Here is a 58,867-nt window from a genome sequence, read left to right as displayed (position 1 = left end):
GGAATAAGAAAACCTCTACTTTCAGCTCAGTATTTGAGTAAATGTACTTACTTTTTACCCCTTGTATTTCATTGTTTTTATGATGCGTCCTTCTCTTTTTGCTTTAATTTGCTGGGACAGTGTGTCTTTGTTGTGTCTTTTCCTTCAACCTGAACGCTTATCAAAGCTTTGCTGACCTAAATGTACTTTTCAAATGATGTTCAGCCAAGTGAGAGCTTCATAATATTGCAGTGCAGGCCTCCTCGTGGTCTCAAAGACACTTTACAGGTCTTAACTTAAAGAAGGTCAAGAAAAGCAGGACCCCTAAACAGATATGTGGTTGTGTGTTCCTCCATTTACTATAATATGACACAAATCCTCTTTTTAATGCTTTCAAAGGCAGCAAAAAAAAAAAAAAGATCGCCTCAATCAGAAGCTGAAATATCCCGGTGTAATCCATTATGGTGGATTTACTGGCACATAAGCATTTGAGCTCATCATTAAATTTGGCTCACCCCGGTTATCTTTTGTCCTATTTTAATTCTGTATTTGCAGGTTGAACGGCTGTTATAACAGCTCCAGCTGTCTGTGTGTACTTTTCACTGCAACTCAGAGCATAGGAAACTAGAAAGATGCGTTCAAATGCAGAATCTATTTTTAGACCCAATTTTTGGATAGGAGAGACATGAAACAAGGATGATGTGGAGGAGTGGTGGGGAGAGATGGAGAAATGGGGGGAAAGGAGGGGGCATACTGCATAAGATGTGAGAAATATCAGGCTTGTTGAAGCAGCCTTATATTACCTCCGCCCTGTACTGTGTGAAAATGATTGCCCATAAAAAACACTTCTATATTGTACAATATCCCCCGAGTGTAGGCCTGATGTGAGCTGTAAAATTAGAAGTTTTTGAAGTCTCCGCGTAAAAAGCTTTTTCCTCCTGAAGTAAGAAACAGAAATGGCATTATTTATTCATCCTTTGAGGGTGCACTTAGCTACCTGCAACCTCAAAGTTGCTCTGAATAATGCAGAGGTGTGCCAGCTCACTCCTCCTCTGCAGCATGCAGCGTACGCTATTTGTTTGCTTCTTTTGATCTTTCCATTTGACTGAAACAATTTAGAAACTATCTGAATAATTATTATTAAAATTTATCAGCAGGGCTGCGACTAAAGTAGCTGTCAGACATAGGATGCAACGTGTGATTTGAATGATACTAGCTTGGGAAATGTTACACAACACAAAAACTAGAACGTTCTATGAGTGGCATCGGCTGAGACATTTGTGACGTTGCAACATTATGGTGAGAGTAAAAAGAAGATGTTGGGGACTCACACTCACTCACGCTGATTCAAACGCACACTACATAGTCGTACACAAATGTGGGGTAAAATGTGATAACGTCTTTTAATCCCATTTTGTTTTACAGATCGAAGGGTATGCAAATATTAAATGCTCTTTGCTTCTTTTACATTATTGCATTGTACCAGCAAGCATCTCATAAAGCAACAACATCCTAAAACTTTGTGACAACAACATAAGTGCTTTTCAATCATTAGGTACAGCATAATTCAATAAACATAAAACATGGACTTAAAAAATATCCATAGGCTAACCACAAACGTCAATTATCTTGAGAAAAAGTACCTGCCTCATGGAAGACTGTGCCCTTTTTGAAGCTGAAAAATAAAGCTTGTGCTCCTCTGGTGATTTTAACATCACAGGGAATGTCCATAGATAGACCAGATAGGCAGCAGGAAGTGACATAACATTGCTGTTTCTTTGAGGAATGTACAATGCAAAGAAGAAGGACATAAACAAAACAAAAAACAATGGATGTAACCTCCGAGTTCATCAAAGCACACACTGGTGCAGTATGAGGTTTCCTAACACCATACCTTCCAGTAAAAAGGTTCAGCTTTCATTGTTAGAGTTCCTGAGAGTTTGTTTGTGACCCATTTCTTTAATCTTAAAATGAAGAATCTAAGTAACAATGAATAGCAGTGAATAGCAAAATGTCTCAGTATCACAAAGCACTGGCCAAAATGTAATTATAATTATAATTAAAAAAAAAACCATCTCTATAGTTTAAAAAAGTGGACAGTGTAGAAAGACCAATGCATCCAGTGCATTATTCACTACAGTGCATACGAATACAAACATCTTGACAACAAACAAAACAAAACTCCTTCATTCAAAAGACATTGCACAGTTCAAATTGTCCTAAGAGGTGCAAAAATAATTGGCTGGATGATCTGAAAAGCTTCAATAAAATATGATATATTTAAGAAACGTAATCTTAAGGTTCCAACAACAAGGTACTATAACATTTCTTGTTTCTGTACAGGAGTGCCACCTATTGGTACTAAAGCATACAGGTTTTGATAAGGCACACAGTATTCATACCAGCAATTTTTTTGTGTACAAGGCAATTCCAAAGGTTCAATTAATTACAAACTTTTCTTTGATCAAAGTGTCTGTAATAATACATATACAGCATCCAACATATTACCTGAGCAAAACATATAATCATCAGTTAGTCATATACAGTAGTAAACAAGCAACAAACAGCTGAGCAATAAAAAAAAAAACCTGCATTAATAAGGGAGAATCCAAGTTTAAGTTTACATATAAATCTAAAATCCAAATATTTTTTGGTCATTGATTATGTCTACTATTGTATCTCCACATACATTCCCTTCCTTCATCAACCATTCAACATTTCTAACAAATAAATACCACAAAATAGAGGTTTAAATCCAGAAAAAAGCTACAAGGTTCCTTAACAGAAGTGTGACAGGTATAAAAAATAAATACAGCACAATCTGTTAAAGGCGTTCCCTTTACAAATGTCTGCTCAGTTTCTTTCTAAGAATAAAGAGAAGAGGACCTCAGGCCTATGCACGGTACCCGCTTTTGGGAGAATCTTTCTTTGGTTGAACATTCTCGTAAATAGAGAGTGCAGCAGTGTTTTGGTAGATTAGATCCACATTGGTTCCAGTTCTTGATCTGATGATGTCCATGGCACACTGGTTTAAGAACACATACTGATCCTGCAGAGACATTAAATACACTCAGCTGTAGAGTACTTTTTCATTTCAAACAACATGTACAGTAAAAAAAAACAATTGTGACAGAAACCACAGTGTATGTGACTGCGTCCTACCTCCGTCTGCACCATGAGGGGCCTGTGCATGCGCAGATCATGAACGATGCCATACACGTCCACAATATTTTCCCTTTCAATCTGGAAGATCAATCGGTCAATGGCTATGAAGGTACCTGTGCGCCCAACACCAGCACTGAGAGCAGACAACGTAGATACACAGACAGCGGAGGGAGGAGAGAAAGACAGAATATCAGATTCATAGTTTGTTTTTTTTCCGAAGCAGTTTTGATTTGAAGGCAGAAGTGGGCGTGTTGTATCGGACCTGCAGTGGACCACAGTAGGGGAGTGCCTGGAGTACTGGTCCATGTGCTCTCTGACCAAATGTCTGAAGCTGATGAGAAGCTCGGTGGTCTCTGGTACCCCGTGATCTGGCCAGGCTGTGAAGTGGAAGTGGCGCACCGCGCGGGTCTCTGCTGTTTTCACCTGAAAGATGAACACGCACACAAGCTCAAAATATTTGTGACTGAGAAATCAACATGTATGAATGCACAAAAGTTTTAATTATTATCATTCACTTATTGAGCTGATATGTTAACAAGTACTTCAACAAACACTGATGGTTGATGATTTTTACTGACACACACTGTTGATCTTTACCCTCCTAAAAATATTTTTTCCCCCTGGCATATGTAACATCTCACCACGTACATTTTTAATGTCAAAGTCCCTAATGGTCCAGTCTTCAAGTGGTATTTCAGAGGTTGTTGTCACAGTGATGTTTTCATAATGCTTGGTGCCAGAATCCCAGTATTTCTCACATTTTACCTGAAAAAAAAAAAGTTCAGATGTGATAAACTGCGATCAAACACAGAGATATCGATACTTTAAATATAAATCATGTAATGCCAAGAGTTTTATGGTGGTTCATATGTAATATAAAGCAGTTTGTGTCAATCAGATCAGCTTTTACTTAGAAAAATGTCTTCTGTAAACATTAGCAGGTAAATTCTAGTGGAGCAATGCTCTGCTAATGCATTGACTTGGCTATTTTTTTAAATTATACAATATATTGTGTGAAACTTGGACATTTATTTTGATATCATTTTCTCTTTTATTATCTGGTTTGACATTTTAGTGGTCATTTTGGTGGCATTTAGGATGAGATATCCAGCGTTCAGACACAACAGTAGTGTGACTAGCACCAGGAAGGACATTGTGCTCCCGCGTACGTCAACATGTTGCTGCTAGGCATTGTGTTTGCGTTGGTACTCACTCGTCCCTGTTCATTACAGCGTGTCAGCATGACCAGAGTCTGTACATTCTTCTCCCAGATCATCCTCCAGAACTCGTTGACTGTGGTGGGCAAAGGACCCTGAGCTGCAATAAACTCTTTCCTGGAGTTGTAACCCTGCCAAGAAAAACACAAGCTCAGCCCCAGAACACAAAAACCCATCCTGTTCAGTTTTCTAGGAGATTCTCAAGTGTTTCGAACATCGATGTGGATGATGGTGTAATAGTTATATAGCATGGTATTAAGCAAGAGAATGGGCAGTGATTGTCAGTACGCACCGACATGTAATTAGCATTGATGTAGTCGTCATATGGACTCCCATGGATTATAGAGAGTTTCACCCTAGAAGAGTCATCTAGGAAGTGAGAGAATAGAGTAAATGAAATGGAAAGATGTATGATTATTTTGATTTGATGATCATACGATGATACAGTTTAAAGAGTGAGGAGTGTTATTGTTGAAAGCAGCAGAGGTGGATTTGATAAGGTGACTCACAGGGAAGCACGTTGTTGTAGCGGTTCTTGGGCTTGTTATCCGCAGTCAGAGCATTTGTTTTCGACTGGCCTGTACCAACAGGCTTCAGGTCCTTTAAAAGAGAGGAAAGAAAAGTGTGATTGATGATTGGATGGCTCATTTTATGCCCAAAATCTGGTACATGTGCAGAAAAAAACTGCTTCATTTGTACCAGCCGTTATTTATTTCTAAATATTGCACTGCCAAGTGTCTAAAGGAGTTGGTCACAAATCAGTTCAATCCTCTTAATTATTTTGGCAATATATTGTCAAGTATTGCTGATGCCTTAATGTTGTCTACCACATTTGAATCCTTGCAAGCTTTTCAGGCTCTTACACTGTTGCATCAATTGAAATCACATTTTGTACATTTGCTCCATTCAGTGATCACAAAAGATAGATGTTAACATTGTCAGAATTTTTAAACCAGACAATGAAATATATCTACGGTAGAATAAACTGTATAAGATATTGGACATTGTTCTTAAATTCCCTGCTATGAATAACTAATTTCTGGAGCCCTTTGATATTATGCTTATGTTTTACCTCAAACTCTTCAGCAAAGCCACAGTTGGAGTCTGCTTTCTGCTTCCTGTAGTACGCCTCGTAGTCCTCCACCCTCACAGCCACACTTCTGCTCAAATGGACACCAGAGGTCAGACAAGAGCAATAAGTTTTGTCCCTGGATTGTGGTACAGTTCAGTCTGTTCCTGCCATAATGTGTTACATTTGCTAGATCTGATCATACTTTATGATTTAAAATGGATCTATACTTACACTTTGGCTCTGTAAAAAGAAACAGAAAAAAGCAAAGATGAACCACAGTTATAGACACAATTGTTATCCATTTATTTTAATCTTAAAAACACACACAAAACGAAACACTCACCTCATGGCATGAATCTCGATGTCTGATGATTCTTTTTGGGACAACCTACAGAACATGAACAGTGACTTTAGTCCTGTACACACTGACCTAATGCTGATTTTCATTAGTGCTGACAATGACAAACCTTTTCCAGTAGATAATGAAGCCGATGAGGATGATGAAGAGAACGCAAAAAATTCCCAATGTTGTTCCGACAGCAATGCCAGTGACAACGGCTTAAATGTTCACAAAGACAAAATAAGAGATTGATTAACATTTCCTCACATTGTATTGCATAGCAAAAACATTTAAAACAAAACAACTTTGGTTCTGAGTGTGGTTACCTGGGTTAGTTGGCAGTACAACATTGTACACGTGTGTTATTGAGAACACTGACTCTTGAATATTGACGTCTTTGTCATTCAGAATCAGACTTGTAAACAACACAATAGCAAATCTGCAAGATTGAAAAAAAAAATCAGTTAAGAGATTTTAAATAACCCATCAAGAAAGCAACAAGCCATTAAACATTTTGACAAGTTATTCTATTCAAGTTACTATCATTATAGTGTCTTCTGTTGCACACCACACCAGCATTCATAAACAATATGGTTTGTGTTGTTACCTGTATTTTCCAGTGTCCAGAGGGCCATTGGTGTAGCCGTGCCATTTGGATTCATCTCCTATGTGTATGCTGACGGTACCCTCTCCACTGCGTGTCTGGAAGTTGGTGTCTGTGATTGTTGACAGGTACACTGAAGTTTTCTTTGCCTTCCACTGCTCATAATTGTACCCCAAGTACGTTGTCAAATCAGAAGTGTTCACTGGAAGAAAAGGAAGTACCAAAAACAGCAATTGGCTTAATTGACAGGGAGGTTCTATTCATGAGTCTAAGTCAGTTATAAATACTTAGACTCGGCACTAAAAGATTACAACTATGACAACATTTTCCGTGACAGTAAGGAGAGAAAAAAACAAACTCACCCTCGTTGTCATCTGTCACCAGAACTCCAATATTTGTGATTGGCCCATTTGTGCTGTTCAGCTGTGTGCGGTCAATCTCAATGGAGAACCTGTTGTATAACATTCCACTCACCTTCAACAGTGCATCTAAGTCGTTTGGAATAGGTGGGTCTTTAAAAACACATGAATGGGAAAAGATTAGATTTTGAGAAGTTTTGCATGTTTGAATATGTTAGTTTATACTGCAATTCTAATGTTCACAATTTAGGCTGCAAATGTAAATTATTTGTTCATGACTCGCCTGATTAAATAAAGATTAAATTAAATAAAAAAATAAAAAAGAAAGCATAATGTCTTACTTGTAACGCCTGTCATGCAGAATTCAGACACAGCAGCGCTGGGATTTCCACAGCTCAGAGTCTTCAAAACCAGCTTGTACTTAGTGTAGTGACGAAGGTTGGACACAATGTTATTACAACAGGAGCTTGTAGAGTAGATGTTACTGTCATTTACACTGATCTGGAAGCCAGTGTAGTTGCCATTGGGAGTGGTCCAGGACAGGCTGAGTTCTGCATTTGTTTTGTTTGGACCAAGGCATTCTAAGTTTATCACTGGGCTTGCATCTGCAGCATCAAACAGAAATGAATGTCAAGAAAAAACCTGAATAAAACTGTCCATTATATAAAAGTATATCATGATTTTTTTCTTTTCAGTGTCCTCAGGTGATCTAAAATGTATCTTTGCTGTAATGTCCTTTCCATTATTTTATAAAATGTGACCATCTGTCATCAACCTAGGTGTGCTTAACCGTACTAAGGATTCACTTTTTGATTCATAAATAATTCTGAGTAGCTACTAAATCCAATTACATCTTAAAACTCATGGTACCCTCACAGAGACAGTTATTTGAAAATATTTGATTGCAGCCCATGTGAAATTAATCAATCTGTTATGACCATACCTGTGCAGTTGGAAATCCAACTTGGTTCCCCCTTTGTTTTATCAGACGTCTCTGTGGTAACACTGAAGTCATATGGGCTCCCAGGAACCAGGTTAGAGATTGTATGCTCAGTCCCCTTAATTAGTACTGAGTTAGTAACGTGCTTATCAGGGCTTTGCCAGGTCACACTGTAACTATAGCTTTCCTTGTATTCGTCAGGATTGCCCCACATGACCGTGATGCTCTCCTCTTTTGTAGAAGTTCTGATATCCTTCACACTGAACGGTTCTGATTGTTTAAAAGAAATTTCACAGATGTAAGATAAAACAGGAAGATGCATTTGCTTGCACATTGCTCGGGTACAGAAATAAAACCCTTACTTGTGGTGACCATGATCTGAACCTTCTCGCTCTCAAAACCCATGACACCCACTGTTGCCACGGAGATGTTATAGGGAGTCCCAGAAAGCAGGGAGAAAAAAGTATGACTGGTGTCCGTGATATTGTTATATCCGCCACCCGGTGGCGTGTTAGTCAAGTGGTAGCAGAATGATGCACCGGTCATCAGAGGAGCTTCCTTCCAGCTGATGGAAATGGAGCTGTTTGTCTTTTTCTGGATCTCAATTGGCCCGGGAGGATTAGGAACTGGTGGTGAGGGGGTTGCAGAATGTGAACTTCAACAAGTAACATCATTCTAAAAAATCTTCAACTGCTGACTAAAATATGAATGCTTAAGGGCTGTACTCATAGTCTTTTCTCTCAAGTATCACACACATAGATTTCACATTACTGCAGGTCTTTTATCAAGGCATACCGTAACCTTTTTATTTGTCCTCGCTTTCACTTCACTACAATATACATTCAATTTATTGGGATTTATTTTCCCTCCAAAATTGTCAAATTGTTTTTCTTGTATTATTCTCTTTCTGTGCATGAGTGCTGCGTGCAGAAGGACCTGTATGATGCCAGAGAAGCAACCATTATCATGCCATAGTGCATCTTGACCTTAAAAGCACCATCAAGGCTTGAGCATCGGCTGTACTGCAGTACCACATAGTGACGGATGTAAACTTGATCATAAAAAAATAAAGACAAACAATATTTCACTGTGGGGATTCCCAAATGACACGAAAGCTTCAAATAAAGTAAACTGAATAAAAACTATTGGATGCCTGGAAGACAGGCGATCCCCAAAAGAAAAGTAAAAACAACAAAAAACATGTAAACGTATATAAAAACACATTTTTGGGAAATTCGTGAATATAAAACCACTGAAAACTTTAAAATCTAACAAATGTATCATACTTACAAGTTGCATTGGTGACGAATCCAGATGATGCGTTGAAGGGTCCACTATAAGTGATTACCCTGGCAGAGTAAAGCCTTCCAGCGGACAGGTTCGAAAATAGCCACATGGTATCGTTCAGCTCAGAGCTCAGCAAATCCTTCTCAAAAAGTGTGGAACTTATGTTTAGATAAACCTTATAAAACTCCACTCTCCCAAGAGGTTTGGTCCATGACACCAGGACTGAACTATTGTAGCCCTGGCTGGAGATACTGGGTTGTACCATCTCAGGCTCTGTTAATGTGCAAAGGAGAGAGAATTAAAGCTGAACCAACCACCTGGTCAATTTGAAATAAAGAAACAGAAACAACAGGTAAGAATCTTACTAGTGTACTGAGAGGTGCAGCTTGCTTCCCCTTCGATGCCATTCGCTGCCCTGACAAACACACAGAAGGTGCAGTTGCTCCCGGGGGTGAGCTCTGAGACTGTGATCTGTGAGTCTTCCGTGAGCGAATTGTTTTGGTAGCCACAGCCTCTAGTCTGGACCCGATATGTATAGTTATTCTTGTACTCCAGTGGTTCCATCCAATTCAGGTATATAGCAGTTGTGTTTAAAGTTTCAACCTCCAATGAACGAATACTATATGGCCCTACAAACAGAGCAGAAAGTGTTTCTTGTGAATAAACATAAAGAATATTTCATATTCTGATAAACTTGTTTAGTTGTTATTTGGTTGTTTTGCTCACTAGTTTGGGATTAATGTCACTACTTCCCAGATGTAGGAACAGTATCCTGGATAGGATATATACATACGTGTAAAGTAGGACACTGTCACGGGATCTGCCTGAGTGAAATCTTTGGTCTGTGTAGTGACAATGAAGATGTAGTTGCTCCCAGAGAGAAGACCAGTGATTGTGTATGTGGTGTTCGAGACATTCCTAGATGTAGAAATGGAGCTGTTGGAGACCTGCACCTCATATGAGTAGTGGGGTTTGCTCTCTGGCTGCACCCACACCAATGTCACTGCATCTGTGGTAATTACTGTCTGAGTCAGCAGCAAGGTTACAGGATATGGTTCTGAGAAAATGAGACAGAGGAGACACAGTGGATATACAGAAATGGGTTGTGTTTTCATGTGTCATAGAGTTGTATAATCGCCCCACAAGCATAAGCGATTACAGGTTTTACAATTGTTTTTGTACTTGGAAGTCAATATGCTGTCTTAATTATGTGCATAATATGTCCCTTGGTGCTTCCGAATGGCCTTGACATGATACCCACACCCCAATCTGGCTCATAAAGTAGTTCAATAAAGATGATTTTTCATGCATCAAGGTTACAATCATAAATAAAACAAAGACCAAAGTTGTTTATAGACAAGAGTAAAATTAACACTAAAACCTGACTGAAATAAAAAAGGCACACAAAGAATCCTGAAGTTTATCTAATAACAGTAATAACCCCAGTGTGGGTGTCAATCACACTCACTGGTATATTTTTTTGCTGTCACTGCTGTGCTCTCATATTTCAACACGCCTACAGTAACAACAGAGATGTTGTAGGGGCTTCCAGACTGAAGACTGTCCAGCGGGAACCAGTTGTTTTCAGTCAGAAAGGAGCCGTTAGAGGTGGACACACTGAAGTTGTACTGATGATGGTCCATGTCCTCTGGCAGGGGCCAGGTAAAGTTGATGGAATTCACAGTCTGAGACGCCATGATGGGTCCAGGAGGGTTGGGAACTGAACAGGACAAGAAAAACTGTTTAATTTGTGTTTGATTCAACTACAGGCAAATTTTAAAATAAATATTGGTCAAAATGCAGAACATACACAATGTACATATGATATGCACAAGTTTATAAGTCATGATATTGATGTAACTCACATGTTGCGTTGCAAACACTTGTAGAGATACTCTTAAAAGGCCCACTCTCGGTGACCACTACCACACAGTAAACCACTCCTGGTGTCAAGTTCATAAACAGAGTGTTTTGAGTAGAGTTACTCAGATCCGAGACATTTTTCACCGACTGGCTGTCTGACTGTCTGTATAGCCGGACAGTGTAGGAGTCCACCTGCCCTGCTGCAATCGTCCAGCTCACTGACATATTAGTTGTGCTTCCTAAGGCTGTGATGTCAGAAACTACTTCAGGCACTGTAGGAAAAAAAAAAAAAAAAGCAGTATGCATTTAGCCAGAGCTAATGAACACACATTGATCGAATAAATATTGTTATGTATTCTAAATGCAATCAAGAAGTGCATTGTGACCATAATCAGATTTGATTCAAGTATTTCTTGGATAGTTAATGTGACAGTTTTCTAAACCTGCAATTTTTCCACGTTTATTATTTGTGCAGTAACTTTTCTAAAATCCAAAAGTTTGTCTCTAAAGGGGCTCTCCTCTAACTTTACACATTGAGGTGGACTTGGAGAAAAAAGAATGATATCATCACACACCCTTTCTCATCTTTCAAAACAATTATAATTTAATATATGGAAACAAGTTGCCAGAATGGGACATAAAGTGGCTTTAGACTCACCCATATGAGAGAACAACAACCTGATGAATGTGGCCTCATTTTAAACCTCTTAAAATGACTATCTGTATGTTTCCTTTCTAACGATTATTAAAAATTAAAAATTAAAAAAAAAAAAAAAATTAAAATGAAACTTAAAATGTTAACAGAAACATTAATGGAAATTATAGGCTCTAGTATTTTTGGATATGGACACAAACAAAAGGATAAAAGCGATAATGTCGGCCTCAGCTGCTGGAATTCCATTTATTTTAAGTCCCCCAACTTATTTAAGTGTAAACCGTTGGAGTACCCCTATAAAGTAATCACCAATACATGACTGTGTTTCATTGGACACATTGCATTTAGCCACACATTATAGTTTCCGACAATGTATCATATATTAAAAAAAACGACTTGAGACATACTTGTGTAATGTGATGTTGTTGCCACTTCTGACTTGACCCTCTCTACGACTGTAAACACATTAAAAGTGTAGAATTTTCCAGGGGTCAGAGCAAAGAAGGTGTAATTTTGAGTTTCAGTTGACTTATTCTGAACCATAATGCCGTCCTGGTACGCTATCACCCAGTAGGAGTAGGAAGGCTTGTGATCACTTTGACTGAGCCACGTCAGCCGGATGGATGTCGTGCTCACATTCTCCACTGTGAGGTTGGTCACTGCTTTGGGCACTACAACAAATACAGCAGAGGGTTGCGTAAGACCAAAGACCGCAGTAGAAAAATATATTTTACATTTTAGTGGTATCGTTAATTGTTTTGAATAAATAGGACATTTAAATGTTCTGATAGTACAGCATTCATTGGCAGTGTTTTAATATAAGGCCTTACTTGTGTAACTGAACGTCTGTTCCTTCGTGGATTCAATATTTTCTGCTGCTATTGTTGTGACATTGATACTGTATCCTGTTCCTGGCTCCAGGTCTGGTACTACAGTGCTGTTACTGTTGACTGTAATGCTTTCAATTAAAAATCCCGTAGTATTGTAGGTTTGAACCAAGTATTTGTAATACTGTTGGGCTCCCGGCGGGTATGACCATGTCACTTCCACTGAGGTAGTGGATTTAGGGATGGCCTTAAGTTTGAACACAGGGTTGGGAACTAGGAAAACAACAAACACGGGAAAAGTTAATTAAAAAGGAATTAAATAAGAACAGATTTACATCACATACGTCACCTTTATAATAAGTGTTATATAATATACAGTACAGTGTTCATTGGTGCTGGCCAGACATAGCAATGGGCTATTCTAAAAATAGTGAAACAAGTGCTAAATGAATTTGATCCCTCCAAGCAATAGAGACAATTATATGTCCTTCAGTTTCTCCTTGTTGTACTTACGGGTGAAAGCAGAAATAAGGACAACTCCGCTCCTTAAATTGTCTGGTCCAACTGTTTCCAAAGTTATATTGTAGGAAGTTCCAGAGGAAAGCAGGGACAGCTCTGTGTTATTGACGGTGGAATTTGCTGTAAGTACTTCTCCTCCCTCTGGCTGGTAGGTGATATGGTAGCTGATGTTTGGAACGTCCTCCATCAAAGCAGGAGTCTGCCAATTCAGAGAGAGCGAAGAGTTTGTCCTACCGCTAACGGTGGGTGAACCAGGAGGTGTGGGATCTAAGAGGTATGAATAACACAAACAGTTATTACTTTGTATTTCTTTATAATGTTAAAATTAAAACAAACTATACACTCAAATAGACACTAAAGCTGCTAAAGGGCATTTCATTAGCATGGTGTTGCCACAAAATGTCACATTAAGATTCAACCAAATTTCTACGGGTCATCAAACTACATACACTTGCAAAACATTACTTGAAGTATAACTCTGCACAAGATCTAAAAACAAGACCATGAAAACAATTACAGTACAGGGTGTTGAACTTACAAGTGGCTATAGATGTCTTCTCAGACGTGTCATAGAAGTTTCCAGCCACAGCGGTCACTGTGATGACAAAGAGTCTCCCGGGTTTTAAACCAGAAATGTTAGCCCTGTTGTCTGTTGTTTCAATACTTGGCTCATTTGAGATGTTCACCATATAGCGATCAACCCTCCCTTTAGGCAAAGTCCAGTTGATATTGAGGTAAGTAGTTCCTTGTTCTTCAACCATAATATTCACAGGCTTTTCAGGTCCTATACAATAAAGAAAGAAGTATAAGAAGAAGCACTTTTTTAAAATGGTGCCAACATACAGAAACACCATTAACACCGACACTGTGTTAACTAATGCTAGCAAAACTATATTGAGCACGAGGGCTGCAACTAACAATTACTTTGATAATTAATTCATCTGCAGACTATTTTCTTGATGAGTGAATTAACCGTTTTGTCTGTAAAGTCTCAGAAAATTGTGAAGAAAGTTATCATTACAATATCAGGGAAACCTGAGGTGAGATCTTCAAATGTTTGTTTTATCTGTTTGCAGTCACATAAAACAAAGAAAATCACCAAATCCTCACATTGGAAAAGCTGGACTCAGATAACGTTTGGCACTTTTGCGTGTAAAATGACTGAAGCAATTGATTGAATATCAATATGGCTATTATTATCAATTTCAATGATCAAAGTTTCTGTTTAATAAGTAACTGATTAATAAACTAATTGTTACAGCTCTACATGCATCATAATGGTTTGTCAATATATCTGTTTTTAGCTGCCTTCACAATTTCCGACAAACCCAATATAACTATGGGTCAACACTTTTTAAGTCCTCCTATTTAACATTTTTAGTTAGTATATAAGCAAGTAATACATGCTTTGTAATACACTATGATGCATAAAGAATAAAAGTGTTCATGAATGCATTTATGTCAAAAACTCCTTCTGTGGGCATCCATATGTGGAAGATGGTGAACACACAGATAATGACTAAAAATATATTAAAAACACAATTGTAATAATATAAAATTTGTCTTCATAGAAGTTACAGTGTGATATAGACAAATGACTACATATTGTGTTTATATACTGTTTTATAAATGAGTTACAAACGTCAGCAGCTTGACTGACTTCAGAATTTTGGCTCTTTAAACTGTTTGTATGAGGGACTTACTTGTGTAGGTAGTTTTTGTGATCGTTTCTCCTTCATTTGAGGAAGCAACAGCAGTCACTGAAATGCTGTACACGAATCCAGGCGTTAAATCTTCAATAGTAAAGTACGTATCCGTAGTCGTGCTATTTAAGCTGTCTGCTGTTGCAGTCCACTGAACTATGTACGAGGATGCATTGCCCTCTGGTTGAGTCCAGTTCAGAGACACAGAGGATGTTGTGACCTGAGTGACTGTCAGATTCCTGACCACAGCAGGTTCTGAAAATTCAAGAAGTAAAATAAAATCAGCATATTGTTTGCAGCTTTCCAGCATTTTCAAGCAAAATGTGTACAGACTCTTATAACAATTGTAGATTTTGAATAAAGAAATACATAAAGTGTGGCTTACTTGTGACTACAGTGAATATGTAAGGCTCTCCTGATGTATTATCTCCGGCAAAAGCAATGATTGTGATTGCGTAGTTGGTGCCAGGTATCAAGTCTGATAGCATAGCAGAGGTAGAATTTGTTTCTCTGGACATCGGCAATCCACCATTATGCCATTCCACCTTGTACTTAAACACCTCACCAGGAGGTGAGGTCCAGGTCAGAGAGATGGAGGAGGTTGTTATGTTCACTACATCTTTCGTGATTTTACCAGGTTCTATGGAGGAGAGGAGAGGAAAGCAGAGGAGAGGACAGAAAAATCAATCCACAAGCTAGAAACGAATAGAATTAAATTACAAAATTACATCATGAGCAAAAATATTATATTGCTAGTGGTTCGGAGCAGGAACCATGGTCCAGCACGAGCACCGTGTGGTAACTTACTTGTGTATAGAGTAACAGATGTACTTTGTCCTTCAGTAATATTGTCATCTGCCACCGCAGTAACAGTTATTGTATACTGGACACCAGGAATCAGGGTAGAAATGTTTATATGTGTTTGAGTCACATTGTCACTTTGAGTTATATTTCCATCAGTCCACTGTACTCTATAGAAAGATTTCTTTCCCTCTGGTTCAGTCCAGTTCAGAAACACAGAGGATGTTGTGATTTCAGTGGAAGTGAGATTCGTGACAGCTTCAGGTTCTGTGAGTGAGAGGGGTGAAAGGGGTGAAATAGATAGATGAAGAGTCAATAGATTCATCCTCTGGAGGCCATGAATGTTTGCAAAAAATGTCACGGCAAACCATTAAGTAATTGTGGAGATATTTTAGTCTGGACCAATGTAGTAGACAGACAGACAGATCAACATTCCCTGTCCCCTGACACTGAAGTCAATTTGACATATTGGCCAAACTTTGTAACCACTGCAAAGATATCTGTCATGAGATGCACACTGGCACAAAAAGACTGTTTCCCAACAGGTTACATTGTGAAAGAAGTGGCTGTAGAACAGAGATAACCATTTTTTGGACAGTCACAACTCCCCCAAATCAGAATGTTATCCATTCAGTCCAATGACATTTTGAACATCAAGAAACACGATTTGATCATTTTATCCCCTAAGAGTTAACGTAAGACTAAACTGGACGTTAGCTGTCTCAGCTGGCCGAATTCTATGGTGTGCACTGTGGCAGATAGAGCATGCACAATATGAATTTATGTGGTTAATTCCTACACAGCAGGAATTGATAATAATAATAATAATAATAATAATAATAATAATAATAATAATAATAATAATAACATTTTATTTGTAAAGCACTTAAAATAATAAAATAATCTCAAAGTGCTACAGAAATCATATTAAAACACATTAAAATCAGCAACAGAATAAAAATACAAGTGATCTAAAATCTAAGGACAACTAAAAGAACGCCTGCCTGAACAAAACCGTTTTAAGCCCTTTTTTAAAAGTGTCCACAGATTGGGGTTTTCGGAGGTGTTCAGGTAGGGAGTTCCAGATGCGAGGAGCAGTGGAGCAGAAGGCTCTGTCTCCCATGGTGCGGAGTCTTGAGCGGGGCTGATGGAGGAGGTTTGTGCTTTGGGACCGGAGGTTACGGGTGGATGAGTGAGGGGTAAGGAGGTCTTTGAGGTATTGCGGGGCGTTGCTGTAGATGCAAAGGTGAGTGATGAGGGCGATCTTGTATTGAATTCTTGAGGTTATGGGGAGCCAGTGGAGGTTCTGAAGAATGGGGGTGATGCGGTCGTATTTGCGGGTTTTCATCAGAGTTCGGGCAGCACAGTTCTGAATGAATTGAAGTTTTTGAAGGTGTTTATTAGGTATACCTATGAGCAAGCTGTTACAGTAGTCAAGCCTGGAGGAGATTAAGACGTGGACTAGTTTTTCTGCGTCAGAGAAAGTGAGGAAGGGGCGGAGTTTTGAAATGTTCTTGATATGGAAAAAGCAGGTTTTATACAGATGTTTGATGTGTTTTGCAAAGGTCAATTGTGGGTCCAGCTTCACACCGAGGTTGGTAACTGTGGTTGCGAAGGGGATGTCTTGACCGGAGAAGGAGATGGTGGTTATGGGTTATGACTGGACCTGATGAGGGGTGCCAATTTGAATGGCTTCAGAATGACTGTTTTGACCTCATGTGCTACTAAAAGGTTTAAATAGTAATGAACAGAGTGAGACTCCAACGCTGTCCCGAGTTCTCTTTATACATCAATGATGTAAATTCTTACTTGTGTATGGAGTAAAAGATGTGCTCTGTCCTTCAGTAATTTTGTCATCTGCCACTGCAGTAACAGTTATTTTATACTGGACACCAGGAATTAGGTTAAAAATGTTTGTCTGTGTTTGAGTCACATTGTCACTCTCCTTTACATTTCCATCAGTCCACTGTACTCTATAGAAAGATCTCTTTCCCTCTGGTTCAGTCCAGTTCAGAAACACAGAGGATGTTGTGATTTCAGTGACAGTGAGATTCCTGACAGCTTCAGGCTCTATGATTGACAGAGGGGTGAACGCCATGGAGAAAACATTACAGTGAAACATGATTTATCTATGAGAAAGCACAGCAATAACGTCATGGGAAAAAAGTTTAAACTTTAACTGACTACAATGCAGATAGCAAACTACTACACATCTTACTTGTATACAGTGAAATTGTCTTTGCATCTCCTAAAGTCTCCTGATCTCCAGCCACTGTAATGACAGTGAAAGTGTACTGCTCTCCTGCAGTCAGCTCAGAGATGTTTATATATGTGCTGTTCACACTACGATTCTGATTTAAATATCCACCAGTCCACTGTACTCTATAGAAAGATCTCTTTCCCTCTGGTTCAGTCCAGTTCAGAAACACAGAGGATGTTGTGATTTCAGTGGAAGTGAGATTCGTGACAGCTTCAGGTTCTGTGAGTGAGAGGGGTGAAAGGGGTCAAATAGATAGATGAAGAGTCAATAGATTCATCCTCTGGAGGCCATGAATGTTTGCAAAAAATGTCACGGCAAACCATTAAGTAATTGTGGAGATATTTTAGTCTGGACCAATGTAGTAGACAGACAGACAGATCAACATTCCCTGTCCCCTGACACTGAAGTCAATTTGACATATTGGCCAAACTTTGTAACCACTGCAAAGATATCTGTCATGAGATGCACACTGGCACAAAAAGACTGTTTCCCAACAGGTTACATTGTGAAAGAAGTGGCTGTAGAACAGAGATAACCATTTTTTGGACAGTCACAACTCCCCCAAATCAGAATGTTATCCATTCAGTCCAATGACATTTTGAACATCAAGAAACACGATTCGATCATTTTATCCCCTAAGAGTTAACGTAAGACTAAACTGGACGTTAGCTGGCTCAGCTGGCCGAATTCTATGGTGTGCATGCTCTATGAGCCACTGTGGCCCATAGAGCATGCACAATATGAATTTATGTGGTTAATTCCTACACAGCAGGAATTGATAATAATAATAATAATAATAATAATAATACATTTTATTTGTAAAGCACTTTACATAAAATAATCTCAAAGTGCTACAGAAATCATATTAAAACACATTAAAATCAGCAACAGAATAAAAATACAAGTGATCTAAAATCTAAGGACAACTAAAAGAACGCCTGCCTGAACAAAACCGTTTTAAGCCCTTTTTAAAAGTGTCCACAGATTGGGGTTTTCGGAGGTGTTCAGGTAGGGAGTTCCAGATGCGAGGAGCAGTGGAGCAGAAGGCTCTGTCTCCCATGGTGCGGAGTCTTGAGCGGGGCTGATGGAGGAGGTTTGTGCTTTGGGACCGGAGGTTACGGGTGGATGAGTGAGGGGTAAGGAGGTCTTTGAGGTATTGCGGGGCGTTGCTGTAGATGCAAAGGTGAGTGATGAGGGCGATCTTGTATTGAATTCTTGAGGTTATGGGGAGCCAGTGGAGGTTCTGAAGAATGGGGGTGATGCGGTCGTATTTGCGGGTTTTCATCAGAGTTCGGGCAGCACAGTTCTGAATGAATTGAAGTTTTTGAAGGTGTTTATTAGGTATACCTATGAGCAAGCTGTTACAGTAGTCAAGCCTGGAGGAGATTAAGACGTGGACTAGTTTTTCTGCGTCAGAGAAAGTGAGGAAGGGGCGGAGTTTTGAAATGTTCTTGATATGGAAAAAGCAGGTTTTATACAGATGTTTGATGTGTTTTGCAAAGGTCAATTGTGGGTCCAGCTTCACACCGAGGTTGGTAACTGTGGTTGCGAAGGGGATGTCTTGACCGGAGAAGGAGATGGTGGTTATGGGTTATGACTGGACCTGATGAGGGGTGCCAATTTGAATGGCTTCAGAATGACTGTTTTGACCTCATGTGCTACTAAAAGGTTTAAATAGTAATGAACAGAGTGAGACTCCAACGCTGTCCCGAGTTCTCTTTATACATCAATGATGTAAATTCTTACTTGTGTATGGAGTAAAAGATGTGCTCTGTCCTTCAGTAATTTTGTCATCTGCCACTGCAGTAACAGTTATTTTATACTGGACACCAGGAATTAGGTTAAAAATGTTTGTCTGTGTTTGAGTCACATTGTCACTCTCCTTTACATTTCCATCAGTCCACTGTACTCTATAGAAAGATCTCTTTCCCTCTGGTTCAGTCCAGTTCAGAAACACAGAGGATGTTGTGATTTCAGTGACAGTGAGATTCCTGACAGCTTCAGGCTCTATGATTGACAGAGGGGTGAACGCCATGGAGAAAAAATTACAGTGAAACATGATTTATCTATGAGAAAGCACAGCAATAACGTCATGGGAAAAAAGTTTAAACTTTAACTGACTACAATGCAGATAGCAAACTACTACACATCTTACTTGTATACAGTGAAATTGTCTTTGCATCTCCTAAAGTCTCCTGATCTCCAGCCACTGTAATGACAGTGAAAGTGTACTGCTCTCCTGCAGTCAGCTCAGAGATGTTTATATATGTGCTGTTCACACTACGATTCTGATTTAAATATCCACCAGTCCACTGTACTCTATAGAAAGATCTCTTTCCCTCTGGTTCAGTCCAGTTCAGAAACACAGAGGATGTTGTGATTTCAGTGGAAGTGAGATTCGTGACAGCTTCAGGCTCTGTGAGTGAGAGGGGTGACAGAGCGGTCAAATGGATAGATGAAGAGTCAATAGATTCATCCTCTGGAGGCCATGAATGTTTGCAAAAAATGTCACGGCAAACCATTAAGTAATTGTGGAGATATTTCAGTCTGGACCAATGTAGTAGACAGACAGACAGATCAACATTCCCGTTCCTGGAGCCGTGCCCCTAGCAGGGTTAAAAATTACATATCCAACCCTATCTGTGAAACTAAAAGGAAGGCTTCTGAAATCTGTGCTACACTAAATTTATACAACACAGATCCAGCACATACACTAAAGCCCTGAGGCAAAAGATGAAATCATTGCAGTTTATTATCCACCAGGTTTTCTCACCAGACTTCCTGACAGTATGAACCATTTCTACATTTAGCCCCAATGAAGATCACTAGACACTGAAGTCAATTTGACATATTGGCCAAACTTTGTAACCACCGCAAAGACATCTGTCATGAGATGCACACTGGCACAAAAAGACTGTTTCCCAACAGGTTACATTGTGAAAGAAATGGCTGTAGAACAGAGATAACCATTTTTTGGACAGTCACAACTCCCCCAAATCAGAATGTTATCCATTCAGTCCAATGACATTTTGAACATCAAGAAACACGATTCGATCATTTTATCCCCTAAGAGTTAACGTAAGACTAAACTGGACGTTAGCTGGCTCAGCTGGCCGAATTCTATGGTGTGCATGCTCTATGAGCCACTGTGGCAGATAGAGCATGCACAATATGAATTTATGTGGTTAATTCCTACACAGCAGGAATTGACTGTTTTAACCTCATGTGCTACTAAAAGGTTTTCATAGTAATGAACAGAGTGACGACTCCAACGCTGTCCCGAGTTCTCTTCATACATCAATGATGTAAATTCTTACTTGTGTATGGAGTAAAAGATGTGCTCTGTCCTTCAGTAATTTTGTCATCTGCCACTGCAGTAACAGTTATTTTATACTGGACACCAGGAATTAGGTTAAAAATGTTTGTCTGTGTTTGAGTCACATTGTCATTCTCCTTTACATTTCCATCAGTCCACTGTACTCTATAAAAAGATCTCTTTCCCTTTGGTTCAGTCCAGTTCAGAAACACAGAGGATGTTGTGATTTCAGTGGAAGTGAGACTTGTGACAGCTTCAGGCTCTGTGAGTGAGAGGGGTGACAGAGCGGTCAAATGTATAGATAAAGAGTCAATAGATTCATCCTCTGGAGGCCATGAACGTTTGCAAAAAATGTCATTGCAAAACATTAAGCAATTGAGGAGATCTTTCAGTCTGGACCAATGTAGTAGACGGACAGAAAGATCAACATTGCTGTGCCTGAAGCCTATACGTGAAACTAAAAGGAATGCTCCTGAAATCTGCACGATACCAAAGAGACGTTCCATCAACAATATCCAGAGCTACAACACAGATCCAGCAAGTAAAGTACAGCTCAGAGTTAAAAGAGGAAATCACTCCAGAGAGGTTTCTCCACCAGATTTCCTCAGCAGACTTCCTGACAGTATGAACCACATGTAAAGGCTTACTTACTTGTGTATCGAGTTACAGATGTACTCTGTCCTTCAGTAATGTTGTCATCTGCCACTGCAGTAACAGTTATTGTATACTGGACACCAGCAGTCAGGTCAGTAATATTTATATGTGTTTGAGTCACATTGTCACTCTCATTTACATTTCCATCAGTCCACTGTACTCTATAGAAAGATCTCTTTCCCTCTGGTTCAGTCCAGTTCAGAAACACAGAGGATGTTGTGATTTCAGTGACAGGGAGATCATTGACAGCTTCAGGCTCTGTGAGTGACAGAGGGGTAATATGGCAAATAATGTTTTAAAGTTACACCATACTACGTCTCTTTTAATAATCTATTATACAGCTGCACATTATGGCCTGCCCTGTACTGGCAGGACAAATTTCACATCATGGCAATAAAAACTTTGACCAGAACTTCTTCCACGTTGCTTCTTCTGAATCTGAGTTTTGACAACTTGTTGAATTCTTCTTGACACAAAGTTATCTTGGGCTTTCCAACAGACACTGACCAGTGTTATTCTTTGACATGTAGAACAAACCCTCTGCTTCATTTGTTTTAACAAGACTAAGAGTCTATAGCCTTTCTTGTGGCTCTGTGGGGCTGTGCATTGAGATGAATGCTAATGTCAGCATGCAGATATTCTCACAATGACAATGCAAACATAAACATTTTAAGCAGGTGACCTTGTTCACCATCTTGTTATAGCATGTTAGCATGCTGACATTTACTAATTAGTATTAAACATAAAGCACAGTTCAGGCTGATGGGAATGTCTTTAATTTTGCAGGTATTTAGTCATAGACCAAATTATTGGACAAATTGGAATTTTGATATGATGGTGGCCCTAGACGAAAAGTCAGAAGATCATGAAAGTTAATGCAATTTATCCTGAAGGGGGCAATGAATATTTGTAGTGCATTTTATAATAACTCCTCCACATGCTTTTGAGCCATTTCCCTCAAAACCAAATGCCAACATTACTATGATGCTAGAGGCAAAGGCAGGTTATCACCAATATTAGTAGTTTCATCTTCTCAAGACCATCAATGTCTTTTCATGGCAACACATTAAGTAGTAAGATGTCTCAGTCTGGACCAAAGTGGTGGACGGACTGAAAGATCAACATTGCCGTGCCTGGAGCCGTGCCACTATCATGGCTAAAAATGACATATCCAACACTATCTGTGAAACTAAAGGAAATGCTTCTCAAATCTGTGCAACACTAAAGATCAATCTATCAACAATGTGCAGTGCTACAAAACCAGATCCAGAAACTACAGTACAGCTCAGAGGTAAAAGATGAAATCACTCCAGAGAGGTTTCTTCACCAGATTTCCTTAGCAGACTTCCTGACAGTATGAACCACATGTAAAGGCTTACTTACTTGTGTATTGAGTTACAGATGTACTCTGTCCTTCAGTAATGTTGTCATCTGCCACTGCAGTAACAGTTATTGTATACTGGACACCAGCAGTCAGGTTAGTAATATTTATATGTGTTTGAGTCACATTGACTCTCTTGTTTTGATTTTCAACAGTCCACTGTACTCTATAGAAAGATCTCTTTCCCTTTGGTTCAATCCAGTTCAGAAACACAGAGGATGTTGTGATTTCAGTGGAAGTGAGACTTGTGACAGCTTCAGGCTCTGTGAGTGAGAGGGGTGACAGAGCGGTCAAATGGATAGATAAAGAGCCACTAGATTCATCCTCTGGAGGCCACGAATGTTCTCAAAAAATGTCATTGCAAAACATTAAATAATTGAGGAGATATTTCAGTCTGGACCAATGTAGTAAAAGGACAGACAGATCAACATTGCTGTGCTTGAAGCCTATACGTGAAACTAAAAGGAATGCTCCTGAAATCTGCACGATACTTAAGAGACTTTCCATCAACAATATCCAGAGCTACAACACAGATCAAGAAACTACAGTACAGCTCAGAGTTAAAAGATGAAATCACTCCAGAGAGGTTTCTCCACCAGATTTCCTCAGCAGACTTCCTGACAGTATGAACCACATGTAAAGGCTTACTTACTTGTGTATAGAGTTACAGATGTACTCTGTCCTTCAGTAATGTTGTCATCTGCCACTGCAGTAACAGTTATTGTATACTGGACACCAGCAGTCAAGTTAGTAATATTTATATGTGTTTGAGTCACATTGTCACTCTTGTTTTCATTTCCATCAGTCCACTGTACTCTATAGAAAGATCTCTTTCCCTTTGGTTCAGTCCAGTTCAGAAACACAGAGGATGTTGTGATTTCAGTGACAGGGAGATCATTGACAGCTTCAGGCTCTGTGAGTGAGAGAGGGGTAATATGCAAATAATGTTTTAAAGTTACACCATACTACGTCTCTTTTAATAATCTATTATACAGCTGCACATTATGGCCTGCCCTGTACAGGCAGGACAAATTTCACATCATGGCGATAAAAACTTTGACCAGAACTTCTTCCACGTTGCTTCTTCTGAATCTGAGGTTTGACAACTTGTTGAATTCTTCTTGACACAAAGTTATCTTGGGCTTTCCAACAGACACTGACCAGTGTTATTCTTTAACATGTAGAACAAACCCTCTGCTTCATTTGTTTTAACAAGACTAAGAGTCTATAGCCTTTCTTGTGGCTCTGTGGGGCTGTGCATTGAGATGAATGCTAATGTCAGCATGCAGATATTCTCACAATGACAATGCAAACATAAACATTTTAAGCAGGTGACCTTGTTCACCATCTTGTTATAGCATGTTAGCATGCTGACATTTACTAATTAGTATTAAACATAAAGCACAGTTCAGGCTGATGGGAATGTCTTTAATTTTGCAGGTATTTAGTCATAGACCAAATTATTGGACAAATTGGAATTTTGATATGATGGTGGCCCTAGACGAAAAGTCAGAGGATCATGAAAGTTAATGCAATTTATCCTGAAGGGGGCAATGAATATTTGTAGTACATTTTATAATAACTCCTCCACATGCTTTTGAGCCATTTCCCTCAAAACCAAATGCCAACATTACTATGATGCTAGAGGCAAAGGCAGGTTATCACCAATATTAGTAGGTTCATCTTCTCAAGACCATCAATGTCTTTTCATGGCAACACATTAAGTAGTAAGATGTCTCAGTTTGGACCAAAGTGGTGGACGGACTGAAAGATCAACATTGCCGTGCCTGGAGCCGTGCCACTATCATGGCTAAAAATGACATATCCAACACTATCTGTGAAACTAAAGGAAATGCTTCTCAAATCTGTGCAACACTAAAGATCAATCTATCAACATTGTGCAGTGCTACAAAACCAGATCCAGAAACTACAGTACAGCTCAGAGGTAAAAGATGAAATCACTCCAGAGAGGTTTCTCCAACAGATTTCCTCAGCAGACTTCCTGACAGTATGAACCACATGTAAAGGCTTACTTACTTGTGTATCGAGTTACAGATGTACTCTGTCCTTCAGTAATGTTGTCATCTGCCACTGCAGTAACAGTTATTGTATACTGGACACCAGCAGTCAGGTTAGTAATTTTTATATGTGTTTGATTCACAGTGACACTCTCCTTTACATTTCCATCAGTCCACTGTACTCTATAGAAAGATCTCTTTCCCTTTGGTTCAGTCCAGTTCAGAAACACAGAGGATGTTGTGATTTCAGTGACAGGGAGACATTGCTAGCTTCAGGTTTTTTTTTAAAAGGGGGGGAACCCCATGGGGAAAAAATTACAGTGAAACAATATTTCTATGAGTATGCATTGACAACGTGACAAATTTAACTGACTATAAAAACTACTGATCACATTACATTTTCATTTAAATATCCATCAGTCCACTGTACTCTATAGAAAGATCTCTTTCCCTCTGGTTCAGTCCAGTTCAGAAACACAGAGGATGTTGTGATTTCAGTGGAAGTGAGATTTATGACAGCTTCAGGCTCTGTGAGTGAGAGGGGTGACAGAGCGGTCAAATGGATAGATAAAGAGTCAATAGATTCATCCTCTGGAGGCCATGAATGTTTGCAAAAAATGTCATTGCAAAACATTAAGTAATTGAGGAGATATTTCAGTCTGGACCAATGTAGTAGACGGACAGACAGATCAACATTGCTGTGCTTGAAGCCTATACATGAAACTAAAAGGAATGCTCCTGAAATCTGCACGACACCAAAGAGACGTTCCATCAACAATATCCAGAGCTACAACACAGATCCAGCAAGTAAAGTACAGCTCAGAGTTAAAAGATGAAATCACTCCAGAGAGGTTTCTCCACCAGATTTCCTCAGCAGACTTCCTGACAGTATGAACCACATGTAAAGGCTTACTTACTTGTGTATCGAGTTACAGATGTACTCTGTCCTTCAGTAATGTTGTCATCTGCCACTGCAGTAACAGTTATTGTATACTGGACACCAGCAGTCAGGTTAGTAATATTTATATGTGTTTGAGTCACATTGACACTCTTGTTTTCATTTCCATCAGTCCACTGTACTCTATAGAAAGATCTCTTTCCCTTTGGTTCAGTCCAGTTCAGAAACACAGAGGATGTTGTGATTTCAGTGACAAGGAGATTCCTGACAGCTTCAGGCTCTATGATGACAGAGGGGTAACAAGGAAAAAAAATTATAGTGAAAAATGATTTTTCTATGAGAAAGCACAGCAACAACGTCATGGAAAAAAGTTTAAACTTTAACTGACTACAATGCAGATAGCAAACTACTGCACATCTTACTTGTATACAGTGAAATTGTCTTTGCATCTCCTAAAGTCTCCTGATCTCCAGCCACTGTAATGACAGTGAAAGTGTACTGCCTCCGCAGTCAGTCAGAATGTTTATGTATGTGCTGATCACACTATATTCTGATTTAAATATCCACCAGTCCACTGTACTCTATAGAAAGATCTCTTTCCCTCTGGTTCAGTCCAGTTCAGAAACACAGAGGATGTTGTGATTTCAGTGAAAGGGAGATCCTTGACAGCTTCAGGCTCTGTGAGTGACAGAGGGGTAATATGCAAATAATGTTTTAAAGTTACACCATACTACGTCTCTTTTAATAATCTATTATACAGCTGCACATTATGGCCTGCCCTGTACAGGCAGGACAAATTTCACATCATGGCGATAAAAACTTTGACCAGAACTTCTTCCACGTTGCTTCTTTTGAATCTGAGTTTTGACAACTTGTTGAATTCTTCTTGACACAAAGTTATCTTGGGCTTTCCAACAGACACTGACCAGTGTTATTCTTTGACATGTAGAACAAACCCTCTGCTTCATTTGTTTTAACAAGACTAAGAGTCTATAGCCTTTCTTGTGGCTCTGTGGGGCTATGAGATGAAGTAATGTCAGCATGCAGGTATTCCCACAATGACAATGCAAACATGCACGTTTTAAGCAGGTGACCTTGTTCACCATCTTGGTTTAGCATGTTAGCATGCTAACATTTACTAATTAGCATTAAACATAAAGCACAGTTCAGGCTGATGGGAATGTCTTTAATTTTGCAGGTATTTAGTCATAGACCAAATTATTGGACAAATTGGAATTTTGATATGATGGTGGCCCTAGATGAAAAGTCAGAGGATCATGAAAAGTTAATGCAATTTATCCTGAAGGGGGCAATGAATATTTGTAGTACATTTTATAATAACTCCTCCACATGCTTTTGAGCCATTTCCCTCAAAACCAAATGCCAACATTACTATGATGCTAGAGGCAAAGGCAGGTTATCACCAATATTAGTAGTTTCATCTTCTCAAGACCATCAATGTCTTTTCATGGCAACACATTAAGTAGTAAGATGTCTCAGTCTGGACCAAAGTGGTGGACGGACTGAAAGATCAACATTGCCGTGCCTGGAGCCGTGCCACTATCATGGCTAAAAATGACATATCCAACACTATCTGTGAAACTAAAGGAAATGCTTCTCAAATCTGTGCAACACTAAAGATCAATCTATCAACAATGTGCAGTGCTACAAAACCAGATCCAGAAACTACAGTACAGCTCAGAGGTAAAAGATGAAATCACTCCAGAGAGGTTTCTTCAACAGATTTCCTCAGCAGACTTCCTGACAGTATGAACCACATGTAAAGGCTTACTTACTTGTGTATCGAGTTACAGATGTACTCTGTCCTTCAGTAATGTTGTCATCTGCCACTGCAGTAACAGTTATTGTATACTGGACACCAGCAGTCAGGTTAGTAATATTTATATGTGTTTGAGTCACATTGACACTCTTGTTTTCATTTCCAACAGTCCACTGTACTCTATAGAAAGATCTCTTTCCCTTTGGTTCAATCCAGTTCAGAACCACAGAGGATGTTGTGATTTCAGTGAAAGGGAGATCCTTGACAGCTTCAGGCTCTGTGAGTGACAGAGGGGTAATATGCAAATAATGTTTTAAAGTTACACCATACTACGTCTCTTTTAATAATCTATTATACAGCTGCACATTATGGCCTGCCCTGTACAGGCAGGACAAATTTCACATCATGGCGATAAAAACTTTGACCAGAACTTCTTCCACGTTTCTTCCTCTGAATCTGAGGTTTGACAACTTGTTGAATTCTTCTTGACACAAAGTTATCTTGGGCTTTCCAACAGACACTGACCAGTGTTATTCTTTGACATGTAGAACAAACCCTCTGCTTCATTTGTTTTAACAAGACTAAGAGTCTATAGCCTTTCTTGTGGCTCTGTGGGGCTTATGTCAGCATGCAGGTATTCCCACAATGACAATGCAAACATGCACGTTTTAAGCAGGTGACCTTGTTCACCATCTTAGTTTAGCATGTTAGCATGCTGACATTTACTAATTAGCATTAAACATAAAGCACAGTTCAGGCTGATGGGAATGTCTTTAATTTTGCAGGTATTTAGTCATAGACCAAATTATTGGACAAATTGGAATTTTGATATGATGGTGGCCCTAGACGAAAAGTCAGAGGATCATGAAAGTTAATGCAATTTATCCTGAAGGGGGCAATGAATATTTGCAGTACATTTTATAATAACTCCTCCACATGCTTTTGAGCCATTTCCCTCAAAACCAAATGCCAACATTACTATGATGCTAGAGGCAAAGGCAGGTTATCACCAATATTAGTAGTTTCATCTTCTCAAGACCATCAATGTCTTTTCATGGCAACACATTAAGTAATAAGATGTCTCAGTCTGGACCAAAGTGGTGGACGGACTGAAAGATCAACATTGCCGTGCCTGGAGCCGTGCCACTATCATGGCTAAAAATGACATATCCAACACTATCTGTGAAACTAAAGGAAATGCTTCTCAAATCTGTGCAACACTAAAGATCAATCTATCAACAATGTGCAGTGCTACAAAACCAGATCCAGAAACTACAGTACAGCTCAGAGGTAAAAGATGAAATCACTCCAGAGAGGTTTCTTCAACAGATTTCCTCAGCAGACTTCCTGACAGTATGAACCACATGTAAAGGCTTACTTACTTGTGTATCGAGTTACAGATGTACTCTGTCCTTCAGTAATGTTGTCATCTGCCACTGCAGTAACAGTTATTGTATACTGGACACCAGCAGTCAAGTTAGTAATATTTATATGTGTTTGAGTCACATTGACACTCTTGTTTTCATTTCCAACAGTCCACTGTACTCTATAGAAAGATCTCTTTCCCTTTGGTTCAATCCAGTTCAGAACCACAGAGGATGTTGTGATTTCAGTGAAAGGGAGATCCTTGACAGCTTCAGGCTCTGTGAGTGACAGAGGGGTAATATGCAAATAATGTTTTAAAGTTACACCATACTACGTCTCTTTTAATAATCTATTATACAGCTGCACATTATGGCCTGCCCTGTACAGGCAGGACAAATTTCACATCATGGCGATAAAAACTTTGACCAGAACTTCTTCCACGTTTCTTCCTCTGAATCTGAGGTTTGACAACTTGTTGAATTCTTCTTGACACAAAGTTATCTTGGGCTTTCCAACAGACACTGACCAGTGTTATTCTTTAACATGTAGAACAAACCCTCTGCTTCATTTGTTTTAACAAGACTAAGAGTCTATAGCCTTTCTTGTGGCTCTGTGGGGCTTATGTCAGCATGCAGGTATTCCCACAATGACAATGCAAACATGCACGTTTTAAGCAGGTGACCTTGTTCACCATCTTAGTTTAGCATGTTAGCATGCTGACATTTACTAATTAGCATTAAACATAAAGCACAGTTCAGGCTGATGGGAATGTCTTTAATTTTGCAGGTATTTAGTCATAGACCAAATTATTGGACAAATTGGAATTTTGATATGATGGTGGCCCTAGACGAAAAGTCAGAGGATCATGAAAGTTAATGCAATTTATCCTGAAGGGGGCATGAATATTTGTAGTACATTTTATAATAACTCCTCCACATGCTTTTGAGCCATTTCCCTCAAAACTAAATGCCAACATTACTATGATGCTAGAGGCAAAGGCAGGTTATCACCAATATTAGTAGTTTCATCTTCTCAAGACCATCAATGTCTTTTCATGGCAACACATTAAGTAGTAAGATGTCTCAGTCTGGACCAAAGTGGTGGACGGGCTGAAAGATCAACATTGCCGTGCCTGGAGCCGTGCCACTATCATGGCTAAAAATGACATATCCAACACTATCTGTGAAATTAAAGGAAATGCTTCTCAAATCTGTGCAACACTAAAGATCAATCTATCAACAATGTGCAGTGCTACAAAACCAGATCCAGAAACTACAGTACAGCTCAGAGGTAAAAGATGAAATCACTCCAGAGAGGTTTCTCCACCAGATTTCCTCAGCAGACTTCCTGACAGTATGAACCACATGTAAAGGCTTACTTACTTGTGTATCGAGTTACAAGTGTACTCTGTCCTTCAGTAATTTTGTCATCTGCCACTGCAGTAACAGTTATTGTATACTGGACACCAGCAGTCAGGTTAGTAATATGTATATGTGTTTGAGTCACATTGTCACTCTCCTTTACATTTCCATCAGTCCACTGTACTCTATAGAAAGATCTCTTTCCCTTTGGTTCAATCCAGTTCAGAACCACAGAGGATGTTGTGATTTCAGTGAAAGGGAGATCCTTGACAGCTTCAGGCTCTGTGAGTGACAGAGGGGTAATATGGCAAATAATGTTTTAAAGTTACACCATACTACGTCTCTTTGAATAATCTATTATACAGCTGCACATTATGGCCTGCCCTGTACAGACAGGACAAATTTCACATCATGGCGATAAAAACTTTGACCAGAACTTCTTCCACGTTGCTTCTTCTGAATCTGAGATTTGACAACTTGTTGAATTCTTCTTGACACAAAGTTATCTTGGGCTTTCCAACAGACACTGACCAGTGTTATTCTTTGACATGTAGAACAAACCCTCTGCTTCATTTGTTTTAACAAGACTAAGAGTCTATAGCCTTTCTTGTGGCTCTGTGGGGCTGTGCATTGAGCTGAATGCTAATGTCAGCATGCAGATATTCTCACAATGACAATGCAAACATAAACATTTTAAGCAGGTGACCTTGTTCACCATCTTGTTATAGCATGTTAGCATGCTGACATTTACTAATTAGTATTAAACATAAAGCACAGTTCAGGCTGATGGGAATGTCTTTAATTTTGCAGGTATTTAGTCATAGACCAAATTATTGGACAAATTGGAATTTTGATATGATGGTGGCCCTAGACGAAAAGTCAGAGGATCATGAAAGTTAATGCAATTTATCCTGAAGGGGGCAATGAATATTTGTAGTACATTTTATAATAACTCCTCCACATGCTTTTGAGCCATTTCCCTCAAAACCAAATGCCAACATTACTATGATGCTAGAGGCAAAGGCAGGTTATCACCAATATTAGTAGTTTCATCTTCTCAAGACCATCAATGTCTTTTCATGGCAACACATTAAGTAGTAAGATGTCTCAGTCTGGACCAAAGTGGTGGACGGACTGAAAGATCAACATTGCCGTGCCTGGAGCCGTGCCACTATCATGGCTAAAAATGACATATCCAACACTATCTGTGAAACTAAAGGAAATGCTTCTCAAATCTGTGCAACACTAAAGATCAATCTATCAACAATGTGCAGTGCTACAAAACCAGATCCAGAAACTACAGTACAGCTCAGAGGTAAAAGATGAAATCACTCCAGAGAGGTTTCTTCAACAGATTTCCTCAGCAGACTTCCTGACAGTATGAACCACATGTAAAGGCTTACTTACTTGTGTATCGAGTTACAGGTGTACCCTGTCCTTCAGTAAGGTTGTCATCTGCAACTGCAGTAACAGTTATTGTATACTGGACACCAGCAGTCAGGTTAGGAATATTTATATGTGTTTGATTCACAGTGACACTCTTGTTTTCATTTTCATCAGTCCACTGTACTCTATAGAACAATCTCTTTCCCTCTGGTTCAGTCCAGTTCAGAAACACAGAGGATGTTGTGATTTCAGTGGAAGTGAGACTTGTGACAGCTTCATGGTCTGTGAGTGAGAGGGGTGACAGAGCGGTCAAATGGATAGATGAAGAGTCAATAGATTCATCCTCTGGAGGCCATGAATGTTTGCAAAAAATGTCATTGCAAAACATTAAGTAATTGAGGAGATCTTTCAGTCTGGACCAATGTAGTAGACGGACAGAAAGATCAACATTGCTGTGCCTGAAGCCTATACGTGAAACTAAAAGGAATGCTCCTGAAATCTGCACGATACCAAAGAGACGTTCCATCAACAATATCCAGAGCTACAACACAGATCCAGCAAGTAAAGTACAGCTCAGAGGTAAAACATGAAATCACTCCAGAGATGTTTCTCCACCAGATTTCCTCAGCAGACTTCCTGACAGTATAAGCCACATCTAAAGGCTTACTTACTTGTGTATGGAGTTACAGATGTACTCTGTCCTCCAGTAATGTTGTCATCTGCCACTGCAGTAACAATGATTGTATCCTGGACACCAGCAGTCAGGTTAGTAATATCTTTATTTGTTTGAGTCACATTGTCACTCTCTACTTTTACAACAGTCCGCCGTACTCTATAGAAAGATCTCTTTCCCTTTGGTTCAGTCCAGTTCAGAAACACAGAGGATGTTGTGATTTCAGTGGAAGTGAGACTTGTGACAGCTTCATGGTCTGTGAGTGAGAGGGGTGACAGAGCGGTCAAATGGATAGATGAAGAGTCAATAGATTCATCCTCTGGAGGCCATGAATGTTTGTAAAAAATGTCATTGCAAAACATTAAGTAATTGAGGAGATATTTCAGTCTGGACCAATGTAGTAGACGGACAGAAAGATCAACATTGCTGTGCTTGAAGCCTATACGTGAAACTAAAAGGAATGCTCCTGAAATCTGTACGACACCAAAGAGACGTTCCATCAACAATATCCAGAGCTACAACACAGATCCAGCAAGTAAAGTACAGCTCAGAGTTAAAAGATGAAATCACTCCAGAGAGGTTTCTCCACCAGATTTCCTCAGCAGACTTCCTGACAGTATGAACCACATGTAAAGGCTTACTTACTTGTGTATCGAGTTACAGATGTACTCTGTCCTTCAGTAATGTTGTCATCTGCCACTGCAGTAACAGTTATTGTATACTGGACACCAGCAGTCAGGTTAGTAATATTTATATGTGTTTGATTCACAGTGACACTCTTGTTTTCATTTTCAACAGTCCACTGTACTCTATAGAAAGATATCTTTCCCTCTGGTTCAGTCCAGTTCAGAAACACAGAGGATGTTGTGGTTTCAGTGACAGGGAGATCATTGACGGCTTCAGGCTCTATGATTGACAGAGGGGTGAACGCCATGGAGAAAAAATTAAGGTGAAACATGATTTATCTATGAGAAAGCACAGCAACAACGTCAGGGGAAAAAAGTTTAAACTTTAACTGACTACAATGCAGATAGCAAACTACTGCACATCTTACTTGTATACAGTGAAATTGTCTTTGCATCTCCTAAAGTCTCCTGATCTCCAGCCACTGTAATGACAGTGAAAGTGTACTGCTCTCCTGCAGTCAGCTCAGAGATGTTTATGTATGTGCTGATCACACTACGATTCTGATTTAAATATCCATCAGTCCACTGTACTCTATAGAAAGATCTCTTTCCCTCTGGTTCAGTCCAGTTCAGAAACACAGAGGATGTTGTGATTTCAGTGACAGGGAGATCCTTGACAGCTTCAGGCTCTGTGAGTGACAGAGGGGTAATATGCAAATAATGTTTTAAAGTTACACCATACTACGTCTCTTTTAATAATCTATTATACAGCTGCACATTATGGCCTGCCCTGTACTGGCAGGACAAATTTCACATCATGGCGATAAAAACTTTGACCAGAACTTCTTCCACGTTGCTTCCTCTGAATCTGAGGTTTGACAACTTGTTGAATTCTTCTTGACACAAAGTTATCTTGGGCTTTCCAACAGACACTGACCAGTGTTATTCTTTGACATGTAGAACAAACCCTCTGCTTCATTTGTTTTAACAAGACTAAGAGTCTATAGCCTTTCTTGTGGCTCTGTGGGGCTGTGCATTGAGCTGAATGCTAATGTCAGCATGCAGATATTCTCACAATGACAATGCAAACATAAACATTTTAAGCAGGTGACCTTGTTCACAATCTTAGTTTAGCATGTTAGCATGCTAACATTTACTAATTAGTATTAAACATAAAGCACAGTTCAGGCTGATGGGAATGTCTTTAATTTTGCAGGTATTTAGTCATAGACCAAATTATTGGACAAATTGGAATTTTGATATGATAGTGGCCCTAGACGAAAAGTCAGAGGATCATGAAAGTTAATGCAATTTATCCTGAAGGGGGCAATGAATATTTGTAGTACATTTTATAATAACTCCTCCACATGCTTTTGAGCCATTTCCCTCAAAACCAAATGCCAACATTACTATGATGCTAGAGGCAAAGGCAGGTTATCACCAATATAAGTAGTTTCATCTTCTCAAGACCATCAGTGTCTTTTCATGGCAACACATTAAGTAGTAAGATGTCTCAGTCTGGACCAAAGTGGTGGACGGACTGAAAGATCAACATTGCCGTGCCTGGAGCCGTGCCACTATCATGGCTAAAAATGACATATCCAACACTATCTGTGAAATTAAAGGAAATGCTTCTCAAATCTGTGCAACACTAAAGATCAATCTATCAACATTGTGCAGTGCTACAAAACCAGATCCAGAAACTACAGTACAGCTCAGAGGTAAAAGATGAAATCACTCCAGAGAGGTTTCTTCAACAGATTTTCTCAGCAGACTTCCTGACAGTATGAACCACATGTAAAGGCTTACTTACTTGCGTATTGAGTTACAGATGTACTCTGTCCTTCAGTAATGTTGTCATCTGCCACTGCAGTAACAGTTATTGTATACTGGACACCAGCAGTCAGGTTAGTAATATTTATATGTGTTTGAGACACATTGTCACTCTCCTTTACATTTCCATCAGTCCACTGTACTCTATAGAAAGATCTCTTTCCCTCTGGTTCAGTCCAGTTCAGAAAAACAGAGGATGTTGTGATTTCAGTGACATTGAGATTATTGACAGCTTCAGGCTCTGTGAGTGAGAGAAGAGAGTATTACCAGCACAGTATTATCATCTATTTGTATCTGAGATATATATATATAGGGTTTATTAATACTGACAGTCCTGTGCTGAATCTGCAGCAATGCTCCAGGTACTATGTTGTTCAGAGTCATTTAAGTAGACATGGTTACGGTCTGGAACATAAGTGATTAAACAAAGTTGACAGACTTACTCGTTGTGAAACTTTTGCAGCAGTTCAAACAGCCAAAGTTGATTTCATAGATTGCTCCAGGAGTCAAATTAGTTATTGAACCACTTCCAGAGGGGACGCCCTCAATGGATAAGTTGCAGTTTGGTGTAAGTTCAAATGTGACATTCGTTGTGGTTGTTGTTACATTTTCTGTTACATTGCTTTCACATTTAATAACTGAGGGGCAGAAGAAGAAAAACAAGAGAATTCAGCACAAATAGTTAAAAAAAATAATAATAATTTTACAGTGTTGACATATTGCCAGGAGTGATGTCTTTACAAGCTGTATATTAAACACAAAATACGGCACTGTGTGAGAAATTATATCCTTTTTAGTCTACAGAAATAAATCACCAAACATGTAAAAGACAAAATAAAGAAACAAAACTCGTACTTACGGGGACATTGTGCTTCAGAGATCTGTGCAGACGAGGACAGAGAAAAGCAAAGTCAGTCATCTTACACCAGCAGAGGTCAGCATTGAGTTTAAAAGCATCAACTAGAAACCCAACCACATGTTCAATGTCACAGGGCATCAGTAAATTTAGCTACAACTGATATTACAAGCCTGTACCCTGAACTTCTTCAGTTCCTTAAACACCAGCCTTTTGTACACCTGGGTCATAGATATAGGCACATATAGTATATTGTTATCTAGCCCTAGTTCTTTGTTAATTAATCTTTTTGACCAGTAAAATGTAGGTATACCAAGTCTAAACAAACTAGAATCAGCCTGTAAAAAATAACCATCTTGTGTAAGCTTTTCATTAGGAAATCTAAACTTCTAATACATAATAATAAACTCGTAATTCATCCAGCTATAAAGAGGAAAAATGGTTAAAGATTAGGTTGTAGTTTATTCATCAAGACACTCCCCTTTTCAGTGGTGGAAGCAAACAACAAAAGCTCAGTATATTGGGATAAAGTTCCATTGTAACTAATGGAAAGATAATGTTTGAGGGCCAGTTAATACAAACAAGGAAGTAAACTCTTTTACCGACCAGGTATTATCAGGGTGTAACCTTTCCCTCAGGTAAAGTTATGTGGGGAACTGCTATTAAAAACACTGTTCTTCCTCCATGTAAGATTACAGCTACAAACAATTGCTGATTACAGAAAACACCAATGTCACAAACTCAAGCATGTCGACACAAAACTCCAGCTCTGTATTTTTCACTTTGGTTATAATCTGTATCTCGGCATCAGGCCTCTGATTCCACATTACTTATTAGCCAAAACTTAAACAGCCCAGAGTCACTCACTGACATGTTGCCTTTCAGTCTGTTTACCATACAGCTAAACATTAAACGCATGGCATCATCGCTCAAACCTGCATCATTCTCTCCTCCACAAAGGTCACAGATAGGGTCAATCATTAACGCCGAACAATGACAGAAGAGGCTTTACTGCAATCCAGCATCACACAGTCTAATGAGGTTGTAAAATACTTTTAAATTAAATGCAATATGACAATATTTTTTTCAAGAGGAATGCCTTGTCTTCTACTGGAAACCAGTAACCTAACATCTGTTGGGCTGTACAGAGCACAATATTAAAGGCCAAAAGCAGTACTCGCTCAGTATGCGACTCGAGTCCAGTTGTGTTATTACCTGTCAACCATATTTTTAACATTAGAAACATTGCTTTGCACAGTCTCAAAAATTACCATAATGTCAAATGTTAATTTAAGTTAATTCAAATTATTCAAATCAGTCAAATCATTTGGTTGATAAAGAGTCAGATAGCCCAATGTGACCTCACAAACAGTCCAAAAAACCCCAAAGATATTTAATAACAATGTTTTAAAACAGAGAAAAGCAGCAAATCATTACAGAAATATTTGGTATTTTTTGCTGAAATATAAATGAATCAATTATTTTCTGAAAATAAACTAATTAATCAACAACTATCATAAAGACAAGATTTACTACACGCCTAATATGCTAATTAATTATAATAAGCAGCTGACTGTATATTTGTAATTCTAATGTTTTTAACAATTTGTCTTTCTTCTTTTCTTTTCATTGCTATGTAGGGACATTGGCAATATTGTCTTTGCAACTTTAAATTCGACATTTTACATAGAATAAATTAGAACGTAATAGACCTAACAACTCATGAATAGCCCGACCAGGAAACACAGAAAGAAAAGGTCTGTTCTGCATTCAACCTTACCCTTTGCATCAACCCATCCCTAGAGCCCGCAACCTCTGCTTATCTTTTCTTTTTCTATTCATAACATCGACCCTTCCCTTCCTTCCACTCCTCTGGGACTCTATTCTTCTTTCTGAAGTACAACGCTGCCACACAGTGGCACATAATGCGTTTAAGAGTTCAGTACTCTTTGAGGGTCTGGTAAAAGGTGTTAACGTGTGTATTAGAAGGTCAGAAATATAACATTTACTGTCTGTCATCATCAGCACAAGTATGACATTCATTTTAGTGAAATATAATTCATATGTATGTGTTTTATCTTTAGCAAAAGTCAGCATTTGAAGTATTCAAAGTCTTCTTGAAACCTCAAACATAGCCAGCCAACTATTTGAATCCGGTATGAAAATAATCCTGTCACTTCGAGTGAATTTTGTACATTAACAGGAAAAACAGCCTTTATGAGGAAGTATGACTATACTTCTGCTGTTTGTGCTAGGTGTTAGCATGGCTGAACTTCACACAAACGCCCTGTCAGGGAGAGTGTGAATAGGGGTTAGACCATTTCTCGCATATAGTTCTCAAAAATGTATTTATATTTAAATAAAGATATTATTATAAATCATGCAATACACTGAATAGATTCAATAAGGGAAGTAAAAGGATTTGAATGACTGAATGACTGAATTCAATGCTAGATTAAGAACCTAACAAAGTGCTTTACAGTGAAGAGAAAAAGCAAATGCTATGAAAACCTCACCTGTCTTTATCAAACTTTAAAAAAGCTACTTTTTAACTCTTTTCGCTCTTTGCTAATTCACACATTGTCAACGTTTTTGTTTCTTTGTGGCATTTTCCACTACATTTGACTGTGGGTGAAGACACTGAGTGAACAGAGACAAACATTGCCGAAAATCTGCGAAATGTACAGCTGAGTGAAGAGTGACCACCCCGGAGAGCAAGAACAGTGCAGTTTGGGCTAAAATTAGGCTGTGGAGAACTATATTTAGTCACTTAAACCCATTTTAACATAAAGAACAAGACTTTCAATTTTATTTATTGTCAACAAATCCACTAAACAGACCAAAACCAACAATTAACTAATCCTACCAACAAGTATTTCCTGTGTGGCCAAAGCCTGATATATCTTCCTCTGTGTTATAGTAAGGCTGCAAGATATGGCCAAAGAAGAATCATCAGCACATAGTTATCACAGATTGCGATATGATTCACAATTGAATGGTAAATGTACTTACATAATGCCTATCTACTCTCCAGACGAAGCACTTTACACTACATGCCACATTCACACACATTGCATATGCTGATGGTGAAGGCCATCACAGGAAGAAATGAGTTTGTTCACATACACACGCAGCATCGGGAGGAATTTGGGGTTCAGTGTTTTGCAAAAGGAAACTTAAACATACAGCAGGAGGAGCCGGGGATCGAACCACCAACCTTCTGATTAGTGGATGACCCACTCTACCTCCCCTGCCCCCAATTAGTAGAAATTATCATTTTTGCATTCACAATTTAAATTTTCTTTGAAAATCAATATTAAATGGGGTTGCACCAGTTTAGAAACAAAAACATATGTTTGAATATAAAATTATAACTACCTGGTTTCTATTTACTGAATTGGATTTAAGGAATGTGAAGCTCTTTGTGTCAGACTGTTACAGTTGGAAACAACTGGCTAAAGCAAGTTGCTGCTGGACTTCAAAAACAGGACACATTCAAATGATGAAATGGCTGTGATTTTAACTGAGTGTCCGTATGAGGTCATTTGCCTTTATGAACCCACAGAAAATAGCTTGGCGCTGCTCCAGCTTTTAGCCTCTTTTAGCACTACCACTGAGAATCACAAAAGTCACACATTTTTAAATCTTACACATATATGGTTAACATAAATTGTTATCTTCTTTTTTTCTCTTTAAACATGGCCTGTTTAATCACATTTAGTTCTAATCTGTATTGTTATTGGTTGAATGAGGTTATGTTGCTGTCAAAGAGTGGAGTGGATCAAACATTAAAAGTCAGCTGGATCTTTTTTTGTTATTGGTAAGCAGTTAACTAGGTATATAACAAAAGGTACTTTTACCTTTTAACCTGCAGCTTAAGCCAACATGAAATGTGAACAGCTAAAATGTCATGACAGCTGAAATCCATTTGTTGATGAAGATCATATGATATCATCAAAAGCTCCTGAACCTCTACCTATAGGACCTTGAGTCCTGCTGTTTCCGAGGTCAACAATCGTGTCTAAACCTCGACAAACATATAATTAGTATTTAGTAGGTGTACATATTTAGTTCTATTTAAAAGCTATTTAAAAGATATAAAACTATTTAAAAGATATAAAACTGCTCGTTGTCAGAGCAGAATCTGACTAAACTAAACCTCTTCAAGCTCCACAAGAACATGGTAAAGGTCACATACCAGAATGTGAAAGCTGGATCTTAATACTATGACAATCTCATGTTTTCATACAAATATTCATGTTAAAACTGACCTGCGGGGCTGTGACTTCTCTGAGTTCTCAAACGTTTTATTTCCCTTGGCGCGCCTCCTAAGTATCACTTATTTTCTCCTGACTAAATAAACAAAACAACGTCTCAAGCCATTATGCCTTGGCACTGACTCAGAGAGCAGAAATAAACCCAAGCTCAAAGTCCCATTTGGGAAATACTGCCCTAGAAATACTGAAGTTCAAATAATGGACGTCATTTTTTTTCAAAGGATCCACTGGGACTCAACTCCACCCATCTGTACATCCTCCCTCCGTGCTTTAGCCCTCAGCTCTATAGTCTCAGTCTCATGCTTTTAAAGGACCTTATAGGATCACTTATTCATTAACATTTCTACACTTAATATGTCTCACGTATATGTTGGTGTTTGTGTAAAATCACTTATAATAGCAGCTTATTATTCTACTGAAGCCACTAAACGAAAAAGCTTGTTGTTAGCCCACATGGCTCAAAGTCTGAAGATATACAGTTCTTAGAAGCTCTCCAGGGTCTTGTAACCACTCGAGGAGTGATATTTAATGTTCATTGTGAAGCATACTTGGCTGGGACTCTTTGACCCTTTTGCCCTGTGTACTGTATCTGTGCCCTTTGACTGGGCCCGTCTACGGGAGGAGGAGGAGGAGGAGGAAATGGCTGTACTGACCACTATATAAACATTACATCAACCCTAAAGGCAGCCAGCCTGCCACTCTTTGATTCCTTTTTCATTCCTAACAGTCTGCCTTTGCTGCTCGCCTCCTGATAACGCCCCAGTTCCTTCCTCCGTAATAACACTCAGACCCAAAAACAATTAAGAAATCACCGTAAAAGCTGTTTGCTCAGTGATCAGCCTATTTAACCTTAGCTCCTCATAATCTGATAACTTGGAACAAAAACATAAAGAAAAAAAGAAATGCACAATACTTAATTTCCGCCTCTTGAATTACGCAAAGTTGCATAAGGAGGAGGAGTTGCTGGCGGTGCCCTTGTTGACTTGCTGAGTGGAGAAAGTGGATTCCTCTACAGCAGGCATTTCAGCAAAATCATGTTATTTGACTAAAACCAAAACACTGATCTGTGTGTGTGGGTCCGTGTGTGTGTGTGTGTGTGTGTGTGTGTGTGTGTGTGTGTGTGTGTGTGTGTGTGTGTGCAAGAAATGAGGTAAAGTTGTTGATAGTCAGTTTTTGCTTTATTGATTTTTCCTTTCACTCTTCTACCTTTTCTGCTTTTGAAGTAGCGTTTTTTTCAACTGTCCAGTGCAGTTCTCTCGCTGTGTTTATGTGTCACTGTCTCCTATCATCGACTTGTTTGTCGTACCTATCAGCACGAGAGAAAGATATCCATATATTTTTTTATCTTAGCTGCAACAGGTAACCTGGCTGTGTGGCACAGGCAGTGTGTTTTTTTGTTTTTTTTTACCCATGTAACAGCTGGAAATACTTGAATCCTGCATACTTGTAATGTGTAAGTAGTGGAGTCAAACAAAGCACTGTGTGTTTGTTTTGGGGTCAGTAGCTGTTGCAATATATCAGGACAAATTACGACTATTTCCAAATAAAGCCTCTACACATTAAAGAGAATGGTGGAGCTGGCGCCCCATGTGCCGAGGCTGAGTCCTTGCTGCAGCGGCCCAGGGTTCGGGTCCGACCTGCGGCCCTTTGCTGCGTGTCATCCCTTCTCTCTGCCCCCTTTCCTGTCTGTCTTCAGCTGTCACTATCAAGTAAAGGCAACAAAAGCCCCCCCAGAAAATACTTCTCAGTGTTCATTTATAGAATTGGTTGACAATGTAGCCTTTATGTTAGATTAAACTTAAATATTCTTTAATAAAGTTATTCTTTTAAGAAAACAGCCTTTTTAGTACCTTTGCTGCACTATGTTGGCCACCATATTGGTAATCGATGAATTTTCCCATCACGGTATCAGTCTCAGTTTTCAGCTTTAAAGACCGTGTGTGTGTGTGTGTGTATCTGTGTGTGTGTGTGTGTGTGTGTGTGTATGTGTGTGTGTGTGTTTGTGAAAGGCACATCACAAGCCAGATCCGCTCCATTACGTATGATGTGTGGTGAGATTTGTGAAAGTTGCAATTCTCACTTTCTTCTGTCAGCCTCTAATGAATTGGCAGCTTGTTCTCTATTTAAAGTTCATTGCCTCCGTAGTTGTGAGCAACCTACTCATTGTTTCTGTTCTAACATAACTTCCTGCCACTTCCGGAGCCCACCCAGAGACCCCTGATAACACATCTGAACATAACATAAAGGACCTTTAAGTTGAGCATTACGCTGTGCCTCATAGCTGCAGCTCATTAAGGTCAAATAAAGAAAGAGAGCCACACGACATTGGCTAATAAATCAACGCTTGTCTCTCTTAAAGTGCGCTAGGTTCACATAAAGCCATCTTAGAGCATACAGACTGTTACTGTTCATTCCTCTGTAGTGTGCCATATGTAATTCTCTCATACCAATTTATACCTTTCAATTATATCACCCTAAATGGTGTTTGAAATTGGTATTAAAGTTTGTTGTTTGCACATGAATGAATGATTCTGCCATGCAAGGTTATGAGCAGTTGACACCACAGAGCACTCCACTTAAAGGAGCAGTTCACCCAAATTACAGAAACATTTTCCCATTACCCTCTAGTTATTAGTACTTTATATAGTATATTGATGAAAAAAGGCCCAGAACATAACTTATTTTACCTTTAAATTCAATGCAACAATGCATGGGTCAAACTTTGGATTCCCTTAATGATCTGCACATTGAACCTACACTTTTATTTTGATACTAATATACAAAGATGCTGCTTATAACTCTGATTTTGATGAAATATGAGTATCATACATACATCGTACAAGGTCATTTACGTCCTGAGTTACCTATTTAATTGTAGGACTGATAGACTGTATAACTATACACATGTAATCAGTACGTAAAAGACATTTTTAATTATTTTTTTCTGATGCTTGGTCTACATGCCGACGATCCCTTTAGGTGTCTGCCTTTTATACATTTGTATTCTTTATAGTATTTCATATAGCATTTGAGAGTGATACCATTTCTGTGAGAATACAAATGGTTCAAAACTCTGCAGGAGAAATTCGATATTACCATCCTCCTGTGGAATACTATAGGAACATGAATCATAAAGAAAAGATGCCAAAAGCCATGTCTATAAATATCCACTGCCTGAAAAAAACTCCCTGCACATGACGGCTTTAGCTATGAGAGTGTTTGTCTCCAGGTACAGTATCAGCCTCCCACACCATAGTGCTGCTGCTGCTATCACGGGCCACATCAGAGACTATGCAAATGAGTGACGTGGTATTTACTGTCCCCATCGCTATGCAGCGCCGTGCAGAGTGCTGAACTGCTGGCTGTAGATACCCATCTCAGTACAATGCACTTGCCATTAGAGCTTCCTCTTAATTCTGCTGGCCATGCAACAGGAGGAAAATGTGCATGAATGTAGACGTACCCACACCCACAGTGTCTGGACACAGAGGGCTAGGCCAACACACTGAGGGTGTGATCAGCAGGATGTTTAAAATGTGTTAAAGTAGAGCGTGGGGTGTGATGTGCGTTGTAGGGAAAGGAAAAGCATTTAAAGCCTATAGGGTTTGTATGAGTGACTGCCTTCTTTGCGCTGTATTACAGGGTGTAATTACTGCCTTTAAATGATCAAAGAATAACTGACTATACATGTCCTTTCCCTTTTTAAATCTACTCTGAAGAACAATGCACGCTGGGATAGGCTCCTACCCCATGTGAGCCTTTACAGTATGATCAGTTCCATCCTGAAGGGAACGTGAATATCTCTATCACATTTCATGGCAATCCGTCCAATAGTTGTTGAGGAATTTCACTAAAAAACAACCTGCTGGTGGCAAAGTCTCCAAAGTCATTAGGATTCATCCTGCTTGTCAGTAAGTGAACGCATCACTGTTCATACCACTGTAGAGTCTGTGTGCTGCCAGTCCCAGCTGTTCTGTTCACATCATCGACACATCAACACCTAGTTATAAAAGATGGCCGGCCTCCACTTCCTCCCACCGTACAATAATCTAGCCAAAATATCCCAGATAAGGCGACTCGGCGCTGCGTTGTGTTGCAAAAAAAACCAAACTCAAACACACCATTCACACGGATAAGAGAGAAAAGAAATAAATACACAAAGCGAGACAAGAGAAGAGGCCGAATCTCCAGGAGGACAAAGATCCAGATCCAGATCATCTGAGGCGTGTGCAGCCAAAAGAGAGAGAGGTCCCAGATAGCTCAGAAAGTGGTTTATAGCTCAGCATCCTATTGTTTATGACTGAGTTATCACATAATCATTGTTTTTGAGGCTTCTGTGGTTATAAACTTTCAACAAGGAAGTAACTGTCTTGTGTGAATTACAGCATAGCTGAGGTCAATGAGGGGTCTTTTGAAAACTTGTTTAAGATCCAGTTGTACATGTACGGAATACTTCTACATTGTCATCCTAACAGCTATGCTTTTTAGTCACATTTAGTCAAGTGAATTTATTAAAACCAGACATTTTAACACCTGGTTGTTATTGTGTAACCTTATAAAACCTCATCAAACTGCCACTGATTGCCTGTAATATGGTCATTATGGTTTGTACTAATGCGGCACTACAAATCTCACTTGAAGCCCTCTAGCACTCAATCTGGAGTGATAGAGAGACAAGTGAAATAATAATTTTTCGTCCCGATTGCAGCCTTTCCTGGCCATGACTCATTTAGAGGCCAGTGGTAAAATGATAGCTATCTGCTGACAATAAGGCCTTTGAGGACCAGAGAGGAGCCTGTGTCTCATTTACATGGACTGGGGAACTGTGACTCTTTGTAATTCCTCTTGTACATGCTGAGCTTCCAGTCGCAGTCCTGGTCGAAGGCAGCATGTTTGGGGTTGTTAATTTGAAACTGGACTGTCTTACAGACTGGTATGGTCTGGAGTGGGTGGAGGGTGCAGCATTCCTCAATGAAAACTTGACTTGTGACTTTTACACTTCAGATCAACAATAAGATGCAAGACACAAGAAGGCTTATGCTTTCCAATTTTTGGATACGGGGAGAAGAATACATTTTTGAGAGAGATACTTGTGTTCGGATGCACATCACACGTCATCGCACGTCAGCCACATTTTATGCTGGTGCAAGGCATTAGAATAACGGCTAGCCAGAAGGACAGTGTTCATTAGTCCGTAGCCACAGACGGGCCAGTTCTTGTAAGTGTTAGAAAACGTCACATTTCTTTGTTCCAAGATTCCCACTGATAGCAACGTCACCATTCTCTCCACTCTCTGAGGAGCAGAGCTATTATAGTTTTCTATTTTTTGTATTAGTTTTTATTTATTTAAAAAAAAATAAAAAATGTATTCCATATTTTACTTGTTTCATTTCAGTTTTTATTGCTGAAAAATGTTTTGTTTTAGCCAGTATGTGAACTATACCATTTTCTTTCTTATTTTTTTTTTTTTTTAAAGGGGGGTTAGTTGCAAACAAACATTCATAGCTACAATCACGTAGGCCTACTTGCTTTGTGTCAGCACATTTGATATATAATAATCAGTTAATGGCATACATACATCAATAATAGCCTCATTTTATGCATTATCCAAGATGATAAAAATAGAATTGCATGGTACAAATAACATATTGTCGATGTTTTAGAAACAACAGACAAAAGGGATTTTTCCCCTGTAGCTTGGACCCTGGTTTTATGAAGTTTTAGTTTGTTTTTTTAAATTATAACATAGGGTGTATTACAATACAGATAGACATCCCAGTCTCAATTAACACGTGCACCAATGCCTCTTTAGGGCATCATTATTAAACTGACACTGTTTCATAACCAGGTAAAAAACTCCCTGTAGGACGTTCAATTATATAACCTTGATGAAGAAGCCGCGACAGAAGCGGATAGAGCAGATGGAAACAGAGAATTGCTTGATACTAAAACTCATGCAAAGTGTTGTACTTTTCCTGGGTCATTAATGGGTGAGTGTCTAGCTGTGACTTAGCACGCACGCTCTCTAGACTGCGCACCAACAACCACGTAAAAGAGTTAGCCCCAATTTTTTATCCTGTTTCAGACTGATTCTCAGACTTGATGTCCAGAAATATCCCATGCTCAATACAAGAAATACATGTGCCGTATATTAACCACTGAATGGATGATTATTTTAAGAAAAGCTGTGTTTTAAAAGGACAGAATCATTAAAGGAGTCAGAACTGAAAATCTAATTATGCATTAAGATGTTAATGTACCAGTTCTGTTTAATTTAGAGTTAAATATACATTTGATAAGAAACACATATATATCAAACTTTAATTGCCCCCATAGGGACAACGGATCCAGCAGGGAATAGATAGAAAAATATGGAATAATATTGAATATGCGATTAAAGAGTTAAACAATTAAACCAGTAAATCAAATAATATAAATAATTGTGTGGTCCATACACACCCTTCGTCCATCTGCATAGGTGTTTTCAATTATTTTGCCTAATTATACCTCTTCAGATATTCCTATCACATATTGCATCATCAGCTCCACCTAATTACAGCTAGTCTAATTATCCTGAATACTGCAGGTGAAAAACACCTGTGTGGGCGTGTGCGGGGGGCTTATGTGTGCACGAACTGGACTTTCAAGCTGTGTGGGGCTGTATAGAAGAGAGATGTACCGTACTGTTGTATCTGACAGATCAGCTGGAGCTGGGTGAGACTGATCAACCCCAACAGGTTTGAGCAGGCTTGGAACAAGCGGTAGAGTCTGCATATGAGATACAGAAACTACAACACTTTTAAAGGAGAACTGTGTTTCACGCTGTTGACTGTTTAAAAAGAAGAGATCGGAAAATGTCAATATGTAAAAATTTTCCTTTCAGGGAAGCATACTGTTTCACTTTTTTTATACTGTAACTTCCTTTATGCTGTTTTTGGAATTTACATTGCTTTTAATCTGACTGCTAGAAACTAAATCTAACATTTGACGCATTCTGACGACATCCTCTCTGACTTTTGTTTCCATGACCTGACAGGAGCACAAAATAAGCACCGGATGATGGTGTGCCCCATCAACGGAAGGTGTGACGGACCCTCTGAACGAGTAAAGTATGTTAAAATGAGAGCTGCGAGGACAGAGGACACGTAAAGGCTGCGAGGGGAGAAAAGATTAAGTGAATTTTAATGAAGTGAAGTGAAAAATCTATAAAGAAAGTGAGAATAAGAATAGAAATCACAACAAGTTTTGTCCTTTTGAACTGTTGTGTTGGTCAGCATCAACATCAACAACATTTGACCACTAGATCATATCTCAAAATGCCTCTCCCTCTCTCTTACTCTCTTGTGGCCACATTGGATAAATTATTTCAGTATTTAAGTCTGTAATGTAACGTGCATTTGTTTTATTTTTTTAAGTTTCAAATGTGTTTTTTTTCCCCCCGTGACAATTCCTTGACACATTTCCAACAATCAGAACATACAGGGATTAAAAGTCATCAGAAACAGACAGACCATAGTTAAACAATATACTGGAGGGCAGATTACAAGTGTCCAAAACCTACAAAGGAGACAATCAGGCCTCTAATCTTTGATTTCATTAAATTACAAGATGCTGAAGTTTTGCCACTAAACGAGAAAGTCCAGACTGACGCGTCTCTTAACTTTGGGTGAAATCATTTCAGATCGTAGCTTTAGGCTCAATGAAATTTTTAGTGAGAACAACACTTGATTCTTTGTCTTACAATTAGCAACTTTTATCAACAATCCCTGAAAATAGGTTTTCAACAAAATGAAAATTATCTTTAGGACTGACGCACACAGTTCCAGCCAACCTGTCTTTCTCTGTACAGTATTCAGACCGTGTTGGTGGCAGCTTCACATTTGCATGTGTATCATGCAGCCTGTGTTCCTCCCTGATCACGGTGTACTCTTCATAGAAGTTGACTACATTCACGGGCCTATTGTACAGTAGCTTTACTTCCTTATTCAAACCAATTCAGCTCTTATGTCATTTTAGTATCTGAGCATCTGTGTGTTTTACATGCTGCACACCATAAATGACCAATTTAAGAACTAATAAGATCAATTAGTCTCGACTATAATGGGCTTCTTAATATCTTTTTCTGGAGATTTTTACTTTCCATCGTGATTTTTTTAATCAAATTAATATTTATAAGGTCAAAAATGAACTTTTATACTAAACAAAAAAGAATTATTGTTATTTCAATCCTTCAATAAGATATTTTGCAACTGTGTGTGTAATTCGTAGTTACTTAGGTTTGGAATCAACACAAAATGAAAGTTCCTTGTATCTGCCTTAAGTATGTAGCCTATCATTTAAGTGAACTTGTCATGCTTCACTTTCTATAAACTACACAGAACATGGTTGGACAAACCACTAGGTACTTAAAAAAAATTATTCCCCTGACTAGCCTGGCAAAGCGCAGATGAAAGGCTGCATGTTCAGAAAACTCTTCTAAATAACTCTGATAGAGTCATAGAGGCACAAGATGGCTTAAATTCTCACCTATTATTTTACTGGCAGTTCAACTAAATTGAACTTTGAGACCCAAAACTGCTGACCTGAAGATGTGTCGAGCATCAAACAGGAAGAGTATTGAATATTACTGGTGCTGAATTAGACTGCAAGGAAGAATGGAGAATTCCATTTTATATAACTGGGAGTTATATTATTGTACACTTTGATTAAATATCTGAGATATCTGAAAATATGTGGATACCACGTTATACTGTAAAATCTAAAGTGTGTATTTAGATATTCTATTTTCTGAGTTAAATGACTGCGTCACAGCCTAAATGATAAAGCTTCTCCGTATGACGTGAAGACACGAAATCATTAACTTACATAAGTACATTATCAATAAGTCCTCAGACCTAAAAGCTTCTAAAATGATGCATTTATGCTGAAGTTCTGGTTAAGGTGTGACGAATGGTTAAAGGAAGCTGTCACTGACTGCTGGCAGGAGAAGTTGCTCGAAGTGCAGTCTCAGGTGTCAAAAGTCACACATTGTGAGCATAAATATCCACCCAAACCTCCACCCTCAGAGGTTTTGCGGTAAAAAAAAAAAAAAAAAAAAAAGTTACACCATTTCTTCCACTTCTTTTTTTTAATTTTAGAACCGCAAGAAGCCGCTTGTCGAAATGAAGTATTGTGGTCTTCTTTATTTGTAGTGTGAGGAGGTTCTCCACAATTTTATTAATGTTATCAGGAAATCCATCTAGACTATTTACTAGAGATTTAACTTCTTGAATATCATTTTCTAAGGTTATTTGTTTAAAAAAGCAGCTTTACCTTTGAAGAGTCATATCGGTACAACATTTAAGTCTATTTTATTTATTCCAGCTCAAATATTCACAATATAAATCACCATATCGGTAATCTGTGAATCTTCCCTCTAAAATCAGTATCACATCGGTACCTAAAACCCATATTGGTCAGGCTCCACTACTGATAAAAGAACTTGCATGGATCCAGTTCTCCAGATTGATATCTGCGCCAATAATGACCTTAATGTGACCAATTTAAAACAGTGAGACTATCCACCCAATCAGGTGAACAGGGTTTAAAGAAAAGCAATCGCAGGTAATGGGAGAGAAAGCTTCTTGGCAGTAAAAAAAAGTTCTTTATCAGCTGTGGTGTTAAAGCCCGGGATCAACTATTTGGCAGCACCAGGCTTCATAAAGAACACCTCTGATTATCAGAAAGGACTTTTTGAACTTTAGAAACTTTCATTAGAACCTTTCATTGCAATAATCAATACAATCAAATATAATTCCACTAATTTAAAATAATCAGAGGTTCAGGACACACCACTCTCTGTCTGCTGTATTGGATTGCTCCATCAGACTGTAGTTAATAAAACTGGTAAGATAGTTCAGAGTTGTGGCTACTGGAGTGACAGGGACACTGAGCTGCACCTCATTCCATTCCTGACCCCTTTGTGTTGGCCACACACATCCTCACATGCCATTCTCAACCTCTCTCACCCTTTCTTTCTCTCCAGAAAGACCAGTGGGACAAGGACAGGTGGGTCTACCGCGGCTGGATGTTCTGTTATGCAAGCTTTGTACAGGTCGGGTCACTGGATACTGACCTGTGCAGTCCTGAATAAATAACTATAAAAAAATATTCCAAATATGAAGTATCTCATCAGAGGGTTTTTCACTAAGTAATAACCTGCAGACTCAGTCTTGCCTCCCTCATCTCTCTAACCAGAATTAAAGTTTGAAAAGCTTTTATTACAAAATGCTCTTGCTATAATGCATAATTAATGTTGTCAGTTAACTTATGTTCATGTAACCCCTGTGGTTGAAATGAGCTCTCATCCTTTATTATCTGTATTTATTCTTTTGTAATATTTTGGATTATGTAATTATGTTGTTTGGCCAGGTCTCCACTGAGATAATATCTCCACAGTTTTTTTGTTTGTTTGTTTGTTTTTACCTGGTTAAATACAGTGCCTACTTTAATTATTACATAAGAATTAGAAAAAAATGCACAAATATGCCTCACATCGTTAGACTTAATATATTCTCACGATATCTTCCAATAAACAGCCCACCATTGTTAAAACTTTCCAGCTGAAGGTCGGCTGACATAAATTTGAATTAAAACTCTCAAAAGACTCATCTTTTCTTCTCTGCCACCAAAAAACCTTCTTTTCCAGACACCAGAATGTAATAAATTACTGATTACTCATAAACTTTTCCTCCAAACTCTGCTGCAGCTCCAGAGGAGAGAGAAACGGACCGTCCCAGCACATCGGCTATACCTGCGCAACAGGTGCAGTCCCAGCCGTGTGATACACAAACTGATCATCATCCAAACATTTGTTGTTTTTTCCTCATGATCCAAAACAACTCTTGGGTTCATTCTGTGCAAGATGTTGAACGCAATGAAAGCCTTTTTACCTTGAGCAGAGCGCTGAAGAGCAGCAGAGTCCACAGAGAGACGCCGGAGCGCAGCAGTGGCTTCATGATGCCGCACACTCGGGGTGGAAGAAAAGATTCAGATGACTTTTCTACCACTTGAGTGCTTTCATGTCCAAACTTATTTCTTGAAAAAGACACAAAAAAAACTACAACCCTTGACTTTCTTTTCTCCCTCCTAACGCGCTTTGACAAACTATCGCTACATCAGGAGAATTAAAAGTCGGGTTGAGGAGGGGGGGGGGGACTTTTTCCTCCTAGCTGTTAAGGGGGGAGGAGCCGTGGCCAGTTCTCGTCACTCGGGGAAGTTTTTTGACGGCCACTCCTCTCATCATCATCATCATCAGGCCGTCTGCACGGTCATGCAGAAATGAATGTCCTCCCACATTCTTGCCTTTAAACTTGGAGGAAAAGCTTCAGTTGAGTTACTGGCCAAGTTTTACTGTCACAAACAAGTGATGTTAGGGGATGAGCAGGAGCGTAGCAAAGGGGACTATGGGCTCTTATCCCGGAGGAGGGATGGCACCCGGAAAGACTCTTACCTAACACAAATATTGAAAGAAAAACATCTGTAAAAATTATTAAGATAACTTATCACACAGAAGTTATTTTAGTGTTTAAAAAGAAAAATGCTCCTAAAACCATTTTAAAAGAGTTACAGCTGCGACTGATGATTGCTTTTTTGAACAGGTTATTTGATTATACAATGACAAATATGGCCATCACATGTTCTCAGAACCCAAAGCAGCATCTTGTTTTATCAGACCAACCATCCAAACCCAAAAGAGATTCCGTTTTTACACTGATTTGAAAGATTTGAGCCAGAGCAGAGGTAGCATTTTTGCTTGATAAATTATTTGTTAATAATTGATTATGAAAATCCTATTTTTTTGTCAAACAACTAATCGATGAATCAAAATGGTAAAGAAAGATGCTGTGCTGTCACAAAGATTACTGGTAACATGAATTATATGACACATGTCGGCTACGTCTACTGAGCCACCACTAAATATATATACTTCCACCAAAAACCATCATATTCTTCTACAGTTTACAGTGTTAATGATCAGTCCCAATGCCCAACCTCATTACTTGAGTCAGTAATACAGGCTACATACTGTATATTACACGTTCATGTCACCTGATGTTGTACTATAAGCTCTGCTGCAGCCTGAACCTGCAGACATTCACACAGGTGTTTTCATTTAGTTAAGGTTTATTAGGCCTCTTTTTTAGGACTGTGTATGTATACAGATCGTGCCCTAACTCTTCTGGTAGTTTTGTCGCACCTCTTATACACAGCATATTACTCCTCAGTAAACAGCAGCGTAAGGAATTTATGTGGACCATCTTCGATGTCGAGTGCGTGTTATGCTGCCTCCAAAAGGGGTTACCGGGGTCACGAGAAGTCCGTATGAACGCCCCTCTCTTGTGGTATTCACAACCTCTGAAGTGGCGATTTTCTGAAAGCTCTGAGTTCACAAGTTACACGACTTCCCATGTCGCAACCACGAGCTCCATTTGAAGGCAGCATTATCTTGGCACAGGGGGCTGGAGGTGTGGGGAAGTGGCTAGACTCTACCAAAAGCAGAGATATGCTATTATGCTAACTCAAAGTCATACTTGGATGTTGCACTTTCTCTGTTGGGTTGCTAATGTTTCCCACTGGGAAGCTATAATTCAGGATATCTGACAGGACTTCTGGAGAGTTGCATCCTACACGTGTTACACATGGAAAATGTGATATGTGGCTGTGGAGTAATGAGTACTGTAACTATTTACTTTTGCTGTGGTGTTTAATACGTTGACTTTTATAGAATGTAATATGTAATGAGTTTTCAAGTAACCTGCCCAATAGTGTTATTATTTAAGTAAAAGGAGTTTGGTGACTTCTCCATCCAACTTTAAGATGTGATAATGTAATCAAATGTTTTCCGTTCCTAAATTAAAGAAGCAGCCCGAGAAAGTAGTCAAATATGTCATAACCTTATCTGTGCATTGAAGAGGATTAATTTTATTCATCTACAAATTGCTGGATTTTATTCCTGGTTGTTGGTTTTCAACTAATCCAACAGTTGTCGTAGTGTGTTTTAGTTTTGTGTCAGTGGTATTTGTATATATTTTATCATAAACTTTTTTCACAATAAGAGTAATGTTAATAGAGTATAAATAAATTAGCAGTGTACACTGCAAGAGAACACAGCATATAAAACCATTGGAGCTGGACAGTGGGGAAATTATGCAAAGGATACTGCAGCGTACAGTTCTGTAGAAATTTTGTCAGAGGTCAGGCTCAACTGCAGAACAGTCGTCCTGGAGCTGGTAAAGATTCAGTTTTCTGCTAAAGGACTAAAAAAGACCCATCATTTTGAACCTGATCTGTTACACTTCTGCACTTCCTCTCTGTTCATTGAAGAATCAGTAATAAAATAAAATATGGCAGTGTGCATGATAAGGGCTCGTCATGTTAGGTTTATTTATAGAGCATTTTTATCAAGCTTTGTCACAGAGTGCTGTACAGGAAACAGCAAATAACACACAGCTCTTTTGCATGGCTGGCTGTAAAAACAGCAAACAATCCACCTTATTACAACATGTAGAAGAATACCATTTGGATACATTCTGGTGATGTTTCAGGGCTAATAATTAACATCTGATGGAATGCAAATATGTAATAAACTATGGTGTATACTCCAAATTCAAGCTTTATAACGTTCCATATGCAAAGGCTTTTATTAGTGGGTCATTTGCTCAATCACCATTGTGTTACCTCGGCAATAGTGACTTAAAAGGCAGTTGTAAATCTTCGAGATTATTACTTTAACTCTGTTTGTAAGGTTTTTGTTTGTTTTATTCATGTTTAAGCTTTAAATGTTCTCACAATAGCCCAACAGTGCTCAAAAGTGCATTTAAAACTGCAGTGTCACTGCAGAGCCACAGCTGCTGCAAGACAGAAGTGAAAACATGATTATCACTCGACGGGTTCACACCTGGGACTAGACATCAAGCTTCATGTCAGACTTTTATTTATTTTTTAATTGGTTATGAAACAGTCTCAATTTATTTCTGATGCCTCTATATGACCTACATAAACAAACATAACCTTCAGTGAGAAGATCGGCTAAATATATGCAGTTATTCTTAATGCCTGCCACCGGATCAAATTCCCCATTGAAACTGTGGTGGAAGCACTGCCGCTTCTGTCCACAGGGGCTGCCGGAATCAACACAAAATGAAAGTTCCTTGTATCTGCCTTAAGTATGTAGCCTATCATTAAAGTGAACTTGTCATGCTTCACTTTCTATAAACTACACAGAACATGGTTGGACAAAAGTTGCATGACTTTAGTGATTTGCATTAATTTACATCTGGAACATGTCCACTACTGAACAACTAAACAGTTAGAACATAGTCTATGAAAAGCATTAGTGTTTAGAACACATGAAGAATACAAAAGTAAAGCAGAGACTGGGATTAGCTGCAGTATTTTGCAAGTTTTTATAGATGTTTTGTCCTTTAAATGGCCGAAATGGTGAGTGCTTGATTCTCAAAAGACAGATTTTGTGTGTAATATTACTTAAAGTTTCACAAAATTGTAAAATCCAGTGTGTCAAAGTGGCAGGGCAGTTTAACAAGTCGAGTTTTGCTTTGATGTGTTAATTTTACATCAACACTTCATGCTTGTGTTGCATTGCTAAAAATGTGGGTCATCTTCTGACCTTTAAATAGTACACTGGATGCCGAAGCTGCCGTTGCTTTTTGACAGACAGTTTCATAATGGCTGTTGTAAGAGGCCTGCTGATGATGACTAATGGAGATAGAGATGATATGAACTGGTCACTATGACCCAAAATTCCCAAGGAAATGTTATGTAATCCTCTGGGGATTGTTTTGGCATGTTTGTTGGCTTTTTCTGCAGGCCTGCTCTCTCCTTTTGGGCTTTTGTTGCCATATACAGCATATATTTTTTCTGTGTTTGTCTAATGTTTGTCTCCTGCCATATCCCCACCCTCCTCTGATGAGATAAAGAGTCAAGCGTTTTGTGTGAGATGATGCTGATAGACTACAGGCAGAGGGACGGAGGGAAGGAATGTTACGCTATCTGCATGCATTCATAAACATGCACACATAATTTAAACATTAGAGCTCAACCCTTAGTGCACTGGAGTTACACTTTGGTCATACATAAAGGGCTACACATACAGCAACAGCACTACCTTTGATCTGCAATGTATTAAAACTGGACCATACACATCAATATCAAACTTTACCCAGTTTCTCTGGAGAGTGGCAGCACTGGTTATGCAGGTTTTTATGTGAGTAAAATTTCCCTATTCATACACTATTGACATGGTTTGTTTTTGTTGACCTCTAAAAAACATTTTCAGAAATAGACCCAGCAGTCTACTCTCCATACCACTACACAATGAAGCTCTGGCCACTCATGTCCCCACAGTAGGCTACTCTCCAAAATGTCAATGGTATAGTTCAAACAATGGAGAGCATCATTTGTAACTGTCCCATCAGGAGCTCCACTCATCCTGGTGGCATTTTATCCTCACATAAATCCCTCTCCCTTTCTCTTGTACTTGTTTGTCCTCAGTGTCTGTTATTCATGCATCGATTAATGTGCTGTTGCATTTAAATATGCATTAGATTGTGTTAATTAATGCATATTCCCAATAATTCATGCATTGCAGTCATAAAATAACTATTTGTAAATTCCATGCCAAAAATTGTTAAGTGACATATTGAATCTCCAGTATTAATATGGATGCAACCACTTTAAATAAACCAGAAATTAACAACTCTATTCAGCAAATACATAATTGGGCCCAGTGGCGGACTCAAGCTGTTTGAGGGGCCAGGGGCTAAAAAATAAAAAGGGAACCAGCGCTCAGAAAGATGCATTTATGGTGAAACAACTTAGTCAGGGTTAGGATTAGCACCCTAGAGTCTCGTTTCTCAAATAGGTTAGGTAGGTTAGGTTATGTTAGGTAAGTTTTATTTTTCCGATCATTTAAAAAATGAATTCACAATAATTGACATGAATAATTTCTTGAACAGATATTCATGCAAACAAAACAAAACAAACAAAACAAAGATAAGAGAAAAAAGTTATATAAAAGATATATAAACAAAACAATTAATCATCATTCTTTCCTCATCCCTATATGTTTCTCTTACAAATTATTTATTCTCTCTTTTATTCTCTTTTGTTTTCTTTGACTGAAAAAAGGTGTAGACTGAAGCCTAAGCTTATTTTGTCTATCCTTTTTTAAAACATGTTCAGTTTCTTCAAACAAAACTTACGTCAGTAGCAGTGACTTTTAAACATGACAAAGTAAAATAAATTAACAATTTAAGTTCTCATAACAAACTAAAAACATAAATATCCAGATACCTGATTTCAAAAATTCACAAATCCCCACATTCACTTCTTACATAACTTTCTAATGTTTTGGTATTAAATAATTTCTTAAATGAACCCATATTTTTACTTTCTTTCAATTCAATGTCACAATCATTCCATAACTTCACTCCATACACTAAGACACTTCTACTTTTCATAGTAGAGGTAAGCAGAGGTACTACAGTGAGAGAAAATGTAAAGTAAGTTGAGAAAATATTGCAAGTCTATTTTTATATAATAATTTAATAATAAGATTCAAAATGTGAACTAGAACCAGACCTAGAGAACCACAATATTTCCAATTTTCATATATAATTATTTATTGTGCACCAGAGCTGTGTCACCATCAAGTGCCCTTGATAGCTAGCTTGCAACAAAGCTGGTAAAAGATGGAGCGGAGGCTTCTTCAAACGAGGGCCATCGGCTGCAAACTCTCCAAAGAACCAGTTTAAAAGAAAAAAACAGAATCACAGAACATCAGGATGCGGTCCGCCTGTATCCCACAGGACCCACTGTCAGGTCAGTGTCCGTTCTTCAGCGGCATCTCTGGTCGAAACACCAGCCATACATCAGAAATTGTTGGACTTTTTTAAGGGGAAAGATGTGAGAAGATTGATACCTCTCAATATGAAGCTACAATGGGAATATAGTCAATATGAAGCTATATTCAGCAGCTGGTTAGCTTAGCACAAATACTGGAAACAGGGAGATACAGCTGGCCCGGCTCTTTCTCATCGAACTCTCAGCAGTCTAGAAATTCGTGTATTGAATTTCCGGAAATGCTGAAGAATTTGTTCAGTGTTCACTAATGTAAAACAGCTATTAAGCTGTAAAGTTTGCATGACAGCTTTATTTGGAATATGTGTATATGTTTGTCACATGTGAATGCAAACGTGGATATGACTACAATTTACTCACATAATGCAAAACAAATGCAAATGGATGTTGTTTTTGTTCTTTTCCTGTATTTGACATAGCTGAGTCTTCATTTGTATCAACAAATAAAGGTGCAAGCTTCCATGTGTGATGTTGACATACTCTAAACAAGCCATAATGCAAATTTCCATGAAGAGACAAGGTCCAGTTTTTACGTAAATTGTGTTTTAAGATTACTCATAAACCTCATTGTATCGGACAGTGTTTATAACCGCATTGTTTTTGTCCGGACCTATTGATGGTTTTTCATAGTCACGTGTGTGTAAAAGGTCACAGTGGCCATTTTGCCATGTTAAAATCTGTATTGTAACAATCAAAGAACAAACAGAAAGAAAAGGCGGAAAATGGGGAAAAGAAAAGGGGACTGATTCCATTAGATGGTGTCTATACGATGATTGACTGTATATTTGTGCTGCAAATTTTATCAGAACTGGAAAGAACTTCAAAGAACAGCACAACCAGAGACAAACTGACCTGGTTCAAGTTCAAACATCAGTCTGAAAAGGTAATCCTTTGAATGTTTGCTCTCCTTGAAAGAAGTTATAAGCAGGAAAGAAACCAAAGCATGTCTAGTTCCAGACCAAATAATGAAGACAATGGAGGAATTTCCTAATTAAGCCAAAATGGTCGCTGTATATACATTGGCCGTCAGCCACAGACTCAAACTGGAGGTTGATTATCAGAGATAAAGAAGTGTTTCAGTTGAAGAATGTGTACGACAAGTAGGAGTGATCATTCACACATATAGCTTTTTGCTGACCCAATAGACTTTTCTTTTTTCTTCACAGTTCAAGACATCATTCAGCACATGAGAAAGTTCAGTTTTCTCCTTCTGAGGCAGCCGTTCTACGGTTAAATTGCTGAAACAATCTCTTGACATCAGATACACAAATGGGATTTTTTTTAACTTTTATTCGCAGTTTTGGATGACTGCTTGGGAGGATGTTACTCCACCTTTTCCTCAGATATTTTATACGTAACAAAATGATAATTCTCTGATATGATCACCGCCTTTGAAAATGGCCTGAAACATGCTGGAATGTAAAAAAAAAAAAAAAAAAAAAAAAAGATTCACTCTTTGAAGTTTGTTCACACAATCTGCTGCCAACTGAGGTCATTTTTCTCTTTGCGGTTCCAAGGAAAACACCCAGTTTATTTCTCTTCTCCATGTACTGTACTGCATGCTAGACTGTTATCTAGATGCTAGACCCTTCAAAGTTTGTCAAATAATGTTGCGTAACTAACAGATGAAGGAGGAATAGCATGAGGTGGGAGGAGAATTAAGTATCAATTAAGTAAATATGTTGTAATGCATAGTACTTATACTCATAGTAGAGTACTTTCTTTTAAGCTTTTAGTATTTTCCTAAGTGGAACAAAATTACTACAAAGACACAACTACATATTTAAAAAAGTTTATTAACATTGTGAATCAAGAGAGCATTTGGATATGTGGTCATTTAAGGAGCACCATTGGCTGCAACAAAAAAGACCTGATAGTATGGAGTCTTATGGAGAGATTATGCCAGTTCTCACTTGATTTATTACCTTAGTA

At 38.7% G+C, this 58,867-nt stretch overlaps 1 protein-coding gene and 1 long non-coding RNA gene across 8 annotated transcripts; one reads left to right on the top strand and one right to left on the bottom strand.

Moving 5' to 3' along the window:
- Nucleotides 1–1,358: 1,358 nt before the first annotated feature.
- ptprja (protein tyrosine phosphatase receptor type Ja) lies at nucleotides 1,359–51,170 on the bottom strand. 7 transcript variants are annotated; one of them, XM_051381793.1, is made up of 49 exons: nucleotides 50,947–51,170; nucleotides 35,742–35,763; nucleotides 35,326–35,520; nucleotides 34,863–35,123; nucleotides 33,478–33,738; nucleotides 33,069–33,329; nucleotides 31,772–32,032; nucleotides 30,386–30,646; nucleotides 29,021–29,281; nucleotides 27,655–27,915; nucleotides 25,878–26,138; nucleotides 25,358–25,488; nucleotides 24,980–25,112; nucleotides 23,595–23,855; nucleotides 22,945–23,205; nucleotides 21,559–21,819; nucleotides 19,747–20,007; nucleotides 19,338–19,598; nucleotides 17,550–17,810; nucleotides 17,141–17,401; nucleotides 15,338–15,598; nucleotides 14,916–15,170; nucleotides 14,531–14,785; nucleotides 13,366–13,611; nucleotides 12,822–13,094; nucleotides 12,312–12,581; nucleotides 11,889–12,152; nucleotides 10,829–11,098; nucleotides 10,432–10,683; nucleotides 9,757–10,020; nucleotides 9,329–9,592; nucleotides 8,967–9,236; nucleotides 8,039–8,302; nucleotides 7,680–7,946; nucleotides 7,078–7,341; nucleotides 6,740–6,889; nucleotides 6,381–6,579; nucleotides 6,100–6,212; nucleotides 5,901–5,991; nucleotides 5,777–5,821; nucleotides 5,665–5,673; nucleotides 5,434–5,521; nucleotides 4,871–4,961; nucleotides 4,654–4,730; nucleotides 4,358–4,492; nucleotides 3,793–3,909; nucleotides 3,407–3,567; nucleotides 3,142–3,277; nucleotides 1,359–3,028 (listed from the first exon to the last, which is right to left on the bottom strand). In XM_051381793.1, exons 1-49 carry the CDS (start codon nucleotides 51,010–51,012, stop codon nucleotides 2,873–2,875), a joined length of 9,969 nt encoding a protein of 3,322 aa, XP_051237753.1. In that variant the 5' UTR covers nucleotides 51,013–51,170; the 3' UTR covers nucleotides 1,359–2,872. The 7 variants fall into 7 exon arrangements, 1 of the variants encoding a protein (XP_051237753.1); XR_007881205.1 differs by lacking the exons at nucleotides 1,359–3,028; nucleotides 3,142–3,277; nucleotides 3,407–3,567; ... (5 more) ...; nucleotides 25,358–25,488; nucleotides 25,878–26,138 and adding an exon at nucleotides 20,909–21,169 and having other exon boundaries at nucleotides 5,665–5,821; XR_007881207.1 differs by lacking the exons at nucleotides 1,359–3,028; nucleotides 3,142–3,277; nucleotides 3,407–3,567; ... (6 more) ...; nucleotides 25,358–25,488; nucleotides 25,878–26,138 and adding an exon at nucleotides 20,909–21,169 and having other exon boundaries at nucleotides 5,665–5,821.
- On the top strand, nucleotides 17,730–30,563 carry LOC127352920 (uncharacterized). The gene is made up of 3 exons (XR_007881211.1): nucleotides 17,730–17,807; nucleotides 25,486–25,971; nucleotides 30,480–30,563. It is a non-coding gene; the product is annotated as an uncharacterized LOC127352920 (long non-coding RNA).
- Nucleotides 51,171–58,867: the final 7,697 nt, after the last annotated feature.

This window comes from Dicentrarchus labrax, unplaced genomic scaffold, assembly GCF_905237075.1.
Source record: "Dicentrarchus labrax unplaced genomic scaffold, dlabrax2021, whole genome shotgun sequence".
Classification (NCBI taxonomy): Eukaryota; Metazoa; Chordata; class Actinopteri; family Moronidae; genus Dicentrarchus; species Dicentrarchus labrax.
This window is presented reverse-complemented; position numbering and strand designations above follow the sequence as displayed.

What these genes read in the sequence shown, in the direction of transcription:
- ptprja (XM_051381793.1), bottom strand. Translation starts at nt 51,012, where the DNA reads ATGAAGCCACTGCTGCGCTCCGGCGTCTCTCTGTGGACTCTGCTGCTC. An exon ending in ATGGATATTTAAATGAAAAT is followed by an intron (nt 25,113 to 25,357) that starts GTAATGTGATCA and finishes AATGTAAAGGAG; the next exon opens with AGTGTCACTGTGAATCAAAC. An exon ending in CTGGACACTGGAAAATACAG is followed by an intron (nt 6,213 to 6,380) that starts GTAACAACACAA and finishes TCAATCTTGCAG; the next exon opens with ATTTGCTATTGTGTTGTTTA.